This window comes from Megalops cyprinoides, chromosome 3 (genome assembly GCF_013368585.1).
Source record: "Megalops cyprinoides isolate fMegCyp1 chromosome 3, fMegCyp1.pri, whole genome shotgun sequence".
NCBI classification, from domain to species: domain Eukaryota; kingdom Metazoa; phylum Chordata; class Actinopteri; order Elopiformes; family Megalopidae; genus Megalops; species Megalops cyprinoides.
This window is the reverse complement of record NC_050585.1, coordinates 22,276,084-22,337,031: the sequence shown is the minus strand read 5'-3', so window position 1 is coordinate 22,337,031 and position 60,948 is coordinate 22,276,084. Positions and strand designations below refer to the sequence as shown.

Here is a 60,948-nt window from a genome sequence, read left to right as displayed (position 1 = left end):
GAGATGAAGAACTTAAGGTCCAATAGAATTTTATTAATGTGAAATACAAGCACGCGCTCATTTTCAGTTCTGTCTTTACTGTAAAATAAAGTTTTCGATTATAAAATTATCAAAACCCTCACCTGAGAACGACGACTTATATGTCGATAAAAGTTGTAAAAAGTGGGGTGGGTACTTATTTTTGTACACAGTGATTCCTCAGCCGTTTCAACGGCGCTGCTTTATATGCGAGTTAAGCATGGAAGATGAAGCATATGTTTAAGATTTTATTGCGGAGAAAATGTGTTAAAAGGAGGGCTGCGACCTGTTTTCACCTACTGGTCGGGAAAAGTTTTCACTAAAAACAGATTCTTTACGGGTTTATATACACAAGCTATGTGGAGTGGTCTGTTAGTCAAATTCATATTCCAAACTACGTGCGGCATATCAACTAAGGGCAAATTATTCGCAAGAAAACGACATTTTCAGTGAATTCAATACATTCAGGTTAGCTTTGCCAGAAAAAGAGAGGCAATTACAAGACCTTATTTGGTTACCTTTCGTTTAAATGTGGCTGCATGGCTGAGCATCGTGGGGTCAAAACTATTTAACGTTAGGTTACTAGCAACGTTACCAATAATGCATATAGCGGAGGTGGCAATAGGGGTGGGGTAGGCTAGCTCATTTTGAAGGGGTGCAGGGCATATTTGGGGAGGGGTTGATGCTGATAAGAATGACATATAGCTCCATAGGCTGCCTGCTCGCGACTAGAGGCACACAGTCTAGTTAGTTAGGTAACGTTCACCAAACACAAATCACAAACGTTAACAAGTTAGTTTAGTTACACATTTTTTCAAAGCGCTTTGCACATTCAAGCATGTATAAAACTGGCTTGCCTGCTGAACAGGTAACTAGCTAGATACCAACATTTTATAAAAGGTAAAAAGTCTTACCTTTGTTTAAAAAACCGTTTCCCAATCTACATTAAAAATCTAAATTAAATCATTAAAACTGATGGAAAAGGATTTCCGTTAGAAGAGAAAAAAGGAAACGTAAACATTGTGTCGTACTTTTATATCCAATCACTCCTTGAGACACCACTGTTTGAAAATGGCGCCAACGGCTTCTGACGGTTCCCCTGTTACACTTGTGACACGGTGCTTGGGGGCGAAAAAAAAATAAATAAAAAATGCAACTGCTTGAATTAAATGTATAAAATAATCACTAAGCATGTGTATGCACAATCATAAACAATTCGCATATTTTAAGGTAATATAAGAAATTTCTCTAATTTAATATTTTCCCCGGTTTAACATAACCGTTTATCCCTGTCGCGGTGCAGGACGGGATGTGAAGCTATCCTTTTGAATTACTGTGCCGGGAAATGGCGACAGTATTTTCTCTGCCTAGTGGCGTGAAGGTGTTACTACAGCGCTCATAGTTCGCTCTCACTCCGTATCGGACAAGAAGGTACTTGTAACCTAGTGAACTTTTGCTAAAATGAAGGTTGACCGCTGTAACGTTACCTGGTACCTTATCCATATGAATCTGGCTGGAGCGACAACAATGAAGGAACCCATGTCTTATTTTCTGTATGAATAAAATTTAGTTCTTTATTTCTGGGAAAAAACCTTTCACCTACTAATATCATTTTAATCATTTCACATATCCAGCTGCAGTTTTATGCAACCAATGTTTTTGGACAAAACGACATTCCATTCAGTTTCCAATAGGCTACAAATATTTTCTGTTATTATTCATACACAATATATAACATATTGACACAATTTAAGGCTGTGCATTATCCTTCCACCAGTGCGAGAGACATATTTCCATCAACTTTATAAGCACAAAATACTCAATAGGAATTAGTGTATTCATTTACAGTTTGACATCTGTTTCATGATTCTATTTACAACACTAAAATTCTTAACAGGAGCCACTCCCTGTGGTTGAATGTACAGAATCAGTATGAAGCATGATTTCTCTCAGTGCCTCCCTCTCTCACAGCCAAATAACATGTTTACTGTAGCATGTGTGGAAGGGCTTCCTTGAAATACTCAACCATTCAATAAAAGTTGACAGGTGAAACCAATATATGCTAAAATCTTCATATTATCCTTGATGAATTCCACAGGCTGGTAAAGAAATCTTAATCAGCATATGACATAATGTTACGAAAGAGTCAGAACACCCAAGTGCAGAGCTCCAGTACTTTTAATAGAGTCCACAAATCCAAACCGCCAGACAATAAGCAGAGTCAACATACAGGCAAACAGGTCTAAACTGGAAAAGCACAAAGCACAACCACCAAGACACCAGCTCAGCATACAAGTGCAATACCTCACAAAGAGGTGCCTGAATTGCAGTCCTTAAATCCCAGTGGTGATTAACAGAATTAGCTGCAGGTGGTCAAAACTCAGGCAACTCAGAGCGTGGGTGTGGCTGAACAGGGGGTTGGCTGGAGGCGGGTCTGACACATAACCATAAAATCTGAACTATAGCTTATATTTATCACAAAAGTTAACAGCCAACCAGAATTGAGAGACCCAGAAAATCCTCCAGATTCTAGCATTTGAGAAATTAGGTCCTTTACATTTCAGAAGTGGGGACACAAGCACAGTACATCAGCAATGTGCTTGTGTGTGTCTACACATGTATCATGTACATGTACACATTTGTCTCCTGTACCCATGTGTAAAGTGAGCACCAATGGCGAGTATGCGTGCATGTACATACTGTACCTGTCTGCAAGACAGGGACTTGATTAAGGTGACTGTGTTTGATCACTCCTGTGTTTGGTCAGCAACTCATGAAGATATTAAATTGATTATCAGTGATAGTTTCCCATTTTTCCACACCTTTAATGTTTTGGGGTGCCCCCTTTCCTGACAGGGTTTACACAGCTCTCATGCTGGGGAGAAAACTCACTGATAAAGAGTGGAGGCCCCCCTCTGCACCTTCAGTGAGCATGGCACACACAGCTCAGGATAGCCTCTCATTCAGATTAACAATGGGGAGAAACACATTCATAAATGGCAAAAACACCTCAGTCACATTTGAGGCCTCTGAGGTATGTGTTTAGTGGTTTTGGGCCCCTGTAACAAACAATTTCTGCTTGATAAACCCACATGTGTGTGATTAATACTCTACGCCTGCATATTGTGAATATTTGTTTTTTCTACCAGTTGTGATTTAATTCACAAAAACTTTTACTACATTTTCTTTTTATTTTCCTTTGCTTAAGTGTACCTGATGTCCCATTATTAACCTTCTGCCTGCCCTTAAATGTATTTGCTTTGATTTATTTTTTGTCCTGTCATTTTATTCTTCATTTCATCATATTTCTTTAAGTTTTGCGCAGCCATACTTTATGTTACTCTATTACATTCCTGAATGCTACAAAATGAAAATTCCACCCAGAATGCCATTCTCCAACTTGAATAAACTCATTCACAAAACACATATGTAAACATATAATAAACTCTGATGCATTCTTATCCAGCTTCACCTCTGCATGCTTATGATAACACTGCAGGTACCTGTTAAATGTTGCTACAATGTTAAATATGTGCTCAATACAACCATACATTGAAGAGGACATGGCTTTGTGCCTGTTTGTTTGTTTTTTTTTTCTTTTCATGTTTCTGTTAATGCTGTTACCACTTTTACTACTAGTGCAACCAGTAATTACTCAAGATATCTCTAATATTCTCTGCAGGCTCTGATTTGCCTACAATTCTGTGCTAATATCCGTCCTTGGCCATTTAGCAAACATCCAGCCCAAATGTAGCAGAAGTGGAACTAACGCTGAGTTGACAGCGCTGATGCATTTATTGATAGTTGTTTAGTATCAACACAAAATCTCTCTTGTGCTGCCAATCTGCTCATACTTCATCGTCTCTCTCATCTTCCACAGTCATAAACTATTTATGTCATTAATTTATACAGTCCTAACTGTACATTTTAACATCAGTAAGGTCTAATGCTTTTGAGCACTAAGAGATTGTTTCCGCTAATTATATTGACTAAGTATTTCACCATCACCTCTTGGTTTCTTCTGCTTTACTTTGATTGGCTAATTCCAATGCATCTCTGTCCTGTGTTTTCTTGTTGGCCATACCTTTTATCCAGTTAGCCGTATTCTTTGCTAGAGCCGTTACTGGTGAGAGAGAAACAACCAGAAGGCTAAAAGGCAGAGATCACATTTCCCTTTTCCCTGCTTGTATGCTCAGATTGTCTGAGATAATATTTCTGTGTGGGTATATGGATATCTACGATGCTAGGCACCGTAATTGCGTCAACTGTTGGGACGCGACGAATATGTAGATGGATAGATAGATAGATACGGGGAGTGATGGAAAGAAAGACAACTCTTTCCGTTCGGCTACACTTGAATTCAGAAGACTATGTTTGGCTTGTGCTATGAGTACAGATCTACTCAACTTCACAGAGGTAGGAATTAGCACTGCGGTTTGTTCACTTTACACCACAAATAATGGGGGCGCTGTTGAACCTCCGTACATGCCAGATGGCTCCAGCTGCGGTTGCGTATTCGTCCACCTCCATCTCTTCCATTTCGTTTTCCAGGGCGCACTGATGCACGGCAGCTTCTGTTGCTTAAAACATAAAGACCATAGAAACGTAGACCATGCATAAACTCTTGCACGGTGAAAGCCCGATCTGCAAGCCTCACCCTGTACTGCAGCCTGAACCGCCGTGTCAGTGGGGCACTTTCCCCTCCTGGTTGAGGAAGCCAGACCCCTTGGCTTAGAGAAAGATGGTTGCGAAGAGAAAAGCTGTCTCAACGGGGATCTGTTAGAAAGTTTGTTAGCCAGTTAACTATAGATCAGTATGCAAATGTAGCCACCTGGCTAGCCAATTCATTTACATTGTAACGTTAGCCCGCCTCCTGTCTAGCTACTGATAATCTTCACCAGACCTTTGAAACCATGATGCATAACACGCTAGTGAACTACAACAGAGTAAATTGCATCAAGTATACGCAGCTTTTAAAAATTAGGGTTCACGGACTCCCCTTCAAATGAAAACTGAAAAGCCAGCTCGCAGTAGGTAACGTTAATTAAACGCGTCATCCGGTGTGTTTTGGTAGTTGAATTTAAGATAACTAGCAAGTTAACTGACTGTGTAGGCAATATTTAAACAGATATGTCAGTATCAAGAGCTTGCTAAATTGATATTTAAAATAAAATTATTTCCCTTCGAGGTGGAGAACCTCTCCCAGTCTAAGCCAATCGGACTGGAGGCTCCCTCTACACTTATGCTGTAACAATTCTAAGTTATATAATTTATACATACCTTTTGTAATAATTACAGAATGTGAATTCCAGTGCCCAATAAGGAACAAATATAATTCTCAAGACTGATGTAATTAGGGTTATTGCATATGGTGATCAATCGCATAAGCAAATCCCCATTCACTCTCCCCAAGCATTCATTCGCACCCCCAAAAAGCTAACCCCTCTGGTCTGCATAAATTTCTCTTTTATTACTTTCCCCTAGCTCCTCCTGTTATACACAAAATGTCATTGCTGAATAAAATGAAAAGTTTCTCACAGTGGTCAGAGGCAAGGGGAGGGGGTATTATTTCGGCTTCTCTGTAAAAAAAAAAAAAAAAAAAAAAAAAAAAAAAAATATATATATATATATATATATATATATATATATATATATACTTTAATTCAACAAACAAAATAGTTCAACAAACAAATAGTAGTCTAGTCCGTTCACAGTCTAATGTGTTCGTTCCACTGTCGTGACAACAACACCTCCCAACGGCTAGTGAAAGTACTGCAACAACCGGAGTAGAAACGGGAGCAGCCTGTTACAGCGATAAATACTAGAGCAAGATACCTTTACGGATAGCATTTGAGGTTAATTTTTAGAAGTTGCAGAGATGAGAACTGATCTCTGCAAAAGAAAGAAAATATACGGTAACTGTTCATGAATGAACTTTCTTGAACAGTCTTGAATTAGAAACTCTTGTAGCCACTATTTATAACCACCGTAAAAATTATGCACTTGCACTTAATTTTTAAATGTTACAGACATGAATTGTTTATTCAGTAGGGCGTAACAACTGAATTTTTTTGCAATTTAGAAGTCGGGTGTTCACTCAGTGCACCAGATTACTCATAATTCTTTTTGAAATTGAGTAAGATAAGCAAAGCACATTCCGCATCCTAGGTTGCATTACCTCAACGCGGTTTCTTAAAAGGTATTTTTACATTACATTTCGTTTGCTTTGCAGACACTCTCACCCAACTTGCATATCTTAAAATGTTTACGTGCTCTCAGTTTTTTTACCACTGGATATTGGAGTTGATTTGGATCAAGTACCCTGCCCGGAGGGATAACAACCTTAGACTGGTTTCAATCTAATAGAAAACTCACAGAGACTCTTAAAGATATACCAGGAATTTATTTAAATATGACCGGATTGGTATTTATAACCAGTGGGTTTCAACAGTTGTCACAAGAGTCAAAGTAATAGCATATTCATTTTAGGCATTTTTTAGAGATATCTTTGGAGGGTTTATCCATGTGTCAGCTTGAGGAAACTCTCTGCTCTCTTGCACTGGGGATGTCAGGTTTAATCATTGACAAGCACCAGACCAAAGCCAGCAATAATATTTATGGATGAGGGCTTCACGGATCATTGAGTCATTAAAGAGCAATCAGAAGGGCAAAGTAGGACTACTTACTATTCCTGTTGCCCATTGTGACATCATCACTTCTCAGAATACTGCCATGAAATGATTCAGAGGTGAAGAGACTTGGCCTTTTATGAATGAGTTGATCGGGGGGGCCATTCAGTGCCCCTGAAATCCAGCCTGTCTACCAGCAGGCAGACACTTGCTAAAAACCCAACCTAAATTGCAGCAAACTGGGATAAATGCTGGCATGGTGTTGGTGTGCATAGTGCAGAGCAGGTTTGGGGGAGGGGGGGTTATCCATGGGTAGCAGGTCAATTTGTGAATGGGTAGAGACCTTACATGTACTGTTTGTTTCCCTACCAAGGCTGCATATGTGTGTAGGTTGAATGTTTGTAATGTTGAAGCTTCATATATAGTATGCCCTCCTGGTCTAATTTAAGTCAGTGTAAAGGGATGGAGGTACCTGGATAGCACCTGCCAGGTTTGGAAGTGTCTGGTTATGTCCTTGTTGTGTCAGGACTTAAGTCCAGCGAGCAAATAAAAGAACCTCTTCATTTACAGTTCACTGTAATAATTCTGGAGGCGTCTTGCTGGAGTTTTCCGAGAGAAGGCACATCTTGTTCTTGTTTTGTGAGTTTCCACATTATCAGCAGTATTCCCAGGGTCAGTTGATCTTTGGGTTGACAGAGGAGTAGATCTGGGAAATGAATAACCTCATCATCACTAATGGCTTTGTGTTCTGATCACGTAATTCCCACAACATCCCAAATTCACATTCATATACATGCACACGCATGTCTCTCTCTGCAGGGGAACACACAACAAGCTCATGTATCCAGACAACAGGAAGCCTCCATTGAATGTATTTCAGCCCATTCCTCCTCAGCTGATAGGCAGGTAATATAGTCTCATGTTCAGTCAAAGCAAACACAACTTCATTATGATGTAGCACGTAATGCTGAACCACACAGCATTCATGTAAATATTTGTTAAATCTTAAAAAAGAAAATTGTGCAATTTGTAGTATTTTTTATTCACTTTTCATGAGGTTTCAAAAGCAAGCTACACAAGATAAAGTTATAGAAATCATTTTTATATACATCCTCATCAGATAACTGCTTACTGTTAATGGCCAGTGAGTCTTCTCCAAGGACAGAACAAGGCATTTATGGCTACCTACTGGGAGACATTGCAGTTGACCTGGACACGCCATCAAGTCAGCCAATAATTTATAGCAGACAACATCATTGAGCAGGAGAATGACATCTACTAACTCAGCCCCTCACCCACACTTGATTCAGGCCCTCAAGCCAGGTCTCAAAACATATTTCCTGACGATTTGGACTCGTTCTCCTTTTCGTTAACACCTCCTCCCCCCTCTCCTGCTCCTCCCACTTTTCCCAGCATCTTCAGTGGCCAGAGGAGGCCATGATGGGCTGGGTCTGGAGATGGGCAGCAGGGGGCGCTTTTGTCCTTTGTGAAGAAGTAGAGCAGCGCATTGAGCCAGGCGTTGAAGGAGGCCAGGGGACGCGTGACTTTGTAGCAGATGGACACGGTGCGCATGGAGGGGCAGGGCAGTCCCCGGGACTTGAGGATGAGGAAGAGGGTTCGAGTCACGTGGAAAGGGAAGAAGCACAGGGCGAAGAGCAGCGTGATGGTGATGATGGTCTTGATCGACTTGCGCCGCCGGCGGACGTAGGCACACATGGGCCCCGGCGCTGCAGACACGCCTTCCCTGTTCCCGCCCCCTTGCAGCTGCGGCTGTGAGCGAAGCGTCCGGATTATTGTCATGACGACGTGGGAGTAGCACCAGGCGATGATGATGAAGGGGATGAAGAAGCCGAGCAGGTGGAGGATGATGCCGTAGGGGACGTACTCGGAGAACTCCTTGTCGATGGCATCATCCCAGCAGTTCTGGAAGGCTTCCACAGTGCCGCCGGGGGCCCCACCGACCCCACGGGTGACGAAGCCGGTCTGTGCGAAGCGGAAAATAGGGCTGGTCAGCACGAACACCACGGCCCACACCAGCACACAGGTGCCCTTCACCGCACGCTTTGTCTCCAGGGTGATGGTCTTCATCGGGTGGCAGATGCCCAGATAGCGGTGGACAGAGATGCAGGTAAGGAAGAAGATGCTACAGTAGAGGTTGAAGTAGAAGAGGAAGCGCACCAGGCGACACATGAAGTCCCCGAAGACCCAGCGGTCCCTCATGATGTAGCTGGCCACCAGGAAGGGCAGCGAGAGGCCGTACATGAAGTCGGTGGAGGCCAGGTTCACCATGTAGATGAGGGAGGCGTTCCAGCGCTTGGTGCGGCGGAAGGAGCGGTACAGCACCACGGAGTTCAGGGAGATGCTGAAGACGAACGTGAAGGAGTAGCAGAGCGGGAGGAAGATGTACTTGTAGGATTCATCGATGCTGCAGGAGGCCGCGTGGGCGGAGCCGACTAAGGGCGATGTCGAGTTGTCGCCCCCTCCTCCTGCAGCCGTTACCATGGAGACGCTTGTCTTCATCATTGGCTGTGTTCTTTCCGACGGCTCATCCTCCCATTCCTTCAGCCCTCCGATTCAACCCCTCCTTTTTGTCACTCCACTCCAACACTGTCAGGTTCCCTTCCTGACCCCTGACTTGTTGGCCCTCGCCCTCTTGCTTTTAGGTTTGGAAGGGTCTTGTGCGGGTACGAAGACCTCCCCTTCCAGCTCCTGTAGGGAGAGAGCACCGTGGGCTGTGAATATCTGCAATGTTTCTGCATTCCGTTTCAGCTGATCTCATGTCTCCTCACTGCAGTTGTAAATTGTACGTCTTGGTAAAAAAGCTCTGGGTAACCCCAATGTGTGATTCAGTAGGTCGGGGCCAACCTGCTGCACATTAATGTTAACAGCCTTACCTGGGGCAATGTGCAAAGGCTTGCAGATTTTACCCCATAGAGACTAAAGTACTACCATCTTCAATAGTACAGCTGGAGCATCTCTCCAGTATTTGGTGTTTAATCCACAGAGACTGAAGTATAGTACAACTGCAGTGTCTATCCAGTATTTGAACTGATGATTCTGACACCTGTTCTGGATTTCTGAAAATTCTGCACGCACACACAAATTTAACCCTGTTCTCTGTCACACACACACACACTCATCATTCAAAATCTGCCTTACCTAATGTCTCCATTCTCCTTTTATCTCTCTTATTTCTTTCTGTGCCTCCTGTTTCATCTGGTCTTCCTTTCTTTCATTCAATGTTTCTTCTCTTCCTTTCTCCCTCCATCGTTCTGTCTCTTGTCTGCCCCTTCTTACACAATCTCCACTGCTGTTTGTCAGTGTTGCTGACTCAGGCTCTCTTTCGCTTCATTACTCATTCAATCAGTAACACACTTTCCCAGAATATCTGTCCATCCATTCACCAGTCAGTCCATCTGTTCCTTCCCTCCATCCATGCTACTATCTGTCATTCCAGAATTCACTGCCTTTTTCTTCCGGTCTGTCCACGCCATCCTATCCTCCTTGAACTGTACGTTTCTAAGGCTGCTCCTCTTGGTACGCCATCTTTATTGTGCCACCTCATTTCTTGCAAGAACTGTCTCATTGGGCTGTGTTGAATATACACACAGCAAATGGCCTAAACCTCACTTGAGACAGTATTTGCGCATGCACTGTGTAGCAAGTGTTATGTCTGTCAGTCAGATCCCATGCAGCCCTAGGCCTCTGTGTAGAGGGCACATGTTGCGCAGATACTATACCTCCATCTTGCTGAGAACACACAGAAGCTGAGGCTCATGGGAAGTGTATTGAAATCACAGTTTCACAACTAAAGATAAAAGAGTTTACTCTTGATCAGTAGTATTTTTTTAATACTGTATGACCTTGGATTTCACATCTTAAGTTATAGTTAAAAGTAGAATCCACTGCTTTTTGCTTAGTGTTTTTTCTTCCGCCCTTGTAGTCTTAAAGGAGTTTTTTGGTAATGAAGTAGTCATGTGTTTTTTCAGGTAAAGGGCATACTTCTGTCCTCCACAGTCACAGTAAATTATTAATCACTATACTGAATGGAAACTTAATACGCAGGAGACACCATGTTCTCACAATGCTGCTTTGACATTGTTGTAAATAATTAATTGTAGAAATAATTCAAACCACAGCAATGATATGCAGGTTGTGGAAGTCACCCTCATCTCATGATCTATTACCACCTTATTAATTTGGTCATTAACTTGAAGGGATAATGTGCAAGTTATTTCTTTATTAAATCAGTGAGTGCCGTAAAACAGAATCCATTTGTGTGTTCGCGTTTCTAAATCGCTGTTGCACTGGCAGACACACAGGTAAGACCCTGTCTGTTACACCTGCTTTATACAGCACTCATGAAAAAGGAAGGAATGACATTTACAAGCTAATTAAGTCTATGTTTACATCTGCATTGGAATCACTGTCTTAACACAAACCCTAAAGTCCAGTGGGACTACCGAACATACTACGGCAATTAGCCTAATCATGCTGGACGTTGTGGTCAATGTTCCTGTGTTTTTGACCTTTTTTGTCTGTTGTAATATGTGCCTAATTTTCAGTTAGCGTTTTGCGTATGCCTCTGCATGCCTGTGTTTGTGTGCATACTTTCCAAGTCTCTTACCTGTTGGCAGATGGAATGGCAGTCTTGTTCAGTCAGATTAAACACCTCAGGATCAGGTTTTAAAACTCCAGCCCTAACTTCCAACCCACCGCCCCTTAACTCAGTGAGCAAACGAGAAATCGATCCGTAGAACGGGCTCGCCCCGAAGTCCGGATGTAGTCGCCAGAACCATTTCCATCTCTTTGTCTGCTGTGTTATGCCTCTTCTCACTCATCCCTCCCTCTTTCTCTCCCTCCCCCTGTACTCTCGTCCTTTCCTTTGTTCATGCTGAGCTGGCCATTTGCACACACACACACAGACACACACACACACACACACACACACACACACACACACACACACACTAATGAGGCTGTACCATTACCACAGAAGAACCAAATACGTGCCAAACGCCAAACCTTAAGCCTTCACCTGGATCTTTTGGCACATACACATTAAAAACACACATCCACACACTGCAGACTAATGCACATAACTGCAGAAAGAAATAAACACACAGGTACTCAACTGAACTTGTGGCACATGCACATGTCTTATAAAATAAATGTTTGATGTTTAATATAAAAATGTTTTGGACAAGACAAATACTGAAAAAGAACAGACAAAACATTTATTGTTATAATTATTAGGCATTCACTTAGGGTATGCTTTTCTCCAGGCTAACTTAGAATGCACGTTCCCTTTCTCCTGTGGTTTCCTGAAACTCTTCCCTCTACATAGTAAAATAAAAAGGTGCCAGGGCACACAATGTGCTCAGTGCGCAGTGGAGTAAGAGCAGCTTACTGTCTCAATTACTGACAAGCAAGAGCTAGGACCACTGTGCTAGAACCGCAACCATAGTCTGAAACCGTGAACATATGAACACAAGTGATGCAGAGATACAGACACCAGCTGTCCAATTCACATCTGAACAGCCCTTTATAAGAACTAAACTTCGCCCAGAGAAAAACTGTTTTATCAGAGCATGACTGTAGAGCAAGACCAGGCAGTTATTTTAAGGCTGCAAATAACAGTGACACTTTGTAGCAAGGAGTACAAAGAATTTGAATACAAATAATAACACTGATGCCAAAACCATGTTCTCCAACAGTCTCAGACACAGACAGGTTGTTTTGGCGTTTCCACTGAACTCACTCCTGAATGTCTGCCCGACACCGCAAGCAGTTATAGCCCAGCGGTCGGGACACATGCAACACTGCAGTGCTGCAGGCTTCAAGACTCCATCATTATCCACGAAGATGGCGATCTTCATTACCCAGGCATTACGCGCAGCACACGCTCAGACCCCCACAGAAATGTGTCCGTGTCAGGGTCTGCATGTGACGGTTGGCAGTGAAGTTATGGTCTGCCTGCAAATGCTGTCCAGCGTGATGTCGTTCACGTACTTCAAGGTGACGTCAATGACAGTGTCAGATGTCAGATGATGTCGCATATTGTACCTTGAAGAAACGAATGATGTCACAGTGATGTCATATCCTCCACATCCAGCAGCATGGCATCCTGCTCTGTCCTCAGCTGGTCCCGCATCAGCAGCCGGCTCACCAGCTCTGAGCTAAGGTCTGCAAACACACCCACATACAACCACACCACACGCATACCCAAACACATAAATACAGACGTATTTGTAAACATGCACACACAAACACATACATACATAAATACATGTATTAACTAAGCATGGTTGAAGATGTAATGCTATGTCTGTATTGACCATGAGGGGTCTGGCTGATTGGGTGACGATGTAATGCTATCTGTTTTGAACATGAGTGGTCTGGTTGAAGGTGTAAGGCAGGGTTTGGGTCGACCGTGAATGGTCTGGATAAGGGCGTAATCCAGGTATTGTATTAATTCTGAACAGTCTGGTTGAATACATGATCGTGGAAAGTTGACCGTGTACTGACCATGAATGGCCTGGTTGAGGGAGGCTCTGAGTGAGTCCAGCTGCTGCAGGCTGAGGTTCTGCAGATCACCGAGCTCCAGTGGTTTCCTCTTTATCCCTGTGTCACAGCATGCTAACCGCTGAGACAGACGGACAGGCATTCAGACAGACAGGCAGACGCACACACACACACACACACACACACACAGAAATACATACAAAAATACAGAAAGATGAATCAGACAAACAGACAGCTAGCTTAGAGAACAAAGGGACAAACACAAAGACAGACAGGAGGAGACACACATGCACACAACATCTCTACCTATACTATTACTCCATAGCTCTCATTCTCCTTCCCTCGCTAACGAACATTCTCTCTTCATCTCATTCTAACTCGCTCACTCATTTGCTCGCTGTCTCTCGCTGTCTCTTTGTCTCTCACTTACTCAATTGCTCACTCACTTGATCTCTCTTTCTCATCCCTCTTCTCCTCTCTGTCTGAAACAGATTGTCCCCATCTCACCTCCTTCTCTCTCTGTTCGGCCCACAGCTTGTCTCTGAGTGCGCTCAGTGTAGCCCTCACTTCCATTTTCAACCCCCTTGTCCGCTTGCCCTTGTCAGCATTAGCAGGGGGAGGGGCTTGTCTTGATGGCCCATGCCCGTCAGCCACACCCTCTCTGGATTTCTTGAAAAGAGACCAATAGTAAAAATATTACTCGTATTGGAATGGAAAGTGATAAATGGTGTTGCACAACTGTCCCCCTTTTTTTTTTGCAAAAACCACAGGGAAATTTGCCGCTTTGGGGGACAAAGAATTAAATCAATTATATTCTACACCACTGTACATGATGTTAAAAAGCTATAACTCTGTTTTCTGTGGTTCATCCATCTCAAATGGAAATCAGTTATTAACAAGCCACACAGAACCATGATATGGAGAGTATTGTCCCAGTGAGGGAAGCTAGGTTAGGCAAAATGTGAGGCAAAACTTCCTCTCTGGCCCAACACAAACAGTGATATATTGCGTCTCATGTATCAGGGGTACAGGACTTGCTTTTCTGGCCCTTCTTTGGAATAAAGTTTTGTTGCTGAGACGATGCAAAATTCACAGGTCGAGGCAGGTGTCCTCAGGTCCCGTGTTTCTGTTCTTATTTTGAATAATTCCCCCTTGTGAGTCCGATTCCTGATGCTGCATTATTCGACATAAGTTGAGCTCTGTACGCCTTTCTCCACTGTCATCCTCTTCTTCATCACCTCTTTCTCTTTGTGAGTAAAACCAAATTATTTCCTCCTGACTGAGCTAATTATCCACTCTGTGTTTCACGAGTCTGCATCATGATCACCTGCTGCTCCCAATAACTCTGGGAAATCGTGTGTAGAGGAGATGACACTTCCCTTGAAATGTGCTCCAGATGCATTTGATGTCATCGCAGATGTGACATCCAGCTGGTGAGAATATTGCCTTTAGCTGCTGATACAGACTGTTTCAGTTTTTTTCCTCCTCACCTCTGTCCCCACTCCATCTTCGTCCTCTTCCTCATCCTCACTCTCGCTGTTATTGATGAAGCAGAGCTGCAAGTTCTTTTGATTGTGGAACCTGGACAGAAAGAGGGAGGAAGAGGTCAGAACAGACACGTTGACTTAATCCCCTCTGCCAGGTGAGGAAACAGAGGGAAGGAACAGACGAGGTAGGACCACAAGGCTGTGTTTCCGCACCGAGAGGTGAGCGCCATGATGCGACGGCTTCGATCCTCCGTGTCATCCCACTCTGCACTCCAGCTCCCTCGCTCCCTCTCCTTCATCCAGCCTGCTGACACACTCCCTCGCTCCAGCACACCCAGGCTCTGAAGGACAGAAAAGGAGAGAGAATGAAGGAGAAGGAGGGAGACCCAAATGGTGTGAACAGCTGCTGCTGTCCATGTGGTTCTTTACCACAGCCATTGTGGAATTCATGCTACACTGCTCTAACACATACATGTTGAATTTAGTCCATTATGTGTTACTGTTAATTCAAAATGGTGCTAAAACATTGATTATAAGAGCTGTCACAAATCAATCTGTATTTGTTATTCATCCACACTATTCTGTGTCTCAGACTCAAAGCCAGTCTGAAACGCCATGGACTCTATGGCTGTACTCTACAACAATACAACCCACAGCATTCTGACCTTTAACCTTTCCTTCCTCTCCTCTTCCTGTTTCTCCAGCTCTGCAATGCGCAGGCTCAGCGCCTCCCAGTGCATGATGGGTAAGTCAGAGGACCCCTCTTGGCATGGCAGGGCTGCCCCCTCTGTCAATCGATCAGAATCCTCCGCCTCATCGTTCTCCTTCTCCTCCCCTTTCTCACTCTCTCTTTCCTTCTCTCCCTCCATCCTTTACTCTAGCATGAGGGACACAGGGAAAAAGAGGATGAGCGAGGAATGGAGGGAGATACTGTGCAGGAATAAAATGGTTTACAGCAACTGCAGGCTTTCTTGCACTCTGAACAACACAGTGCTTAACACCTTGGGAAAGATTTATTCACAGCTCTGAACCCATTGTGAGGCAGGTCCAGCGCCAGGAGAAAATACAGAGGGGTGCTGACATCCACAAATGACGAAAAGTCATAAATACTATGTAGACATTGGAGTATGAGGAGACAACTGGGGGTACATTGAGGTCCATCTGGGGGTGCACCCGTAATCACCCCCATACTGCCGGGCCTGTTTTAAGGCAATACATCTTTACAATGTTAAGGTGAGCAAACCCCTGGAACACAATGATGATGGCTGAAGATAATCCAGAAAGACTGAAAGGGTTGTTTTTCATGCTGCACGATTTTGTTAGGCATTTTGTCACTTTATGTACAGATGTAACAATTTTTGTTACAACATCAGTGCCTGACCTCATAAATGCTCTACAGAATGAATGGGCACAAATTCCCACAGAAACACTCCAAAATCTTGTAGAAAGCCTTCCAAGAAGAGTGGAAGCTGTTATAGCTGCAAAAGGGGGACCAACTCCATATTAAAGAATATGTATTTGAATACAATGTCATTACAATGTAATGGTCAGGCATCCAAATACTTTTGTCCATATAGTGTATGTATGGATGTGCGTATATGTATGTATGTATGTATGTATGTATATATATATATATATATATTTTTTTTTTTCCCTGTAATTTCAGCACTTGAGAGGCTCTATTTTCATGGCCTGGCATTCAACAAGCACAGCCGCCTGGGCTCTAATTCTGCTTTAAAAAACTCAAAAGTGTGATTCATATTAAGACAAACATTTTAGAAAAATGACATAAAAAGTGTCATTTCATAAGCCATGTAATATTTTATGAACTGCCACAATCAGCCCTCTGGAGCCATAAAAGGGGTATAATGATCATCTGTTATCTGTCATTAAATAACCTGAACAAACTGTAGTATTTTGCAAAGAGGGAAAAGTCTTTTGATGGGATCATAATAGAGAGTGATTGACAACACTCAGGTATTCTACTCAGTCACAGCACATAGTCTGCACAGAATTGTCACTGCAGTTCTAAAGATGTCAAGGAATCATATTGCACATGACTCTGTAGTTCTGTCCTTGTACTTCACAAACATGCGTATCATTCCAGTGATACAGTGATAATGGGGTTGATTCAATCAAAGCACAGAGGTATTGCAGGGCAGCTTTTCCTGAATTTGGGTGAAGGCTGTGGATGCAGGTCGCACTGATGCAAAGACACTATGGGTCAAAAATATTGGCGTTGCCATATTTCATTGTTGACACTCAGGTCACCAACTTCATTTTGTGACTGAAAATATGATTCAAACTTGACTGCTTTAACCAAGCTCCATAAACATGAATATAAGGACTGAACGGATTTTTTCAAGAACATTCACTCTCTGTACAGTAAGGATGCTGAAGCTTAGCAAGCATATATTTATATTTCTGGTGGGTTGTGGAGGATGGGCGATTTAACTGATAAGCATGCAGTTGAATGCAGCTAAACAGCGAGGACATGTTGTTTTCAGCTTGTTTTTGGGGGTGCGGACATACGGATAGACATACTTACCTACTTGAAACAGCGCACGGATCTGCTCTCAACCGACTCCTGGCTGTCAGTGCCCGCTTCTCTGACGGAACGCGCAACCCTCTCTCTTGCCCTGCCAGACTGACAGAGGCGATCGTCTCGCCCTTATCTTAGTTTTGAAACTCTTCGCCCTAGATTATAAAACACACGTCTCCCCCTATTCGCCTTCCCTTTCCTCGGCTCGCATTCTCCCCACCCTTCCCAAGTTCATCCCGTTTCTTATAACTTAAAAAGTTCGCCTGGTAAGATTGATCCTCCGGCGGCAGCAACCTCGACCTTATCGTGAATTTAACTTCGACCGGAGTTTTTAGCTAACGTGGAGATTACATTTAATCATATTACCTTGAATCGTTATCAAAATTAAAAAAGTCAAAAAGAGTAAACACTAAACAGGAGAACAACACTGATTGGGGATAAGCGGCGTTGGGAAGGGAAGGGGAGGGGAAAAGAAAGGCGAAAGGGTAAAGAAAAGACTCAGGTGTCCAATTTCACAATTTCGGAGATGACGATTCAAACCAGATGGGGGGAATCCGAGAATTAGGGAAGTGCCGAACAATAGTCGTCTCAGCAGCAGCACAACCGTGTGCTGTCAATGCAAATCCATTTAGTATGTAGGCTATACATTCACTGCATTTTACTACGCGCACTCGTTAAGCGATGCAACCGTTTTTGCCGGTCATAAAATGCAAACACTTAAAAGCAATTTTTTATACCGTTGGTCATGATATGGAGTGCTTGTAATTCCCAGGTCTTGGTCGAGGATGGTGTGTTGAAAATGGTTCTGTTTCTAAAAAAACGGCAACGGATATCCATCTTTAAAAAGAGAGAAAACACTCAGTACATCAAATTAATTGGTAATTCGATTTTAGATCATCTTGAATTTCTAAAAACCCGTTTGTGAGGGGCGCGTGTTCTAACTTACTATCGTTTGACCTATTTAATCGCATAGTCTTAAAGAAACAGTGTCTGCAGATGCACCTGAAAATTTCAGTTACTTCTGCTTAAGTCATAATTAGCCACAGAATCAACGGCAAGCCCTCATCTTAGAGACTGAAAATCTTATCGGGTTATCGGGTTACTTTAAAAGGTATGCCTACCATTACAAAATAATGGGAATATCAGCAAAGTCTTATAAAATAGATTTCCCCCCGGAAACTAGCACCATTTGTAATAAATAACTGTCAAAATGTACTGTATTAGGATGGCGGTAAATCGATAGTAATGAGGTGGGGGGGAGGGGGGGGGGGGGATTCTTTGTACTTCTTTGTAATTCTTTGTACTTCTTTGTAATTCTTTGTACACGACGCCGTGCAGTGTGTGAAACATCCCCAAAATATTAACCTCACTGTCAAAAATTGTTTGGGTGAAATAAATGTTTACTCGACATGTCTGGGAAATTGGACAGTAGAGATGAGAAGGGGCGGGGCGGGGGTATTACGGTTAGAGGAAAGTTCCCGTAACCGTTTGTTGTTTACATTTTACTCACAGAAACTGTGATACCCACGAAGAAAGAGGATGATGCAATATTCTTACATACAAGGAACAGTGATTGTTTTAAACAGCTGTTCCATTTGTGTGTCCCACTTGCTGTTTCCAGACCTCGCAGACATTTCAGGCACATTTTACAATAATTATGTGAGATACACATTGTACAAGAGGCATAAACAATGTGATTTCATAAGATATGCAGGAAAATGAGCTCACACCCCGAAAGTCCTAATTTATTTTCTCCATCTTACACGCTCACGCATACACAACTGCAAACTCTGCAGACTCAGACAAAAAGCAGACAATGTATCAGTAAGATGTAATAAAGAGTAGAGATCAAATAGCCTGGCGCTCACACAGGGAAAGAGACAGGGAGACAGTCAGACAGAGAAGAAGCTAAGACACACAAAAACTAGACAAAGAACGTTCCAGAGCTGGAGTCAAACAAACAGGCCGGAAGAAATGGGCAGAAAAAAACAGACACAGAGATGGACTGAGACGAGTAGCTAGTAGACAGAAACAGAGGCAAGATGACAAGGTCAGACAGAAGGCCAGAGGCTGTTGTTGGTGTCAGTCACTTTATTTAGGTTGTTGTAGAAGGTTTAAGGTGCTAAGACAGGAGGGCAGATACAGAGTCCACAGGTGATGGACCTGCACAGGGCAGGTCTGGCACAGAGGGATCTGTCTGGAACAATGCACAGAATAATAACAACATAATCAATAATCAATAATAATAATAATAATAATAATAATAATAATAATAGCAGAACCGACTGAAAGGGTCATGCTCTGGGTGTGAACACTTGGAAGCTGGCACTCCATTTCCACACAACAAGAACACATGTCATCGCTTATGTCGCAAATCGTCAGCTCAGATGTGGTGTCCCCCATCAGAGCCAGCTGAAACTCCACAGCATGTTCCTGACGGTATGTGTGTATGTTTTAATGCCATTCATTTTATTGGCTCAGTGCTTTTCTAATTTAACTGTGTGGCAGAGTTGTGGTAATTTTTCCTTCCACATGTGAGTGTGACTTTCACTGGCTGTGCTGAGCAGCAATTAATCCACAGTACTGGGCCTATTAGCAGCAAATGTCAGTACGAACTAAACACCAATCCATTAATCTATCCATTAAAAAAGGAAAATAGAAATTGTGTACATTAAAAACAGAACTTTTACATCACACTGTCATTGCCCTTTCATTACCTTAAGAATTCACATCGTCATCACAACCATCATCACCATCACCATCATCACCATAATCTACATCATCATCATCTTCATTAGTATCGTGAACAGTTCAGTGCATTTCAATATTACATACACTTTGGAATCTGAATTTTCTATTATTGCTTGCAGGATGATCCGGACCTCTGAATTATTATTATTACCATTATTATTGTTATTATTATGATAATATGACCTGTAATTGTAACAATTGTTCTGCACAAATTCTACATTTTAGCACTGATTATATTACAGAAAATAACAGTCAGCATATTTGGAAAAGGACAGGGACTGAGGTGCATTGGCTAAGGCATGCAAGGTGGGACTAAGACAAAAATGGGGTTTCTTATTGGACGAGAGGTGCTTGGGCAGCTGTCACACAGACACACACATTTTCTAATGCATGCACACTTTTTTCTGTAGTCTGGAATGTCAGTCAAACCACATATTGATAGAACATAATAAACACACACTGATGTTCTGCATTTGGGTTAAAGGTGCAATATACTACTCCAGCCATCCAGAGTCATGCTTGGTGACTAAAACAATCCAAATTCTCACTGGAAGAACCAGTGTTCCAGTGATTTAACCAGCAATCATTAAAATGATCTACCCCCTCTCCACAAAGTATAAGAGTGTAAATGAGGATAAAAATTCCATAAAATCATAGCCATCACAATATCACTTTTTGACTGATAAAGCATACAGTATTGGATGCAAATGGTTTCACATGGAGAGAGACAGATACACACACACACACACCTGCATGCAGAGTTGATATATAACATTAACAGATGTATTGTGAGTGTGGTGTTATACATATATAATACTTCCATTTTCCAGGGGAGTATTTCATGAAGTGGGATTAGCCAGCTAACCTTATAATTCTTGTTTCTTCTATTAAAATTCTTATTTCATGAAACCAGTTTGTCTAACCATGTTCATCACCATGACAACACATCCAGATCTTGAATCTGCTCCAGAGCACCCTAAACTCAACCATAGCCTGGTCGTGTGCATGAACGCGTATCATTCTGACCATTCAAATCAGATATTCCTTGTTTGGTAAAACTGATCCCACATTGATGGAAATCACACTGACACTAGTACAGTGAGCAGAACAGAAGATTTAACACTGTGACTGCAGATAACAATAGTTACATATAAATCAATATGCTGAGAGGAACAGAACGTGATATACAGTATAAAAAATCTCAGGCAACATATTTACTGTATTTGAAATCAACAGAACTCAGTACAACCATCAGCCAGCCTGTGAGCTTCTGAAATTCACCCCTGCTTCTCCTTTAGTCCCCAAGCTGCTTTCTGGCATGGTAAACTGACGTAAAAGTACTACAGCTTACGTTACAGCTTACGTTATAGCTTACTTACAGTACGACAGCTTTGATGAAGATGACTTAACAGAGGTACTGCCACAGATGTTCTATCGCGAACAGATATTTGGCTTCTGTGTTCCTTCCACTCTCTGTCTAGGAAGTTCCAGCTAGCAGCAGAAGGTTCCGGTTCTGTCTGCAACTCCTATGCAGTCCCATTATTCCTATATGCATTATCAGCTTTAGACCACGCCCCTTCAATAGTGTTCATCCCAAGCCAGCGCATTAGAACACATGTAGCTTACACAACGGCAAATACAGCATTTTTAAAGTGGAACACAGCGAGCTAACTATGTGGTCCAAAGAATCTGCAGCACTGCTTCTTGCATGAATTTCTAGGTTACTGTTCTGTGCACAAATTACATGCGAGTGAAGTGGACACAGTGTTATGCATTTAATTCCCTGAGAATGTAGCTCTAGTTGCACCCCTTCACAAAATGTGCACTAATAATTTGCCATACACGGTCTACATTTTCATTAATCAGAGATCAGTCTCTTCTTACACCTTTAAAATTTTCACATGAATGTGCACGTAGCTTGATTGGCAAACCAGCCATGAGTTAGCTGGATCATATCAATCATAAATTAGTGTCATGAAATGGCATAAGCGTGACATGGATTATTAGGTTAATTGAGGCTAGATAAGAGAGGCAGGCCGACGTCTGTCACACCATCTTCCTGAAATGATCCCCTGGTCTATTCTTCCACCTCTCCCATCACTGTCCATGACAAGCAGTCACATAATTGCAGCCAAAACATTACCGGCAAGTCATGTTTCTGTAAGGTTTCACAATGTTATCATGTTGTCAATGTCTTTACTCAATTGCTTAGGCTTAATATTGCTTAATGTGTTTAATAACTCATGATGCACATTACAGGACAAACTAAGAAAGTCCTGAAAGTTAGTTGTTTGAGCAGAAAAACTCCACCATTCTAATGAGGAGAAAAAGAACAGCTAAACTGTTTAAAAGATACTGTTTGAGTCAAATTTTGAATGAAAAAAATTAATATCAAAATTAAACAGTCTTTGGCACTGGGTTTTCCAGTATTCAAACAAATTTCTTGCCAGAGTAGAACCTTTCTCGATGTGAGAGGCACGCCCCCATTTCTGTCAGGGAGGGGTGCTGGGGAATGGGGTGATGCGATGGCATGACGTTGGCTGGTTGGCAAAGCAACCGCATCAGTCATGATAACAGAAACTGATGAGGCGTGTGGAGCGGTCCAAGTGAAAGCTGATATAGCAACAATAACTATGACCACGTGCAAGTGGGCAAGTGCACTGGCACACAAGTGCACACGCATAGTGGTCAGCATGACATGTAAAAAAATACTACTATGAAAGACACATTCCCTCACTCACCGACTCGCACACACTTAACACGCATAATACACACACTTTCATACACACAGCAAAATAGTAGTACATGCAGTTTGGGAGAGTGGCTCCTTACTCCTATAAGTAATAATCTCGGATGGAACCACAGATGAATGCAGAAAGGGAGAGACAGGCGCACAGACAGTGATCTTTAGAGTGACAGAAATGATAGACAGGTGTTCAAATATCAACAAACGTGCAGGACAGTAAGGTCAGTTACAGTGGCCATTGTGTGAAAGAATAAATTCTTAAATTAAAAAAATCCAAGTGGGATCCTATCATCATAGCAGCCCCCAACCTCACACACACACACACACACACACACACACACACACACGCACACACACACACACACACACACACACAGTCTTAGTTTTCACAGGTCAGGAACGCGCTCTGAACAGTGAGCCTTGCTGTCCTCCATACCTCCCTGCCCTGCACTGTCCTCCAGCTGAGCAGCATTAAGAAAGTAGAGAAAGGAGATCTGATCTCACACCTTTTCTAAGGCGCTGCCTCACTGCATTCAGATACAAACAAGGCCTTCAGATGAGTGCTGTCTGCAGGCTATTTCAAACTAATTACAATAATTAAATAGTCAACCAATTAATGCATCCATCAAACAATCAGCCAGTAGGTAAATCAAACAGTTTACGGACAGTCCCAGCTGACAAACAACACTCTCACAACACTTTCCTGCCCATGCTGACTGTTGTTAACTTTATCACGCTGCTGCAACCTCACAGCATCAATAAATTGTCTGCATTACTTTCTGTTGGTAGGAACAATCACTCCCCATGTGAAGTTACCAAGCATATTTTCTTTTCTCTATTCTCTCTCTCTCTCTCTCACACACACACACACACACACTATATCTCTCTGTCTCACATACTTTCTCTCTCTTTCTCTTTTTCTCTCTCACACATACTCTGTCTCTTTGTCTCTCTTTCTCTCTCTCTCTCTCACTCACACACACACTCCCTCCTTCCATCTCTCTCTCTCTCTCTCTCTTTCAGAGTTCTGTGCAGCGCTCCTGTTTGCTGTAGTGGTCAAACTGGCTCTTCCAGTGCATCATGTATGAGCTCCAGCGGTGGAACTCAGCCTTCCACTGCCGCTCCGTCTCATCAATATTATCTGTGAGAGAGGGGGAGAGAGAAAGGGAGAGAGAGAGAGAGAGAGAGAAGAGAGAGAGAGAGAGAGAGAGAGAGAGAGAGAGAGAGAGAGAGAGAGAGAGAGAGAGAGGCTCACTGTAGAACTGTAGAATGCAACTAATACAAAACACAAGCATCACACATTGAGAAACACAAAAAGCATAAAGCTAAATGCCTTGCTATCTGGTTATGTAAGAGAATACACTGTGGCAGACTACCTGACCAAAGTAAACTGATTTTCAAATACAAAAAATATGAAAAAGACAAAGAATTATTCTCCAACAGAACTGTAAAAATTGCAGCACAATGAGTTCTGGCTGTCATGGCCTGAGACAGTGGGTGACACCAAAATAACATCAAATGATTATTACTGTTATTAATTGTAATAATTGTTGTTGGTGTTACTATAGTTTTTATTATTAATTATCACAATTGTTATATTTAACTAATTCATTTCAGGAAATATGTTTTCTTGAAAAAAAAATGAGAGAGAAAAAGACAGAAAGACAAAGGACAACAGAGAATTAGTGAATTCAGAGACATGGCCTCTTATGTGCTGCAAGTGCTGTTTTCTTTCAGTCCCATTAAACTTTCCACAGTACAAACTAAACACTCTTATCTGTCCCTCCCTCTCTGCCTCCTCTTCCATTACCTCACCCTCTCACTGTGCCCGTGCTCCACCCTACAACTGTACCACACGCGTCATGTCGGTATCTATGTCATACTCTGTGTGTGTGTTTGTGTGTGTGTGTGCAGTGTAAGACCAATGGTAAGTTTAACTGTAAAACACCCAGAATCCAGCACAGATACAGGAATGACTCTTAGATGGTAGGGAGAGAGCGAGAGGAAGAGACAGAGCGAGAGTGACGGGGACCGAGATGGAGAGGCAGCAGGGGGGCACAGCGGGAACAGAGAGGGTGTGCAGGACGCGGTGGGGGTCCGGGTACCTGTGATGTCCAGCAGACGAGGCAGGAAGCGGTTCCACAGCGCGCAGGGCTGGGTCCTCAGGCCACGGTGCAGCTTCAGCGGCTCAGTGTTCAACCCCACAAACCTCTGCTCCCCCGCCGTGAAGAGCGGCCACATGTGCCGCGGGTCCACGCTCCCGTCCACGTTCAGGTTGGGGTTACTGATGGGGGGGTCATCACAAACGGCTGAAGATGGCACAAGCAACCTGTCTCCTCGTCCCTACTACAAGCTACTGTACATCACTCCATACACACATACTTCCTCCTACTCAGTGCTTTCAATCTCTCTCACTGAAGCTTGGATTCAGCTATCATCTGACTGTGATTTTGACTAATAAGTCAATTTAAGTGTTACATTTGTATTGCTTTTCCATGCAAATATGCTTTTTTCATCTGTGTTGGTGTTGATTCTGCACTCATCATAATGCAGAATAAACAGTAACACAAACATTTACTTGAGACCCAAGTTTATGGACAGATGATTGAATATTCAGTTACAGGTGACGTTATCTCACCCGATATATGTGAAGTTGGCCCCTCTCACTCACCCGGTTCGGGCAAAGTTGGCCCAGTATCTCATGATTCGCCGGCTGAGGGCCTCCTCCTGGGCAGTGTAGTTCAGGCTTTTCTCCAGCGGGAGGCCGAACACGAACTCGATCTCGTACCCGTGGATCACGCCCATCCACTCCGGCCACGGCAGGTTGGACGCCCGGTGGTCGAAAAGGTAAAGGTACACACCTCCTCCTTGGGTTAGAGTGGTTTGCAGGGGAGAGATGGGGAGGGAGAGGAGGTGTGTTTTAGACAGAACAGGTGGATGGAGTGAGAGGGAGGGGTCGGTGACCCAGAGAGGAAATCGTATGAAGGGGGAGAGAAATGTTATGATGTTGGGTGGTGGATTGTGAAGCAGAGAAACAGAGAGGAGGAGAAATAGAGGAGGACACGCAGTGGAAGAGACAGGAATGGACAGATGGGAGAAAGAAAGAGCATAAACAATCTGTCACAAAATCTGTCCAAAACTGTTAATGACAGTCAGGATACGCATTTATTTGCTATTAAATGCACATAGCTAACCTTGGGGATTGGCCCCGCCGCCATTTGAGACCACACTCGAGGTCCCGCTGCCAGACCCTGTCCCGCCTGCCCCGCTGGCACCCCCAGACTGAGAGAGCAGGGTGTGGTGCTGTGCGTAGGTCCCCGCAAAGTGCTGGAGGGGGCAGATGACGTTGTGGTCGCCCACGATGTCGTCCATGGCGTCACGGTTCTTGCGGGGGTTGTCCTCGTCCATCCAGTCAGTGTAGAGCAGCAGCACCGCCTCCAGGCCGATGTCGTTGGCGTGCGGCACACTCAGCCTCACGCCCTCCAGGAAGTCCTCGCGGGAGATCAGGCTCTCGTTGTCCTTGCTGAAGCCGGGGGCACCATAGAGCAGGAAGTAGGACCCCTCATCCTGGTTGACGCCTAGCAGGATCTGGGCATCCTTGATGTTGCCTGAGCTGAGCATGGCGTCAGGGGTGTCGGGGAGCTCCACGCCATCCACCACAGGTACGAAGGGGAAGCGGAAGAGGCTGCTGTAGGGCAGCACCTGCCACTCGCTGTCCAGCAGCTCCTGCGGGCGCCGGGTCCGCAGGCAGTCCACCAGCTCGGTGTCGTTGCCGCCGGGACAGCCCACCAGTGTGGCGAGTAGTGTGGCACGCCGCCGCGCCTCCGCCGAGCTCACCGTCGCCCAGGGGCAGTTCGGCACTCCGCTCTGCAAGATCGCGCGGGAGAAGGTCGGGCGGCTGTCAGGCAACAGGAGATGCATCCCCACAGACGCCCCGCCAGCACTCTCTCCGAATATGGTCACCTGTCTGGGGTTGCCCCCGAAGACCTGGATGTTGTCTTGTACCCACTGCAGGGCGAGGCGCTGGTCCAGGAGCCCCGCATTGCCAGGGGCCTCCGGGGAGCCCTGCAGGGCCAGGAAGCCCAGGGCCCCGACCCGGTAGTTCATGGAGACCACGATGACGCGCTCAGTGTGGGCCAGGTAGCGGCCGTCATACACATCCAGCGAGGAGGAGCCGCTGTAGAAGCCCCCGCCGTAGATCCACACCATCACCGTCAGGTTGTGGGGCCAGGGCGGTGCTGGCACCCACACATTCAGATACAGGCAATCTTCACTCATCTCCCGGTTGGGGTTCCACATCTCAGTGCCTGGGAAGCCGGGGTAGGAGGTGTCCACGAGCTGGTAGCAAGCGTTGGGGTAGGAGCTGGCATTCAGCACGCCAGACCAAGCATTTTTTGGCTCCGCCCTCCGGAAGCGCTTCTTGCCCACAGGGGGCTCGGCAAATGGGATGCCCAGGAATGCGGCCACATGACCCCCATCTGGCACAGGCAGTCGCACGCCCCGAACTTTCCCCGCCCGCGTTGTGACTATGAGGTCAGGGTCAGCCTGGGACTCCGCCCAGGAAGGTATTAGCATGAGGAGGAGGAGGAGGAGGAGGAGGGGTGAGAGGGGGAAGAGGGAGGAGATGGAGGGGATCATTGTGTTCCTTCTAGTTCTGAGCAGGTTTCCTCAGTCTGTGAAGGCTGGTCTCTACAATAAAGTGAAAATAGTGAGAAACAAAACATTCCTTTGAGAAAGTCCCCATGGAGATGAACTCTCACACTAAATGGATGAGCAGCATGCTGATGGCTGTCATATTTGACCCCTGCACTCTCCACACGCATACACTCACGCCGTGTTTAGCGGTGTTGTGTAGTTGCCATGGTGATGGGATTAGAGTAGGAGGGAGTGGAAGGGAGGGGATGAGATGGACTTCAGCTGCATGTGTACACCATTCCAGTGCAGCACCCCTACCATCAGATGTGTGTGTGTTTGTGTGTGTGTGTATGTTGTGGGGATGTCTATTTTGAGGGTGTCATCTCATTAACAAGCTCCCCTTCTCTGTCTCACATTTTCTCTCTGTCTGACACAGTGAGGACATCCTCATGTATCTGGGGACAGATGCCCTGTCAACCCACACTAGATGACCTAGCTTCATACTGCACCCCCTCCAATTACTGCCTGTGAGCTTTCTGCTCTTAAAACTGATCCTTCAGAATTTTACACAAAATGGTTGGGGCTAAGATTTGGGGTGGGAAAACTGATGTTAGATTTGTTGACAAGTACCTGGAATGAGCATGTATCCAATGCACCCCCCCCCCCCCCCCAAAAAAATAAAAAAACTTCCCAGAGATATGTGTGTATATTACATGATCAAAGCACAAAATGAAGAAAAAACCTCATTGTTTTTATTCATTTTAACATTTTTAAAAGGAGTATACATTAAGACAGACTTTGTGTCTTGAAGAATAACACTAACCTAGTGGTCATGTGTGGTACTGCAGTGCTCCCTGTCTTCTGCTAATATTTCATTTACATTTACATTTACATTTATTTATTTAGCAGACGCTTTTATCCAAAGTGACATACAAAAGTGCATACAGTAAGTACAGCGACAGTATGGGGACAGATGTGTACAGTTCCACAATGAGACAGTAGTTCTCAGCTGTGAGCAAAGTCTGTTTGAAGATGCAGTACTACATTTACATTTACATTAATTCATTTAGCAGACGCTTTTATCCAAAGCAACATACAAAAGTGCATATAGTGGGCAAACAACGGGCACAAGGGCAAGATGTGTACAGGTCATACAATGTAGATAGTGCTCACAGTCCCAACTCTCACCTTGGTCTCTCTCTCAGGCCTCTACAGTAAGTAGGCAGTGCTGAGTGCTTTGCTTGGTTAAATAAACATCTACATTAATGCCTAAATGGAAGAGCTTTTTAAAAGAAAGATATTCTTTTGTACATACATGGGAATGAAGGTCTGGTTCACTGAAAGGACATTACTGCAGATAAATCGATCCATTTCACTATTCACAGAATTTCAATTTCCAGTTCATTCTGTGAAATAAATGAATGAATAAATAAATCAACGACAATATTAATATTATTATTGTACAAACTTGAGATGTGAATATCACAGCATCATTTGTGTTGTAAAGGGAATGGGTGTATTATACACTGTTTATCAGGGTTTGGGCTAGGCCCCTTATCTCCAGTGAAGGGCAATCTTAATGCTTCAACATAGCAAGACATTTTTGACAATGCTACGCTTCCAACTTTCTGGCAACAGTTTGGGAAAAGCCCTTTTCTATTCCATCATGACTGTGCCCCAGTGCACAAAGCAAGGACTATAAAGACATGGTTTGATGAGTTCAGTGTGGAAGAACTTGACCGGCCCGCACAAGGCCCTGACCTCAACCCCATCGAGCACCTTTGGGATGGTCAGGCGTCTGAATACTTTTGTCCATATAGTGTATTTAACACACACATCAGGGGCTACACAGATTTTCACAGATTATATAATGAAGAGCTGAAGTGGAGAGGAGGCTGTAGCATTAGCATGCCCTTTAATAACCATGGTAGAGTGGGAGGCAGTGAGAAATGAATCCAGAACGGAGCTATTAAACAGAAGGTTTCAAGGCTGATCCCCAGGTGGGGCACTGCTGTTGTACCCTTAAACTAGGTAATGTATTTAATTGCTTTAGTAAATATCCTGAGGTACAAATGCAAATACTTGCAGCATATAACATCTGACAACTATTATAGATGCTGTAAAACGGTGATATGCCAATAGGGAGTGAATATGTGATAGTAACGTCAGCTAGCTCCTGCACTGATCTCATTGCAAACAACATCCCAGAGAGTGGGCGTGTTTGCTATATCTCTTGAAGAAGTACTGTGTCCCCGCTTGCCATATCTGTGAAATGTACGGGTTTGCTCGTGGAATATGCTACATGTGAGTGCATGAATCCCTCCCCCACAACGCCTTCCACAAAGATAATTGCAAGATGTAATATTAAAGTACTTTATCGCCGCATACTACGTCAGCCAGAGGTACATGAAGTGCAGCATCCATCCACAAGGCCATAACAACCCATAACAGCCTCACAGGGTCGTGACTCCGATTCTTACTGCAAAATGCCGGTCTTATGCAACAAGACCGCTTCAGCGCGAATGAACTGGAATAATATCAATCAAAACTGTACATTAATGCGCCTACACGCTTTGTAGAATGCACCGGAGTCTCGGAGTGCGCCATGCCCAATTAAATGCTCTCTGGTATGTAAAAACATATCTACAGCGATTAGTATTTCCTGTCAGTATTTATTTATTCGCATTTCCCATTGTATGAAGCTATTGTTTACACTGGATATTTGCTGGCTGGAGCGCGCGGCTCACTTTCACATGAGAATACATGTTCATGTCTACAAACACACAAACACACACACACACACCTCGCACAAACATTAAGATTTCTGTCCAAATCTGAGTAATACCATGTAATTGCAATACATTGCATTCAATTTTTGTTGTCGTATGAAAAAAAAAAATCAAAGAAGATAGGTGAGATTTATTGTACCTGACGATTTCAGATGGCAAACCGACTGTCTTGCTTTTTCAACCCCTTGACTTGTTTTTCTCCCGTCTTCGTTCTTAGCCGATATGATTAGGGGCCGGTCGTACCGACGTGAGAAGGTGTCACCGGGTTAAGGAACAGGAGAGATGGCGATGAATGTTTAAGCTTCTTGCAGACTTTTGTGGTTTATCACGTCCTTCTTTTCGCCGACTCTCGTTGCTCGCGCCTAAGAACTGCGAAAACGTCGGAGGAGGGAGGGGGGTGGGGGGGACCATAATAAACCTTTTAGAATAACGATAATAAAAGAGACCAGAATAGCCTGGACTCTCGCGAGAACTACGCCGCGTCCTATTCTTTTTAGAGATAATCTCAGGACTTGATCATACAGTCAGTACTGATGGCCCCCAGAAATAAAGAGGAATATTTCAGATACACACTAGAATGTTTGTCTTGACAAGAGCATACAGTAAAGTAACAGCAATAAAAGCGAGAGAGGAGCAGCGGTGTCATAGGTCATAACATGATTATAGTTTCTTAATTATATATGAATCTGCATAGAAAATATAACCACATCTAGAACTAATATTTGAAATATTTTTTTTATAAACTTTACAACCCCTAGTAGACCATTAATCATTAAATGAAATACAATTTTGACAAACAGTTGGATCCCCAGTTTTATTGTGTTGATCTGGAGGGTCAATGTGCAAAGTACAGTAATCACATACTTCAAATCGACAGGATAATGACTAAAAACTGTTAATGATTCCCCTTTATACAGTCTCATATAGTTAATATCCAAATTGTGCTTTTCTGCATGTCAGTTCTGCTTCCATCGGCTCTGAATCTGACTCTTATATAGCTACTTGCTTGTGCTGTACTCTGCCTCACTTGTAAGTCCCTGCCAAATAAATAAATGTAAATGTAAATGTGAATTGATCATTTACATTTTAGTGATACTCTTTGTCTGCTGTTTACAGGACTGTAAAGACAGCTGCAGGTAGAGTTCACATATTAAATCATGGCTTACACGCAAATGTATTTCTAAGGTAAGTACAATGGAAGCTGCACTGTTCCATATTGCTGTGCTGGTTCTCCATATGAATCATCATCATCATAGTCAACATCATCATCAACAACGTCATCAGTCAAAACAATCTACTCAGAGTAAGCAGAGTGCACATCTGAACATCTTTATACTTATCTGGGCAGGGCTGGGATCATAGTCCAATAGCAGACCTGGGGAAACCAGGTTGCTGCTGATGTCATGCAGAGTTGGTAGGCCAGTAAGGGGTAGTCTTTCCTGACAAAATAATTCCATTGGCCCAGAGCAGGGATGGGAACACTGTGCTGTAGGAGGTAAGATGTTAAACCAAGGCTGATTCATTGTGGTCATTACAGATCCCGTTTCACTTAGCGGAAGAGCAGGAGTGTTAATCAGGTGTTATTTAATTAATCAACTAATCACTACAGCCTGACCAATCATACAATGGCACAAGAAAATTAAAACTGATTCATTCTTTTTTAATGTTGAGTAACTATTCCAAAAGGATTTCACTTTCAGAGCATTTTAGTGTCTACATTAAGTTTGCAATATTGCTGGCAACCTACACACCAAAATATCACAAATTTTAGTTTTTAAAGCAAGCATTCATGAAAAGCTATAGTAACTGCAACAGGAAGAGAAAGACAAGTACAACTACAATATGCACCAAAAATATTGCCATAGCCACAATTTTTGTGGATGCCACAATTTTTCACCTGAATGAATTTGCAAAACTTAGGTTAGATTGATTGCATTATTAAAACTGTGCCCACAATCTGTACAGCTGAACAGGTTTTTTTTTTTTTGGTCTGAGTGAATTTTATGTTTTTTGAGGACAGATGGTTGACAGACTCTTTCAGTGCCAAGCACAAATGTGTGTTTTTTTCTACAGCTGCCAATCGATTAAAAAAATTAACTAATTAATCGCATGGATGACTGTGATTAATCTTGATTAATTACGATTAAAAACATTTTTTGGCTGATGTGTCACTTTAACTTTAAATGAAACAATGAAATGATATAGTGCTGTAAACATGAAAAAAGAAGATACATTACAGAGGAAGGGTATTTTTATGTCTTTATTAACAGAGCATTCACAAAAATGATGGGTTGAACAGCTTTGCTCAGTGGCTTTGGAATAATCAAACTGAAACATACAAGATGTGTTTTTTTCCAAAATGTAGCTAGTGTGTTTGAACAGAACAGCGCATGAGTGTGGTTGTGTGTGCACAAGTGTGGTGTTATGTTTATTTGGTGTATGTGTGTGTGCGCGAGAGAGACACACAGAGTGTTTGTGTGTATCTTTCTTTTAACAATCCAAATTAGACATTGAACTCATTAGACCTTTACTAATGCACAACTTTACACAAAATTGCTTTGAATAGAAAGTGTGTTTGTATGTATGTGTGTGTGTGTGTGTGTGTGTGTGTATGTGAGTGAGAGAGAGAGAGTATGTGTGCATGTCTTTTAACAATCAAACTTAAACATTCAAATAATTTAGATTTGATGTGCAGCCTTACAAAATTGCATTGAATTGAACTGTGTGTATGTTTGAGAGAAAGGGAGAGTTAGTGTGTGTCTCTATTAACAATCCAAACTTAAACAAACTTAAACATTCAACATATTAGATTTGACACACAACATACAAAATTGCTTTGAATAGAGAAGTATGTGAATGCGTGTGTGTGTGTGTATGAGTGAAGTGAGTGAGTGAGAGCGAGAGAGAGAGAGAGAGTGTGTGAGACACAGCAAGTGTGTGTCCCCGTCTGTCACGTCTATTACATCTCCTGATGCACAACCTTACAAAATTGGCCCATTTTACTTAAGCCAAACTGTAAAACTTTTCACTGTAAATTTGCAGTAATTAACTGGCAGCAGCTTTGCCTGCAAAGTACAGTAATTTTTACAGTTTTTTAGAATTAGTGTATTACTAGAAAAAAATGTGCAGTTCTTTACTGTAGTCTTGTAAATTTACAACACAATACTGATCACAGTTTTGTCAGTAAATTATTGTATATTTACAGTATGTAAACTATTTGTTTCTACAATATGTATCTTGTATTTAATGATAATTAAAGAATGTTACTGTACTACCACTACTACAATAATAATAATAATGATAAAATGAAAAAGGGACACTATTCATTATGCAGTTCCTTTTCAAATATTTATTGAAATAAAAACATGTTACCAGTGCAACACAAGCAAAACTAGACCTGAATAAACCTTAACTCCCTGCCTGTTTTTGTTTCTTTGTTTCATTCTTTCGAAAGATTGACAATTTTTAATTTAAATGACACAGTGCATACAATATTTGGTAACTCACTGTGACAATTTTGTTTTTGTGAGAAAGGAACATCAAACTAACTGTTTTTAATTAACCTGCTGAAGAACAGCAGCAGTCCAGTTAGTTCCAACAGTTTGAATAAGAAAAGACACTGGGGTTTTAGTCACTGAGCGAGTGAGTGAGTAAATAAGTGAAGTGGCTGGGTGAGATTGTGTGTGTGTGTGTGTGTGTGTGTATGTGTGTGTGTGTGAAAGATCAGACAAAGTCCCACTTGAAGGCACTGAGTGTCTTGATGAGTGTGTAGACATGCGGATTTGCTGATGTTGCCTTCTTTTTGACCATCTTCCCACTCTTCTTGCTCTGCACCGTCTCATGGCTTGCTTTTGTGGCCCTCTCAGAATTAATGTCAATGCAGGTTCTGAAAAACAATGCAGAACGAAAAAAATATTTTTCTTTCAGGTGACATCAATCTATGAATGAGACATATCAAGCAAGAGCCTGTTCAGTACAGAGTAGTGGTGCAGAATATTGATTGTCACATTTCACTAAGTAGGTATGTATCAATTCACACCAATGATCAAGTTAAAAAGAAGAATGTGATGGAAAGGAAACTATCAGCCATAACAATACTAGTAGAGGCAGCAGTAATGTTTGTAGTTGCTGTTCTTGTGTCAGAGGCACCAATGGTTATCACTAGGTTATTGGACAATGGCGATGTGTGAAGAAAAGTCAATCAAGTCAAGCTGTGTGGTACAGTATGTGTGGAAAAAGCGCCTACCTCTGAATGAATTCCAATGTGCATGCTGCATCATGTTGATACTGAAGGTTGAAACTGTGGTAGGAGGAGAAGACCACAGCAAGCCCAAGCACCAAGGACATTCCTTCACACAGCACCTCTTTTTCCATGCGATCATCCATCGCTGGTCTGTCTGTGTCATTGGACCTAAAAAAAACATTACAGATTGGAAACATAACAGTTAATAGAAATGGCAAAAAAATGGAATCAATCTCTTCTGATTGATTATCTTCGTATGACAAAGTATGGCATGTCAATTACTTTAAAATTGAGTCTGACAATATGAAAAAGAACATGTTTGACCAGTAGTATTGCTTCAATAAGACAGTACAAATGTTGTACTATAAGACTGTAGGATGTATAACAGTCAAAACCGTAAAATAAAACAATAAACATTCAATAATAACCATTCTTTTTTTGTTTTATTCTGCTGTTTTTATTGTTGTTGACAATTATAAGTAATTTAGATACCATCTGCTTTTTAAACTTATTCAAGTTAAACTGAATGCAAAAATGCAAGGTATGCTGAAAATGCTGAACAGAACAATGATGAGCTAGTGTTTGGGTGCATTTGCGTTTTTGCCTAGTAAGATAAAATGAATCTGATTTAAAGTTCCAGTTAACTAATTAAATTTGGTTTGTATGTTTTTTGCTTTGTGAGGTATTAGAAATTAGATCTATTGCCAGGCAAATTTCTTTTAAAATTTGCCTTTATGACAAATGCACTTAAATATTCCATTGGCTTTTCTCTTAGAATGAGTTTGTTTGTTGTATAGAGCACAGTTACTTAAGAGGTAAGAGGCAAGTAAGAGGGATATCTTGTAAAACTTTAGTCTTAAGTGTCCAGAGTTTCCATTTGTCTAATTTGTAGTCTTAGACAGCCCCTTTGTAAACAAAGAGTGCAGCTGTCCATATTTTATTCACATTGAAAATCACATACTTACCAACCACAATCAAACGTGGGATGTCAGCCAGTGGGACAGTCAACTGTACAATGGCTGCTGTGGCAGACACCTTAAAAAAGCACAGAAGCAAAATGAGTTATTAGACCTTGCAGATCCATGCTGATCGACAATGAATGAACTAGAAGTTTAGAAGAATGGAAAAGACATAATGTAAAGAAAGAAGACAATGTCTAACTATAATACTGTTTAAAACAGACACTGTAACAAAGATAATCTTACATCAGTTTGGATGATAAGGGCATCCAATGGCTCCTTGCAGTGTGCCATTAGAACCTGCAGGATGTTTGAAGCAGTCACACTGCAATCAGTCCAGTAGAGAACAGCCCATCACCATTTGTTGGGTTTTGTTTGAAGAACTCCATGTTGTTTCTGCCATGCTGTTCAAGAAAAGCCTCAATCTTTTGGACAACTGGAACATTGGTCAGCAGTTCAAAATGAATGCACACACTCCTTGGGAAAAACAAATATGGCCATTGCTGCTTCACGTCCTCCAAAGCTGGCGCTGGATTAGCATTTATCATTTGGCGCTGCAAGTAATACGTTGTTTCCATAAGCTTTAACACTTCTGCCCTTTCCATTCCTGAGGAACCCTCATGTGAAAAGATCTCCATCAGCTTTTGTCTCTTATTTTCCAGAGATTCTTCTGTCTCCTCGGGTGGAAGCTCAGGCTGCCACAGAGTGCAGCCGTAAGTGTCTGCAGGTCCTCATTGTGGTTTAGCCCTACTTGCACGCTTTGATGTTGTACGATGAGCGAGGGTGTTGTTTCTGTTCAAATGTTCTACGCGTGTCTTTATTTGACACAGAAGAGACGCGTACCCTGCCCCTACAGTTGTTGTTGTTCTGTCATCCATATCCATAAATGACTGGGGATACCGTCACGCTACGTCCCTTGCAATGATGAGACACTGGGCTCTGCTTGGATTCACTTCGATTTTCCGCACGTCATCAACAAGTACGTGGATCATCTGTCGCCTATCTGCTGGTGAAGGCCTTTTGCCATTCTGGATGGCTGTGCATAGACTGGGGGGCATTTTGTCCCAGTTTACTTTAAAAGTGTCAGGCCAGTTGGCCCTTGCAGGCAAAGGTGATGCTGGAGGGGAGGACATGCGACTGCTTGAAACTGAAGAGCTTTGGTCCAGTGGGATGCATGCGGACATCTGCCTTGGAGGAGCAGAAATGGACACAGGATCTGGAGTGGGAAAAATATTATTTATATGTATCAATATCTGGTAACACTCGCTCTCATTTTTGCATTGAAGATACATTATGCTCTTTCACTTTTAACTACAGAATTATTACTACCCTACTGTGCACTACTACCCTACCCTGTGTTATACGCATACAATCAGATCAATATCTCAACATTTGCCACATGATATTTTCACATGTGCAGGCCTGGGCACGCGATACCTTTTAGGCATCAGTCAAATGAAATCGAAAATTCTAGCCTCAATCTTTGTAGCTTAGTCATGTGCTTATATTTCTGTGCAAAGCTATGCCTCCTTCATCAGGGTGTGCTGTCATATGCACATCTGCACATGTTCTCTTATCTGATTATATTTTGTTTTTTCTTTTCTGATTACATTATCAAATTGTATGTTGTCATCATATTTAATGTTCTCTACCATATGATTTTGTTTTCTTATTGCATCTTTTCTTAGTGTATTTCTTCCCCATCATATGTGCTCTTCTGCTCTTCTGTTATTGACTTTCTAACAGTTTGGCACAAACAAAAACAGTGAATTTAGAGCATGGTTCTAGAAAGGTCTTGGGAAAAAAAAAAGTCTTGTATGGCTCTTGTTGCCAATTGTGGAAAACAAAGCATTAGGTTAGACTTACTACCTCACTACATTAGTATAGTTAAATTATCTTCCAGCAAAAGCAACAGTGTTGTTTTAACGTTAATGTAAACTGAGACAAAATTCTAACATGCGCTAATTTTAGCAAGCTAGAACACTACAAATATGAAGCTTTGCAACAGCTTTGTTATAACACTGTTCTAAATGGCAGAAAATTCAACTGGAGAAAATCTCACATTTTTTTTTACTTCCTTGACAAGGATAATGGTATGCCATTTCCTAACATTTAGATGCTTTGAGGCAGAATAAAAACGGTGACTTACATTACTCAATGCAGTTCTGGACATCGGTGACAAAAGGCTGAGCAGGTTGTAGTGTGGCTGTGCCTTTGTGGTGACGCAGACTGGCTGGCAGATGTGCTCCAAGGTTGAAATCAACAAAAATAAAATGCAAGCTGCAAAAACAAACTTTTGCAAGAAAATAAAAAGATCTTGTTACGTCGTTTAATTTTAAAATTTTAGACCCTACACTCTCTTTCACCTTCCCAAGATGCTCAGCTGTTTACAGTAAAGTTTACAGTAAATTCCTGTAAATAATGGCACTTTCAAAGTGCTGTAAGCATGTTTTTCAGTTTACAGTATGACATTGTATGACATTAATACAGCAGAATACTGTTCAGATTTCACTGTAAATTTACATCAAAGATTTACAATGCAAATGCTGAGACAGACTTGTTTACATTGTCAGAATGTACAGCTGACCTCTTCTTTTGTACAATGTTGCTAGCAAGCGAGAAGAGTCTTTCACACCGCACTGTGGAGGCAGGGGTGGCTAGATATTTTTTAGCCAGGAGACAGCTTCTCGTGGGTTTCTGTGTGAGTCGACCACCATCGCAGGGGCCACTCATCAATTCCTATGCAGGACTCTGTGCCGCTCTAGAGCTCTATCAGCCACTGTTTCCTCATCCGAGTCGTCTGACTCTGAACCCATCAGGAGAGGCGCCATCTTCTTTTTGGAGGTTCTCCTTTTTGTAGTTGTTTTTGGAGAGGAGCTGCCTGGCGATTTTCCTTGTAGCATTCCCCTGAGCCTTGTCCAGACCTCCTCTCTTTCCCCTTTTGGTAGGCTCTTCAAAGTCCTTAAATCTGGGGTCAAGAGCTGTTGCAAGTGTCAGCCATTGAGTGTTTCTATTTGCTTGGCGGGAGGCCAGGTCCTCTTTGAAAGCTGTCTTAAATCTAACCACATAGGCTGAGTCATCATCAGATATATCTAAGGCATGATGAAGGTGGCAGCGTGTAGGCACTACCACGGAGCATGATACATACGTCTCTCCTCCCAAGAGCTCAGTCACATATCTGCCGCAGAAGAACGATTAAAGATTAACTTTAATCAATATTCTTTCAGTCATTAATTTTACAATTAACTTAAATGTATACAAATTTCTTTCTATTAAAACTATCAAATTAATTGGAAAGCATAGTTTATTTTTCATATTATTTATACTAGTATCACACTCATCATGAAGTATGTGGCCTTAACTGCAGGGTTCAAGAAGGTTCCACAGCTTCTGCAGTTTTTCCCTTTCCGGCGTTGTCAGCATGGTTAACTTGTGGTTTTGTCAGTCCAAAGTAGCCCTCACTGCTGCCTGGTTCTTCAGGAGTTGGTTAACCATTACAACAGTTGAATTCCAACACGCCGGAACATCTTGGATGAGTGGCTCAGGCTGTTGTCCAACGGCCGCTTGTTGTTTTTGTAAATCTGCTATATTTGCGGGGCTGTGTTTGAAATGTCCCACTATCTTGCAACACTTGGCTAAAACACTGACAAAACCGCTGTAGCCAAGAGACACAGTGATCGCCCTCTGTAAAACATGTGCAATTCAGGGCATATGCTCAAAGGGAAGCAGTCTCGCAGCAGAGATCATATTGCATGCGCTGTCCATACCTATCCCTACAATCACATAGACGACACAGGAGGGAGACAAAGCGATGGGCTGCCATTCATTTTCAATGAGAGTTGGCGAGTTACAGCGACAAGAAACAAACGGCTGTTGCAAAGCCAACTGCGCGGGGCTAAAATAGACTAGCGGTCTATTTTATTCAAATACTGAGCGATGCAACACAGCAACTACCAATGGGAGTGAAGGCAGCGTGCTGAAACGAATGATGCAACTTTTGATTAGTTCTGTAGCCCAGCAATCACCATAAGTGACAAGGGCTCCTGTGTCATCCGTGTGACTGTAGGGTGATTTCTTCCTGAATCTCCCAGTTCTGTGGTACTGTCAGGAACTGTTGGGCACACGGTTCTGCGAAGTGTCTCTCTTCTGTTTTCATAACAGTTAATGCAAAAGACCTAAGTTCCCATTGTTTATCAATTACATGTGCTGTTACACCCAGATAATTGGAGTTACTGACAGAAGTCCAGTGGTCTCCTGTCAGAGCAATACACTGTGCTTGAGCCGACACATCCTCTTTTTCTGTTTTTTCATTTTCATACAGTTCATGAATTTTCATTACAATGGTACCTTGAGAAGGTGGTTTGTAGTGGGGGTCAGAGGATGCATTTCTGATAACTTCTGCCAGTCCCTTGTCCTCGCCCATGTTAATGAGTCTACATTCCATGGCAATACATTTTGCAATCGCACAAGTCAATTTATCCACAGTGGACTTTGCCATTGGCCGCCGCTCAGTTAGCGTGGTTTGATGAATGCTAGCAGGGTTTCCAGAAGTCTCACACAGATGGCACCTTAAACTCGTACTTCGATGAAAGGCAAATTCTTTGCCACAGTACGTACATACAACGATATTTCTATCAAACATTTCATCAGCTTTTGGCTTATATTTGAACAATCCTTTCAGAAGGCCAATTGGAACTTGGCTGTTTCTAACAGAGTCCATCCCGAAAGTGGTGCTTGGATGACGTGACAGGTCAGAAAGTAAGTACACAACTGTTTAGTCTTTTGCAAAAATGAAATGACTAGTGTTAACATGAATGCATTTTCATGCTGCTTCTTGCAATAGGGTCATCTGTGTGATTTCCACTCTAAATGAGCTTCTGTCCAAGACCAGCTATGGAAGTGCTTTTCAATGCCTTTGCTGATGCCAATGCCTCAGAAAGGTTTACTTTTCCTTATAACCCTTTCCAAATACACTACACTTGAATGTTTTTCACTCTACATGGCTTTCCAGGTGTCGATGCAGACAGGAGGCATATGTGTACCTTTTCCCACACTGGGAGCAATGATGTAACTCTTTACTTCTATGAATTGTATGGTGCTTCATTAAAGCTGAGTTTTTTTCAAAGCTCTTGCCACACTCGGTACATCTGTATGGTGGATGGATTGTTCTCCGATGCCAAGTTAGGCCGGATGCTTTAGTGAAACTCTTACCACACAGAATACAGATGTGCAGGGTCTCCGATTTGTGTATTTGTGAATAGTGTTGGATAAGAGCTGTGACACACTTGAAAATGCTTCCACAGTCATTGCATTCAACTCTCTGTGACTCAAATTTTTCCACATTCTCAGAATGTTCACATGGCTCCCTTTTAAATGTTTGAATTGCAGTTTCAGCCTCAACTCCAACACCATCAATATCTGTCTTCACATGATCACTAATTAAACTTCCAGTGAACTGGTACTTTTCGACATTCGTTCTCATCTCTGCACCCTCACAGCCCTGCAAGTTCATCTGCTCTTCTGTAGTTGTGCAAGGTGGATACACAGGCTCCGTTTTGACCTGGTGTGATTCACGGCAGGCTGGGGAAGACATATCTCCAGTGCTGGACCTCTGCCTTTCTGTTCCACAAAAGAGCCATGAGCCAGTCTGTTGTCCTGTGTTCCTCAAGTCTGGATCACACTCCTCTGTTTTGATTGGGTCAGAGCTGAGACAGTGTCCAGAGGCCATGCTTCCAGTGTTGGGAACCTGCGGCTCTATTCTACAACAGAACTGCCTATCTGTGTGCTCTTTTTCTGTAAGACAGGCTGAATCGATGGCTTCCATTTTGATTTGGACAGAAACCGGTGAGGATGGGCTGGAGCTGGTGAGAGACTTTACCACTGCACCATTAAATATGTCCGTATCTGCTTGTGGTTCTGACTTGATGTCACATGGATCATTGGCCCCTACTTCCATGTTCTGGGTGGGGTCCAGGTCACGCTCTATTTTCACACTAAGAACCATGCACTGGCTCTCTGACTCTGCCGCAAGCGTAGTGTCCAGCAGACTGAGGGAATTCCTTCTTCTGGTGGCAGGAAGTGAAGCTTCTAAGGGGAAATGTGAGATTGAGAGCATTTGTTTAGTAGATATTACCGTATTGCCTCGAATATAAGAAAGTGCACACCATCCGCCAACCCACTGACACCCCTCTCCCCAAAGCCAACTGCATTGTTTATATCACAGTGTTTCTCAATCCTACTCCTGGAGCCCCCCTGTCCTGCATGTCTACTATCTATCCTTCTATCTAACATGCTCTTGATTAAATCAGGTGTGCTCAGCTAATCAAAAGTGCCACTGATGAGTTCAGTCAGGTAGGTAGAGCAGGGAAAGATGGAAAATATGCAGAGCAGGGGGGCCCAGGAGCAGGATTGAGAATCAGTGTCTTATAACATTATATCCACTTCTCACCTAAAACTACGGGAAGGCGTCGATTTCGGCGGCGTAAAGTTAATCCGTAGCGACGTATCATTCTCTTGCACCATCCGAGGCTGGCTTCGAATTGGGATTCTCGTATATTGAGCTCCTTCGCAATTTCACGGCCCTTCAGAAGAATTTCTGCCCTGCTAACTGGTATCCCCTCATTTTGTTTCTGCACCACAAATCTGACAACTCTTTTGTCTATCTCCTCAAACCGACCGCGCCTTGGTCCACGAAATGATTTCCTCTTAGAGTTAGCACTCAAAAGACGCTCTTTTTGATCACGCCATCGTATCACGTTATTTGCGGAAACGCCATATTTTTTTCCAGCACGGAAGTTATTTGATGCTTCTGCTTCATTAATTACCATGATCTTAAAACTGGCATCATAACTCCTCCTCGACCTCTTGGATTTGTGCCCAACTTTTGATCCACTTATTTTGATACGGTTACTGCGAGTAGGTTTATCCATTTTCTGACACTTTGCTGACTACACAAACGCTGAATACACGCTCTGTGCTCTGCAGTCTTTTTAGTCAACCTAAACCAACGGCACTACTGTTGGAAACTTTAACTTTAAAAGTTGTATTTGGGGGTATAGGACTTACACAATATCGGTAATTACACCCATTTCTAAATTATTTACAAGAGGACTGAGGTACAACTGTCGATATATATTTTCTCGGTGAATGACAGACATACTCTCTTTAGATAAGCATTTGAGCCTACAACGGCAACTGCGTGTTTCCGTGCAAAGAAAACCACTTCCACACAGTAGAAAACGTTTTGCCTATACAATAACACTATATAGAAAAACTTAACTCGCTATCTAACGCACTAGCTGGCAAGCTAACGTAACCTGAACAACAGCATCTTTCGCCTCGCTAATCCATTAGTCGCTACATGTAGAAGAACTGGGACGAATTACTATTACAAGTTATCTAGTTAGATAGCTAAGTGCAAAGGTTTTGCAATGCCCCTGGATGACAAACAAAAAAGTTAGCTAAGATAATACATTAGCTACATACCGCGTTGTATGGCAATATATGAGTAATGAACGGTCTGATCCCTCTAGAAGCACACCGTGATGATTTCATTTGTAGCAGAGATTCTTCTTGTGTGCATGTTTGTTAAGTATTTTTTTGGGTCAAACCAACGTCCCTGCAGTGTAGCTGGCTACAAAACTATTTTGCGCATATCGTGATTAATGTTAATACCTATCTTGGAAAGGTAACGTTCTTCTTCTTTTTTTCGTATTTAAATACAGGGTTTAAACCTCAATGAATGAAGGAAGTGATCGTGAAAAGGTTCACAGATTCCGCCATTGTTGCTTGCTTTTCGGATCCGAAGGAGTGTTTGGACCCGGAAATGGTTATTACGTCACGCGTGGCGTCAGACCTAACAAGCGGATAACGTTAGGTGTATTGCTGCCACACACAGGTCAGACGGTCTCACAACGCTGAGCACACCCAGCAACCCTGGCATATAAACCAATGGTGCAGAGTAACACTAATAGGCTAAGTACGCTTGCTGACGGTGAAAGCTAAGCCTCAGTAACGCTTCCAAAGAGTGAACGGTCACACCGGTTCCAGTCAAACAGCAACGCAGTTCACTACTTTCCCTACTGTATTGCTCACACTCCAAAAATACACGTCAAACTGTTTCACAATCTCTGCACTGCCTGCACAGATTGTCAGTGTGGTTGCCCACTAACTGGAGACCCACCCCGACCTTCAATGCCCTATCCTTGGCCTAGTGATCAAGACTTCTGCCTGTGAATCCACCCCCCTATAGGAGGGACTACCCACTAATCGTTCTGTAGTATACAGACCTTAATAACCATAACATTAATCTTTCCCTTTTCCCTGGCTGGTGATTTTGGGTGGTCACCTAGCAACAGATGAGGTATAGCCTGCCACACACCAACTAATATGTTACATACAATACCTGCAACTTAATCACATTCATTATAATACTTATCATTGACCCAATAACACACCAATAAAAACAACTCCTCCTTGAAGCAAGCCTTTCCACCAAAACCTTGCTCACACAGGCTTAGCAAGAAGTCAAAATGTACCTCACAGTTTCAGGGACACTCTTCACACCACCACTCAAGCTGAGAGAAGGATTCTTACATGCCAGATCAATACGAGATGACCAGAATTTTCCCACATGTCCCAGAAAACGTAACATTAATGTTATTGAATTCTGTACAAGTAATGCCATGTTTGACTGTCTTTCTAATAAGGACCCTAACCTGCCCTTCACCAAAAGCCACATTAGTATCATCATTCACTAATGTGGGATATACTCTGGCATATTATTTCTTGCCATTCTAAGTGAGGTGGGACAGTCATTTGCTGAGGATTGCGCTGTTCTAATGCACTTAACCACACTATGCCAATATTGATTGAATAAAGTCATAAACACAGAACCAACGTCACATTTTTCAGTAAAACAGAATATGCAAGTATCAACTGTGCATATTATAGTGAGTTGCCTGTACTTTCATAAAGTGTTCTATAGTTTCTAAATTTATTACCGATAAACTTGTATTTCACCGCAGGTGAAGAGGTAACTCTGTTCGAACTTTATACGACAATCAGCAAATGATTTTTATTGTTATCTGTGTAAGGATAGCCCATGTATTTTTTAGGGTGAAGAGAGAACACGGTTACAACACTGGACAAATGTGGCATTTATTTATTTGTGACAACACTGAGCGATATGCTCACCCTGCAATCCTAGGTCAGAATCTCACCTGTGTTTGGGGGATCAGAATAATGTGTTTGGGATTTGGTAGGATTACTCACTGTATAATCCATATCAAGCAACATTCTTCATTGGATTAATGGTTACTGTTGCCTATCATACAGTGTGAGAGATGATGACTAACCTTGGCGAAAGTGAAGAATGGCATTATATTCACTCTGAATAAGAGTAGGCTCATCGCAAAACTTTTAGCTGGCTACAATTAATTAGCTAAAGCTGACCAGGTGATGAATATTTATCTAGTTGTCTATATTTACACAGTCGATAAATTAACTATTACTGCCTCAAAAATTAATACTTCTCCCACGCCTAGAATATTACTGGCCCAATAACGGTAAAGATAGATTACCATCGAAGTGATTTTAGTACACCTGGCGGACACAAAAATGTTGCGTGGATATCTGTAAGGGATTCTTTGCTCGTGTTACGTTTGTCACTTGTTAAAAATAGTTTCTGTTCGTTTGTTGCTGATTCAGAGTGAAGACACAAAATCATGCTTTCGGATAATAACACAATTGAAAAATTTTGACAGTCGGTATTATTTGTAATAAACTTTTATGTGTTTAGTACATTTGCATGTTATTTTATTTTCATTTGTTAATTAACCGAAACATTTTTACCTGTTTAGGCGACATTTAAAAATATTCATTACAGTAATTGGAAAAAACAAGAAAACTTACTGGCAGCGGTGGGATTCGAACCCACGCCCCCGAAGAGACTGGAGCCTTAATCCAGCGCCTTAGACCGCTCGGCCACGCTACCACGTGTTCTTAGTGAGTATTGTGAGTTTTTCACGAGTATTGTAGAAAAGGACAGACTTTTGTTTGGTCTAAATGGAACAATTAAGGTTGTGGATATATTTCAGATGCGTTTTAATCATACAAGAGTTGTACATTAATACACGTTGTAATCAACTCTTATTTACTTACTTATTTATACATTGAGAGTGGAAGTCAGCGAGGAAGTCAGCGAATTAGAGATAGGGACGTACAAAGAATCGCTGTAATGCAACGGACGTAACAGAATCACACTTGCGCGATACAAAAGTCACATATACACAATTTTTGTCTCAGCTACCCTTGAAAGAAAGAACGGAGAAGCAACCAAATAAGATGTCTCTGTGGCGCAATCGGTTAGCGCGTTCGGCTGTTAACCGAAAGGTTGGTGGTTCGAGCCCACCCAGGGACGGTATCTTTTCTCCCCCCCCCCCCTCTCTTTTTATACCCCTCTTGTTTTTGGAATCGCTGGTTATACATCAGGCTCATCTCATCACATGTAAGAGAGCTAAAATGAAACAAATGAAATTCTCTGACAGACTTGCATGCAGCCAATTTCACATTGCAGGTCATGCAGTCCACCACAGTACAGTGGGCGCAAACAGAAGGACAGGCAGTACTCCACCAATACCATTCCTGAAACTTGTAGAGAGGTGAGACAGGGATGTCCTGGCTGACCTACACACCTCCATCACCTATGGAACAAAGCCAGATTGCTGTGCTGCTGTGGGCTCCTCCTCATATGGGGTGACAACTTTTGTTGTAAAAATATGTCTCTGTTTTTTCCAAGGTGTCATCCATGCATTGCATTACATCTACATTACACAGTGACTGATTATAATAATAATATCATGATATGCATTTTCCATTCTAACTCCCCATCTTTTGATGAAACGTATCACTGACATCCATTTAGTCCCCAAACAGGTTACCTTTCCAGCAGATTTCAGTGAGTTCAGCCGGAACTGGACCGTGCATCAGCTAAATCTTCATACCCGTGAAGTCAAACATTTAGAGATACACCAGAAACGACATCATTGCACCAGTAGGCATAGTTTATTACTGTGGCCATGTCAGTGTGATTAAAAACAAATCAAATTCACATTGGCCTGAAACGTATGCTGCATTGTATTCTCATTTCTCAAGATCAATATTTTGCATGATTTATAATTTAGGTGAGTGAAATACATTAAGCACTCCACTATAAGGTTAGTAATTTGTGGGGAAAACATGTTCTGATCAGTTCTGGAAAAAAACCCCCACAAAAATCATCTCGTTTTTAGCATTCATCTCAATCTTGGCAACTAACCAACAATCTTGTCTGATTGGCCAATCAATTCATTCCACTGCAACTGACACGTGAACATTTATGACAGGAAATGGCTGCCGTGCATCTCTAGTGGCATCCGCCTGTCAGGGAGGTTAGAGGGAGTTACCCACACTGTTCATACAGATCCTTGGAGAAATTTAAATGCAGGTTGCTATTATCATTATTTAAATCATGAATGACATATGACATAAATCATGAATAACTGTGGATTTGGTGTCCCATTTTCTGCTGCAGATGTCCACCTGTCGTTTCTCCAAGCACTCTCTCCCCCTCCTTTCCAATTCACCTTCCTTTCCCTCCCTCTCTTTCACTCTCAGGATGCAGTTCCAAGATTTCCCACTGAGTGTCGCTCACAAGCTGATAATTCAGCTGCCTGTACCTCAGTGGGTGTCTCTCTCTCTGCCTCTTCACCTCCTCATACAGACTCTGGGTCACAGGAGGCAGGGGACTGAACCCTCCCATGCTGGCTAGCGTCCTGTAGTAACCCCACTGATCCGAGTCCATCTTGAGCAGATGCCTGGCCTCCACTCCCTCCCCTGTCTTCCTTTCCATTTCCCTCTTCGCTTCCTCCTCCATCTCCTCTCGTGAGGGCAGGGCAAGAGATCCATCGAGCACTGCCAAGGCAAACTGCACCTGCAGAGGGAGAGGGACGCTTACCTTTGCTTTCTCATGTTTGCTGTAGATGTCAATTTCAATTGAGTAACATGGATATTTCTTTATCCTGTCAGTAAAGCTATTTGAATTGAACAGAGAGAGAGAGGGTGAGAGAGTGAGAACAGGATGATGACGGTCCCTAGGGTGCACTCATGAATTCCTCACAGGAGATCTTGAGCGCACTCTGGTTGTATTTAAACACTGAGCTTTCTACTGTCAGAGCTCTGCAAGCAGAGCTGGGACACGGTTACACCAGAGCCATATTGAGAGTCATAATGTGAAACTGGCAGGTAAAGTACTGTGATGTGCAGCATGTGGTTTGCAGGTTCACTAATGGGTGAGAGCTGAGTGATTTTCTTGCTTGCCTGACAGTTTTTTTCGAACTATTACTGAAACCCAGTCTCTCACTGTAACAGTCCACTTTGTACTATATTAAGTCCACATATGTGCGTGCTAAACAAGTCAACATATGTATATTTCAATACAAATGTGTCTGATACATACATACAAAAGCATAAGCACACCCAGAGGGAGGGAAGGGGAGAGAGGAGTGCAGTAATTGTGATTATTGCGCACTTATTGCGATTATTGTGGCCTTGGAATGATGAACTCTGATGGAGTGTGTGTCTGAGGCCCCACCCATTTCTCACCTGGCAGTGGAAGTGAGGGAATGGGCAGATGACCTTGCACACGCCCACAATGAAGAGGGAGGGGAAGGCGGGAGGCAGTAGGAACTTGTACAGCGGGTAGATCAGCTGATCTCGAACCCGCAGTCCGAGCTCAGCTGCATTCAGGAAGGGGTAGCTGAAGTTGTACCCGGTGCAGAGCAGGAGGACCTGGGGGCGGGCCAGACCCCCGTCCTGGAACTGCAGTGTCCCATCCTCCAGCACTTGGACCACTGGGGGGACTTGCTTGATTTCGGGTGGTAGGGGGAAACTCAGCGGGGGCTTGCTGTGGCTCAGGATTACCTGGGTGAGGGAAGTCTAACGTCAACATGCAAACACATGTACTGCAGGAAACCCTGTCAGAATGGAAAGGGAGGGACCTTTCCCAGTCTGAAGGAAAGAGAGGGGTGCTGGGAAGGGGAGGAAGGGAGATTATACAGCTGAGGTAGGTGACATGAGGGACAGGAATGTAAAAGCAGAATAGAGAGAAGACAAGGTGGGAGAGGTATGGAATCACCTGGGCATTAACACTAGCCAGTTCTATGGAGATGTCAATTCCTGAAGCTCCAGCCCCCAGAATCACCACAGACTGACCCTCGAAAGGCTCAGGGTGGCGGTATGAGTGGCTGTGCAGCAGCATTCCTGCAGGGTGTGACAGAGAGGAGGGGGGACAGAGAATCATCAGGTACTAACTGCACATAGCAGCTGTGTAAATGATATTGACTGGACATGGATGTGCATAACAATGTTGCATACATTGCATACATAGTCGTTGATGGTTCATTATACGTTCAGCTGCACAGAGGTCCTGATGACATGTATGAAACGAGGACACTATTGGTCTATGAAAGACATTGGAAATCCCTGCACACATTGACAATGAGGACTATAACAATTACAGTAGGATTTCCTTGATGGGTATATTCTCTACTGTGACTGCTAGGAAATGGTATATGGGTATGGTTATGGTTTGCATTCACAGGTTATTGCTCCCAGTGTGGAGAAACGTACAGGGACTGTCTGTGATGGACACGGACACACAAACTCATGAAGGTACAGAATACAGTGAAGTTGGACACATGAGATTGTGCACCTTTAAAGTATTCCAGTCCAGGGATGGAGGGCCAGTGTGGGTCTGAGAAATGCCTACAGGGAGATGTGGGAGACAGAGGTCAAGGCTCACCACCCCTTTCTGAGGTCAGGACTATCCTCCATTCTCCCCTAAAACCACAGACAGTGTACACCCGATCTGCTGAATAGAGAATTTACATTCACTTTTTTCTAACCAAGAGCAGTGTGTCTGAGACCCTTTGGTCTCAACAGTGTCTTTACATGGATGGTAGTGGTCCATCTGATCACCTGCATTGGCCTTTCTCACCCGTTGCAGACGAAAATGCCATCAAACTTCTCGGTTGTCTGCCCTTGCTGCCCACTTGACGACGTTACCTCCCACGTCACCTTTCCTGCCTCAGTCTCCGGGGAGATGGGCTTCACTTCCTCCACCACTGTTTCAAACTGACACCAGCATTGACAAAGATTAGAACTCCTGCTCTGTTTCCCACAATGTGGCAAAAAATACCTGTAGTCATCACCCTTGGGAATCAGGTTAAGTTAAAATAGTGGGAATGGTTACAGGTTACACCTGTTTAAACTTACTCTGATGTGAGGGGTGATGTTGTGGCTTTGGCAGTATCTCTCCAGGTAACGCAGCACTTCCTGGTGGGGCAGGAAGGAGGGAAGCTGAGGGTCAAAGGGGAAATCTGGGAACATCATCACCTCTTTGGGCAGGTTGGTCCTGCAGACAGAAGGTGCAGGAAGGTGGAGCAGAGAGCAGCTGCGAATTTAAAATGCCAGCCTAGTGCTATGAATGCAGCTCTCTGCCTTCATGGTGCTGAGTGGACCCGAGAGCCAGTCCACCTGTATCCTCAGGTGAGGCCGCTACCTGAGGTTTCTGTACATGCTGCTGTGAATGGGCAGGCCGTTGTCGTAGGAACCCACATGTTCCTCATAGACCCAGGTCCCGCCCAGCTGCTTGGTCTGCTCGTACACCACAGGGGGGGCAAAGGTGTCCTGCCGGGACAGGATGTGGCGAGCAGCACAGAGACCTGCAGCCCCAGCCCCCACCACCGCCACGCGCAGCTTCCTCATGTGCGACATCCTGCAAGGCGCAGACAGCACTGTGGGGACACGCTGAGGTCACAGTGTTACGCCTCAGGAAGTGGCCACCTTCACCTGGCACACAATTGGCCAAAATTCAAACAGAAATGCATTTCAATCTTTGGCAAATTCTGGACTTGCATTATAAATAATCTGTACCATCACTGGTGACATCAGATTTTACTGCATTTATCTTTACATGTAGTTATTTGGCAGACACTTTTACCCAGAGCTATGAAAGTGCATATAGTAAGGTAGAGGATATTGTTTTGTGAAAAGTTATGCAACTAAAAATTAAAACAAAAAATGAACTTACTGTTGTGGAGTTTACTTACTGTTTACTCTATAGTGTAGTGTCTTACTAAAAGGTCTGACAGCCACCATTTTTAACCCTATTTCCGACCATTGTTAATCCTGCGTTTCTCCAAGTGTAATAGTTGTACATGCAAATAGAAATCAAATTCAAAGACATGTGTGTTTAAATTTCCTGCTCCACCACTCATATACCTGCAAAATGAAATACATAACATTTAAACTGAATGTCATCTGTCAATGTCATCTGCTACCTCTTTGAACGGGCTCTTTAAGAATCATAAGGAACACGTATACAGTATAACCCCTCTGCCCGCTGAATGCATTAAAACTCTGGCGCAGTCGAAGCCCAACAAGAATGAAAAGAGAAACGTTGATCACTTTAAACTGAAGGTGAAAGAGAAACGAACCTTTGATATAAATAAGAAAAGTCAAACCTCACATCCACTGTGTCCCTCCCTCTTTTTGCTCAACTCTATGGCGTTTTACACAACTAGGCGGAACATGAACTTTGTCTTGGTACAAATTATTTATTACCTACTGTAGGCTACTAACTTGTGACTGGTACACACTCAACTTCACCGGATTTCAACAGCAAAATGCGAAGGATCACATACAAATTCAGCTAGTTACAATAAAATACACATAATGTCGCACTGAAAGAAAGTTAGATAAACATTTCCGTCTATTTTATATGGCTACAGATAAAAGTGATAGAGTGAGGGGTTCCTGTTGCTCAGATTACGGAGACAACGGACGACTTGTCTTTTAATGGGTAACTGCACGGCAGGGGTGTGGAAAAAAAAAAAACTCATCGTAACAATAGGCGACACAATACTGGACATTTGATTATCGTTGAAACGGATAGCTACCTTCGCGAGCATAAATTCTAAAAAATACCAAAAACCAATTTCACCTAAATAACCTATTTGTATTTTATGACAGGGTATCGCCAAATTAATGGATTACCAGGGCAACAGCAGAGTGGCAGCTGTCATTCCCGCAACTTCCGCATCGCTCACATTCTATCCCTCCTTCCGTCAACTATTTCCTGTTTCGGTACCCAACGGCCGTGTGATTTCATCAACAGGTTCATCCCAAATATTTTTTGTGTGCGTGTGTGCGTACGCGCGAGATCTCGCGTGCGTGCGAGTGCACGAGCAGACCAGTCATAGGACTGTGGCGGGCTGCGTGGGGGGAGGTGGCAACTGAGAACATGCACTGGGGTAACGAATACCTGCCCCACACTGATACTACAGCTGTATGGTGACCTGGCGTGGGAAGGGGTTCAGGTGGTGAGGAAACAGTGCTTAACAAGCGGAGGGGGGTTAGACTACTTGCAAGAGAATGGACCAGTAAATCCAAAATTTGCGGATTTTGATCAAGTGACAGTGAATAATGGTGATGATGATTACGTGAGAAATAGCTTGAATATTTCGTATTGGTGCTGAAAAACCACTTCAAACAGAGAATATGTGCGGGCAGCTAGCTTACACTACTGTTCAGTTTTAGGGAATTTCAGTGTGTTTCCAGCCGTCTTTGCTGTGGTAGTAGTATCTTGGTAAAATGTGTGTAGGAATTTGACTATTTTTAATCGATAAAACCGATTTAACTATCGCCGATTTTTGGATTGTAAAATAAAAATATTCTTTTCTTACCAAATACCAAACTGGCTGGTTCAGCGATAACAAAAAATGTTTTTATTCAAACACGCTTACATTTATTTGTTCAATTAGCCTAATCCGAACCCAAGTTTTAATTTATGGTAATGAGATATTTGCAGGCCTTGTTTTTGTTTCTGGCGTGAGTGGATAAGAGTAACATCTGGCCGATGTGGTGAATGAACAATATGGGACGTTCATACAGCTACATGCTGGAAAGGAAAGAAATTCTTAATAAATAAAATTGGGTAGGGTAGTAAGTCATTAAAACGGCACTGGCTTGTAAAGCGGAGGAAAGTCTTTACTAATATTTACACGGGTGTTGTTAGAGCCTGATATCCAAGAATGATTTCAGCCGTAACATAAGCTTAGAATTCAGGGGCAACAAGGTCAGACACGGTTAGTGTTTCAACGTAGACTCCAGCAGTTAGTGATCCGGATACCTCATAGGTTTGATATTATCGAAGTGAGCAACACTTTCTTTTTCAGCAATATTTATCGTTTCCCGCATACCGATTCTCCTTATAAGCAAATACTGCACCAATACGGCACAGTAATTAGGTTAAATTGACCTAAGCATGCACCGACCTGTTCACGAGCACGCCATTCTCTGTGTAATACATCTCGACCCATCTTTCGGTATCAGTAAGTATCTATAATAAATCACGACAATTTAATAACAACAACAACAACAACAATAATAATAATAATAGCTTCCATTTTAAAGGCCTGGCGTTTCCTTTCTACAACGAGCTTTCTTCCTCTCGAATGCCGATGTAAATATAACCGGATTCTGTCCAGTCCGTTAGGTTTCTTTGAAGCGCAGATTACCAGGCTTTGTGATTATCAGTGTTGGAAACCGCGCAGATGCCAGTCAATTAAGTCTCCTGTCTGGGGAGTCGTACATCGGCGCACATCAAAGCACCCTCGTGTCCAGTTTTGGGAGCGTCATTTTTGTCAAAATTAGACTGGGAAAAAAACCTTAGAACGATATAGGACTCTGGAAGGGCAAATCGAAGGCCCATTCTGGAGAGGTTAGACACAATAAGACTGTTTCAGCTCATCTTAATCAGACAATAAAAACGCCGACTGTAATGACTTATTGCTGTATCATTAGGCACAACACATCAGCAAATATGTCCCGAAGGGAAAAAATAAAGCCATTCAGAAAAAGAAACTCTGGTGCCCTCAACCTGTGTACATGTCCACTGGATGGCAGCACAGAGTCATGTTTCCTACAGTATTGTACAGCAGTGTTGTGAGTCATATTAGTAATAGCTATTGATAGGTGTGTGTGTTTTCTTTTTTTTTTTTGGTTGGGGGGGGGGGGGCAGCGGAGGAATGTGAGGGAGGGAGGAGGGGGGCAACAAAATGACAAATAAGAAGAAAAGTGTTCGTAGTCACTGAAGATTTGCTGAAGCGTGATAAGGAGAGATGAAGGTTTTTTGTATAACAGGGATTAATGTGCGTGGGGGTTATAGTTTTGAAGGGAGGGAGAGTGATGGAAAGAGGGGGAGAGAGTGAGAGAGAGAGCGAGAGAGAAATTGAAAGAGTGCCAGGGTGATTCAACCGTTTTTATTTTACATTCAGAATCTGTTGCTTCCTGGCACTTCACGCCATCGCGGTAACGCAGTGAGAGCCCCCCCAGTAAAGGGGACCTGCCGCTGCCCATAACTGTAATAACAGTTATTATGATAACAGTAATGACCAACTTCCCGTGTCACTTTCATCTGTGCACAGCCTACGTGAAGAAATTATCAGCACCTCGACAATCTACACTGGGGGCATCAGTGCTTCTGAAACGTGGGAGTGCCAACAACACCCCCCTATACACATACACACACTCTCTCTGTCAGTGTAATGTCAATGACAGACTGGCCTCCTTCAGTTTCAATACGTTTGCTCATGGTGCCATTTACATATTTTAGATTGTATCTTTTTTCTTTTTTTTATTTTACAATCCCACTACCTGAGCTCTTTTTTCACCTTCACCAAGGAGAGCGTTGCTATGGCTGCGGATGTCAGGGGGCCTGGAGGGCCAAAATTAACTGCCTAAATACTTGCAAGATGGTGGTGTTGGTGGGGGGGGGGGGGGGGGTTACACACAGCATTCAGACAGAAACCATTTATTTTATTTCCTGGGGGGGAAAGAAGTGGGTGGAGTTTCCCTTCCCCCCATTAAACGTGGTGCAGTCATGGTTAGTAGGTGGTGGCAGTGGCTATCCGGAGTCTTGCAAATGGTGGGAGCTGGTGGCAATGCCAGCAGGTCTGGTCTCAAAAAATGACAGTAGAGGAATGAGGCAAAAACATTCAGGTTTTCTAAGGAATCAAAGAAGAAAACAGCAGCTGAGATGTACTCTCAGCCTCACAGGCAGAAACATGACATGGCATACAGGGAAAGAGCACAAAAGCCTTCAGTAAATGTCTAGTCTGAGCTAAGACAGGAATTACCCAGACAAATAGCCCCATCTTAAAGGAAAGAAAACACCTGTTATTTAAGTAAAAAACAGCACTGTGGACAGAACTATAAAATAGTAGCACAACCTAGGGAAGGGAAAGTCAGGCTTCATCATCTAGAGCCACCAATCACCAGTGGATCATTGTTTTATTATGTAGAGCAAATGAATTTGTTTGGTACAGACGAATGATTGATTTGCTAAGGTGTGTGGTAGCTCCACCCATTATTGTGTTTAGGAAGCCCCCCAATCCGTCAGTGAAATACATCATACATGTACTTGTACTTGTACCATCTGAGCCCCCACTGCTCTGGGGTCCTGGAGTTCACTTTTTGTACCTTAATCTTTCTGATCTGCGGACATTCTTTTCCAGGGTGACTTTCAGTTTACCCAGCTGGATATTTATCAACTCAAAGCTTCTGTTTTTTGCAGACAAAAAAAACAACTCTCACCAGAAAACAGCCATAAACCATTTCCAAAATAGAAATTATCCAGCAGAGGGCTATAAGTACCACACTGCACCTTTTGTGAAGGGAGGGGTGTACAACTTGCAAAATTTTGCAAAATGTCTCTCCTCTGCCTCAACACACACACACACACACACACACACACACACACACATGCACTCACTCACTCACACGCACACACACACATGCACTCACTCACACACACACACACGTACACACATACAGACATGCACACACGCGCCATACGTCACTGCACTCCTGGTGCCAGAGCCATTGCCGCCTCCTCCGTGTGCTGTGATTATCTGGCGCGTAACCAGCAGGAGGGGGGCTAATTGTGAAAAGGTGGGCTCTTAGTGTGCAAACTCACCGCAGTGCAGCGGGGACTTAATTACAGGAAGTAAATGAAGGAACAGAACGAGTGCCATTAGGCGCGGGAGAGGCAGGCACAGCAGCCATTAGAGAGACGTTAAATTAGGCTAATTTTCATTCAGAGAGGGGCAGGGAGAGAGGGAGAGGGGGAGAGGGAGAGGGGGAACACACGGCTAGCTGTTAGAAAGGGGTATGAGTCAAACGCTAGGAGAATTTAGATGGATGAGATGACTGATTGCTCTAGTTTCCTCTTAGTGGTGCGCAAAGGATCATGGGAAACAAGGATCCCAAAATGGGTGGTGGCCCTGTCTAAGAGGACCCTCCCCCAGACCCGTGTTACCGCCCCCACAGAGAGTACAGCTCCACCCCAGACTTCTGTTACCTCCTCCACAGAGAATACAGCTCCACCCTCCACCCCCAGTCCAGTGTGACCTCCCCCATAGAGGATACAGCTCCACCCCCAGACCCATGTTACCACCTCCACAGAGAGTACAGCTCCACCCCCAGACACATGTTACAGCCCCCACAGAGGATACAGCTCCACCCCCCAGACCCATGTTACCACCCCCACAGAGAATACAGCTCCACCCGCAGTCACACGGAAGCACACTCAACCAATGTGCTCATCTCAAAATAAGCAAAACCCAAGCTGGACATTTTTTGTTTAAAGAAATCAAATGTGGCAGCCAATGGGCGCACATTTACTGGCACAGGAAATGCAAGAACCCTGTACTGAACTATGTAAGCAGCTCCTAATTCCATTGAGTACCACCGTCTCTCTGCACATGTCTCACAAAATCCTTTGCACAAATTTCTTGTGTTGACCAAGTGGACTGGACCAGATTCAGCTGAACTGCAATGATGATTTGCCTTTAATTTTGAGTAACAAATTTAACCAAAGGAAAATCCTTTGTTTTCTTTGCACATCACTCATACTCAGTAACAAATCACATTACAGCTGGACAGACTTTGGGCCTCCACTTCCTTGGGCTATCCAAAAAGTCAGGCAACGACTAAACTAACAGAAGCTTTAAAATGTCAGATCACAGCTTCTGTCTGCTTTAGGGACTTCAGCAAATCACTATTCAGAACCCCGGTGATATACTCTGACATTTTAAAGCTGCTGTTAAACTACTATAAATTTACTGTTGCACCAAGACTGAGATGTACCTCGAGCTATTCTCTTGGCTGTCCAATAAGAAAAAGTAATCTATATGAAAATGTAAAAAGCCAGATATTGAGTGGACAAGATATGTAAGATATGTATCTCATTTACTACAAACCACCGCAATGATTTCTACTTTCACATGCACACGCTTATGCATATATAATACAGTACATCCTACATTAACTGCAAGTGTATGAAATAGTGGAAATATTTTGTAATACATGTCAGATATTTTGACATGCATTAAGATCTCACTGCTTATTCTGTGGATGACACATTTTACCATATACAGACATGGTTTTCTTTTATTCTCCAGAGGCAAGATGAGGGCGCAGTCAGTAATAATGGGAAAGAGTGAAATCATCATTATGCGGAGGCTTAATGTGAAATCATGACTTAACCCTCTTTTCACTGACAGTAGAATGTCTGGTATCATGTTGCCATGACAAGAATGAATCGAAGCAGACTTGTCAGGATGTTGAAGTGTATGTATGTCATACAGAGGTTATATAGTCATAGTTTTAAAATACAGTGTTTTCTGGATTGCACAGAACCATGTCCATCTCCCAGTCTTAGCTGAGACAATGTAACATGCACCACCTTTGTCAAAATCCACAGTGTAATGAAGTCAATGTGAACATTCAACATGAATACAGGATCTCACTTCTGTCCCTGTATTAATGAATGAATGTACTCATAAATTATTGTTACAAAAAATCAATGAGGCGATTAATGAATGTGCTGATAAATAAATATCTAAATAAATAAGCGTGTTTATAAAGTGACATGTTTACCTTGTAATGTCAAGGTACTTTCAACATAATGCAGCTGGAACACTGTTTATCATGAGCATGAAAAAGGAATATGAGTTGCTACCTACAGAGGGAAATGTAAAAGTAGCCAAATGAGTTGAGGAGGATGCACCGCATAGCTCAGTGAATTCAGCATTAGATGTGGCAAAGAAAGGTGCTATCGTAACACACATGAACAAAGTGCTGACAGAAGGCCAGGCCAGCAGTGGAATAGTGGAGCTCTGACAGAGTTGCTAATGTGCAGGACGGCCGATCTTACTCACTTTTCTGCACTGACCTTTGCTGTCAAAATGTTGTTTTTTTTTTCCGCTCTCTGACATTTACCTCTTTTCTGTGCCTGTGCAGATAATGCACGCTATTCTCTCCCCTGTTTGCGCTCTGTCACCCGTCTCTCTGTCCCTCGGCTTCTCCTCGGCTTCAGCCCGCTCGTTTGATCCCACTTACCAGTGCCTGCTTCTAACCAGATCAAAGTGGATGAAAGGGTGTGTGTGTGTGTGTGTGTGTGTGTGTGTGTGTGTGTGTGTGTGCGTGTGTGTGTGGGCATGTATGTATATTTGTGTGTGTGTGTGTGTAATTATGTGTGTGAGTGTGTGTATGTGTGCCTGTGCAGGCCAGAGCATTCTATTTTCAGGCATTTGCAAATTTTTTGCAGTGGCCATTCTGTGGTATTTTAAGGGAAACGTGTGGCCATGCCAGTGTTTGAGTATTTTTGTGTGTAGAGTTGCATAGGTGAAACACTGCCACTTTAACCTTGAGCTGAAGGTATTTAACCTGAATTGCTTCAGTAAATATCCAGCTGTATAAATAGATGATCCCTTTTAAAAGCTATTTAAGTCACCTTAAGAGACACTACTGTGCAAATGCATATTACAATTTAATATCTACAGATATAAGTGGATGGTGAAATATTTAATAGGATTTCATCAACAGTGATGCATAAATTGCTTTATGAAATGAAAATAAAATGTAGCACACCTCCTGGAGGGCAGACTGCCTAGGACATATTGGGCCTGTCAGCTGATTAATTATCTGATATGAGTAGTTTAATCTACTGATTAATTGGTTTGCCGCAACAATAAAGGAATAGTTCCTATGAGCTATGTTCTGACATCAGATCTTGTTGACACACGTTCTCACACCATCTTTTTGCACATTGGTGTAACCTCACAGCAACACGGAGAGAGCTGCATGTGTCAGGTGGGTATTGGTGTGTAAGCCCTCCAGCGGCAATCATCATTGTACCCCCCCCCCCCCCCCCCCCCACCATCCCCCGCCCGCCCCATCCTCCTCCCCCCGTACTCAGTCGATCCCCCTTTCTTCTGAAGGATTGCAGCAAAAAAGCCACGCCTCTTTCCACTCTGCACGTGCTCAGTCCGGGCTTCTGTGAGCCTGAATGGATGACTCACAGCCTGCAGATGTCCACTTCTCACGTCAGCGTCACGTCCCCCTCTCTACTCCACCCTCCCGGCTCCGCCCTCCGGGCTCTGCCCTTGCCATAAGTCTGCCGGGAGCCTCAGATCACCCCCTCTTTCACTCGTGGGAATCAGAAGGGGAGATCGGACGCAAACCTCCCCCACCCCTAAAAAGCACCTCAGGATGCCGCAATACCACACCTTTGCTCCCAGCCCCAAAACACACATCCCGCTATACAGTTTTGCCCCTTCTTTCTTTTCCAGAGAACGTTGTTACCTTTCAGCAGTGCTTAAATGGTGGCCATTTATGTATAAATGCATTGGAGGACATTTTGGATGTGTACAATGGTGGGAATTTAGGGGTATATACGATGAAGGAAATTTAGGGATATACATGATGATGGGAATTTAGGGGTGCAAGCGATGGTGGGAAATTTAGGGGTATCTATGATGATGGGAATTTAGGTGAATTTGTAATGGCAATGCTTCCCACAGGATGGAATGCGTCATGCTGAGTGACATCCATTTAATTTCTTTTCCTCTTCCCACTCCTTCACTAAGCATCAATCTTCCTCTGCCATCACTAACTCTCCCTCTGATTTCCCCCAATCTGTCAGCAACTCTCTCCCTCTCTCTTTGCTCCTCACAATCTCTAACTCACCTGCTCTGTCTCAGTTCAATCAATGCAATCCAGACTGCTTTACTGGAATGACAGAAATACATTAGTACCACCAAGAAAAAAACATGTTTATAACAAACAAATGCAAGTTTAAAATCACATTTCTCAAGTACAAATACAGCATAGATATATGCATATTCATTACAAAAACAATACATCTCAACTCATCTCCTCTTTGGGTAAGGTCTGCCTCAGTTCGCTAGTCTAGATATTCATTGTCGACATTTTTCTAATTTTTTGTTCACCATGGCCAAGTAAGCTGTCAGAGCAGTGTCTGTATATGTCAGAGTTAGTCTGCTGTGTGTGTGTGTGTGTGTGTCCACGTCAGTCCTGGTTCACACAATTAATCTTGTATAGCTTTAATAAGCCCGAGGAGGTTACTATTCCTTACAAGGTCCCCAAATTATATCACCATTTGTGAAAGTTGATGGATATCACCCTAATTCTTCCTCGCAGGGATTGTCTGACATTATCCTCTCTAGAAATTAAATATAATTTTGTGAAATCAGTTATTAAAAATATGCAATAAGCAATAACAAATTATATTCAGGTCATTTCATCAGATGTGATGGAAGAAAAATAAAAGGCACAGTTGAAATGTAGACTCATTACATGAAGAGGAAGGGGCCCAGTTCTGACAGTACTGTTCCAGCTGTTTCAGGTTCTGCTCTGTATGTGCCAGTATGACCAAGTCACCCATATTAGAGCAGAGATTTATAGTATATGTTCTGTAAAGAAACACCAGGGGCAACAGACCAAAAGAACCATGTCCAGTGTATTGATGCAAATGTTGAAAGGTGTCATACTCCACAAGCTAAAGAAAGTTTCCAGTCCATCACATTCATTTTGAATATTTAAAAAGCAATACTATAACTTTTACTTTTTGTGGGCCTGTTCTTCCATCGGGGTGGTTATGGTTTTTTTCAGCAGACTCCTCTTCCAGATTACAAGACAAAACCATTAGTTATTAGAATCACACACTTCAACCACTTTTAAAGCTCAAGTTGCAACTTACCATAACATCTTAGGAATGTTTCTCAGTGTCAGAGGTAGATGCTGGATTTCACTGCTCCTGCAGAACTTCTAATTTTTTCAAGTTCAATGTTCAGGTTTCTTGAGTCAACCTGGTAAGGACTTCTGAAAACTGAAACAAAACAAAAGGGGAAATGGCCATTCAGCACTGTGATGTTCAAGCAGCAGCTTCTGATAGGAAGCAGCTGGGGAACCAGGGGAGAGAAGAGACACAATGGCAAGAAGAGTTGCTCTCCCAGGCGAAGCAATGCAAGACAAGCAGGTTACTGGACTGTGGCAAAAGCACCTGTTCATTTGATCCATCCCCAGAGACATATCTATTGCAACAGCAAGTGGAAAAGAAAGTGCTGGGCAGTTTGGTACAAACAGTAGCCAAATTATATTCTGTACTTTAAAATCTCTGAGCGAGCTAGCAAGATAAGCTTGGTTGCACTCATAGTCA

At 42.9% G+C, this 60,948-nt stretch overlaps 5 protein-coding genes, 2 non-coding genes and 1 pseudogene across 9 annotated transcripts; 1 reads left to right on the top strand and 7 right to left on the bottom strand.

The window, feature by feature from the left end:
- Nucleotides 1-7,973: 7,973 nt before the first annotated feature.
- LOC118774416 (P2Y purinoceptor 3-like) lies at nt 7,974-9,149 on the bottom strand. The gene has a single exon (XM_036523762.1). It carries the CDS (start codon nt 9,147-9,149, stop codon nt 7,974-7,976), a length of 1,176 nt encoding a protein of 391 aa, XP_036379655.1.
- Nucleotides 9,150-12,732: 3,583 nt separating this feature from the next.
- On the bottom strand, nt 12,733-17,645 carry LOC118774415 (schwannomin-interacting protein 1-like). The gene is made up of 7 exons (XM_036523761.1): nt 17,208-17,645; nt 15,325-15,536; nt 14,873-15,000; nt 14,663-14,753; nt 13,680-13,841; nt 13,176-13,293; nt 12,733-12,833 (listed from the first exon to the last, which is right to left on the bottom strand). Exons 2-7 carry the CDS (start codon nt 15,526-15,528, stop codon nt 12,733-12,735), a joined length of 804 nt encoding a protein of 267 aa, XP_036379654.1. The 5' UTR covers nt 15,529-15,536; nt 17,208-17,645.
- A 6,014-nt stretch (nt 17,646-23,659) lies between these two features.
- LOC118775101 (acetylcholinesterase-like) lies at nt 23,660-30,530 on the bottom strand. Of its 2 annotated transcripts, XM_036524820.1 has the most exons (6): nt 30,262-30,530; nt 28,649-28,739; nt 25,893-27,387; nt 25,370-25,565; nt 24,804-24,982; nt 23,660-23,839 (listed from the first exon to the last, which is right to left on the bottom strand). In XM_036524820.1, exons 3-6 carry the CDS (start codon nt 27,334-27,336, stop codon nt 23,718-23,720), a joined length of 1,941 nt encoding a protein of 646 aa, XP_036380713.1. In that variant the 5' UTR covers nt 27,337-27,387; nt 28,649-28,739; nt 30,262-30,530; the 3' UTR covers nt 23,660-23,717. The 2 variants fall into 2 exon arrangements, with proteins under 2 accessions (XP_036380713.1, XP_036380712.1); XM_036524819.1 differs by lacking the exon at nt 28,649-28,739.
- A 3,124-nt stretch (nt 30,531-33,654) lies between these two features.
- On the bottom strand, nt 33,655-37,757 carry LOC118774414 (annotated as a pseudogene).
- A 1,628-nt stretch (nt 37,758-39,385) lies between these two features.
- LOC118775214 (zinc finger protein 30-like) lies at nt 39,386-43,128 on the bottom strand. Of its 2 annotated transcripts, none has more exons than XM_036525006.1 (2): nt 41,773-43,128; nt 39,386-41,411 (listed from the first exon to the last, which is right to left on the bottom strand). In XM_036525006.1, the coding sequence occupies exons 1-2, from the start codon at nt 42,251-42,253 to the stop codon at nt 40,315-40,317; spliced, it is 1,578 nt and encodes a 525-aa protein (XP_036380899.1). In that variant the 5' UTR covers nt 42,254-43,128; the 3' UTR covers nt 39,386-40,314. The 2 variants fall into 2 exon arrangements, with proteins under 2 accessions (XP_036380899.1, XP_036380900.1); XM_036525007.1 differs by having other exon boundaries at nt 42,810-43,128.
- Nucleotides 43,129-45,236: 2,108 nt separating this feature from the next.
- On the bottom strand, nt 45,237-45,318 carry trnal-aag. Its single transcript has one exon. It is a non-coding gene; the product is annotated as a tRNA-Leu (tRNA).
- A 352-nt stretch (nt 45,319-45,670) lies between these two features.
- On the top strand, nt 45,671-45,744 carry trnan-guu. The gene has a single exon. It is a non-coding gene; the product is annotated as a tRNA-Asn (tRNA).
- Nucleotides 45,745-46,851: 1,107 nt separating this feature from the next.
- Nucleotides 46,852-51,527, bottom strand: LOC118775165 (flavin-containing monooxygenase FMO GS-OX-like 4). Its single transcript, XM_036524917.1, has 8 exons — nt 51,420-51,527; nt 49,924-50,139; nt 49,638-49,776; nt 49,360-49,496; nt 49,075-49,127; nt 48,499-48,623; nt 47,967-48,284; nt 46,852-47,295 (listed from the first exon to the last, which is right to left on the bottom strand). The coding sequence occupies exons 1-8, from the start codon at nt 51,446-51,448 to the stop codon at nt 46,945-46,947; spliced, it is 1,368 nt and encodes a 455-aa protein (XP_036380810.1). The 5' UTR covers nt 51,449-51,527; the 3' UTR covers nt 46,852-46,944.
- Between the last annotated feature and the right edge of the window lie 9,421 nt (nt 51,528-60,948).

Bases quoted from the DNA above. Each gene is read 5' to 3' on its own strand.
- LOC118774416 (XM_036523762.1), bottom strand. From the start codon at position 9,149: ATGGTAACGGCTGCAGGAGGAGGGGGCGACAACTCGACATCGCCCTTA.
- LOC118774415 (XM_036523761.1), bottom strand. From the start codon at position 15,528: ATGGAGGGAGAGAAGGAAAGAGAGAGTGAGAAAGGGGAGGAGAAGGAG. The intron at 13,842-14,662 runs GTGAGGAGGAAA...TCTCTTTTCAAG, and splicing joins AAGATGGAGTGGGGACAGAG to AAATCCAGAGAGGGTGTGGC. The intron at 12,834-13,175 runs GTCAGTACACGG...GTGTGTTTGCAG, and splicing joins CCTCAACCAGGCCATTCATG to ACCTTAGCTCAGAGCTGGTG.
- LOC118775101 (XM_036524820.1), bottom strand. From the start codon at position 27,336: ATGATCCCCTCCATCTCCTCCCTCTTCCCCCTCTCACCCCTCCTCCTC. The intron at 24,983-25,369 runs GTGAGTGAGAGG...CCCCCCCATCAG, and splicing joins GCCAACTTTGCCCGAACCGG to TAACCCCAACCTGAACGTGG. The intron at 23,840-24,803 runs GTACCCGGACCC...CCTCTCTCACAG, and splicing joins TCGTCTGCTGGACATCACAG to ATAATATTGATGAGACGGAG.
- LOC118775214 (XM_036525006.1), bottom strand. From the start codon at position 42,253: ATGGATAAACCTACTCGCAGTAACCGTATCAAAATAAGTGGATCAAAA. The intron at 41,412-41,772 runs GTGAGAAGTGGA...ATTTCCCCTTAG, and splicing joins ACGCCTTCCCGTAGTTTTAG to AAGCTTCACTTCCTGCCACC.
- LOC118775165 (XM_036524917.1), bottom strand. From the start codon at position 51,448: ATGACAGCTGCCACTCTGCTGTTGCCCTG. The intron at 49,128-49,359 runs GTGAGAAAGGCC...ATCTCCCTGTAG, and splicing joins GGCATTTTCGTCTGCAACGG to GCATTTCTCAGACCCACACT. The intron at 48,624-49,074 runs GTGCACAATCTC...CACACCCTGCAG, and splicing joins TGGACTGGAATACTTTAAAG to GAATGCTGCTGCACAGCCAC.